Source organism: Cajanus cajan, chromosome 1, assembly GCF_000230855.2.
Source record: "Cajanus cajan strain Asha chromosome 1, NIPB_CcT2T_4, whole genome shotgun sequence".
NCBI lineage: Eukaryota > Viridiplantae > Streptophyta > Magnoliopsida > Fabales > Fabaceae > Cajanus > Cajanus cajan.
The window spans coordinates 30,155,205-30,227,293 of record NC_138517.1 but is presented as its reverse complement, the minus strand read 5'-3'; the positions used below and the strand labels follow the sequence as shown (position 1 = coordinate 30,227,293).

Here is a 72,089-nt window from a genome sequence, read left to right as displayed (position 1 = left end):
CCAAAACGAATAATATCTTACTAATAAATCATTTTTAACCGATAACATGTTACAAAATAATATCAAAGATAATAAAATTATAATTAAATTAATTAAAGTGACTATTGGACATATAAGTTAATTAACGTGAAATTGTTAAGTTTAAAAATTAATCATGATAAAGTTGGTGAATATTTCGTACAAGTTACATTACTACATAATAAAACAAATACAAGAAATTAAAACCATATTCATTAAAGTGAACATCAAGCACGTGAATCAATTGAAATGAATTTATTTCAACTCAATGATTAGTCATGGTAAAGTTAATAAATACTCTATATTAATAATATAATTAAAAAATTTACTAAAAGATCATCTCCAATAAGAATTTTTAATTGTGTTGTTAAATATAAGAACTATTTCTTGTAAATTTTACCACTAGAAGAATTTGACGTGTCATACATGGTGCAAGAACATTCTTATATAAGAATAATTAAAAATCAATTTTTTATAACTAAAAAAGAAGAAATTGACTCTATTATAAAATCTACATAAAATTAATTAAAAACCTTTTGATTGAGCAAAATATAAAAAGATCACCTATAAAATATTTATTAAAAACTTAAAATGAATTCTACGATTAGAATTGAAGGCATCTTTAATTTAATTAATGGTTTCAAATTCGAGTTCTGACATACAATTTCTTTAAAAATAAAATTTAAATAAAGTCCTTTAAATACGATTGGTATTATTCTCTAATTATAATTTAAGTTTTATTTTAATATTATACAAATACATTTAATACAAATCTTATTAATATACATTTACTTATACTATTAAAATAAAATTTTAATTATGATTAAAGAACAACAATAATCACACATAAGAAATTATATCTATATTTATCCTTTCCTTAAATGTAACTTTTTATACTTTAGCATTATAAAATAATAAAAAATTAATAATATTCTCACTTTTTTTGACATAATATTAATCACTTTCCTAATTTATCTCTTTATAAATTATTCAACTATTACCATTAAAAATAATATATTTATAAGAAAAAATATTTTAATAAAATTATATAACAAATAATACATGTATTTTAATTTGAGTATAAAAACATTACTTGCATTACTTGTACAACATAGGGAGTATCAAATATGAAAATTTTTTGTGACCCATAACAATTTTATTGGACCAAAATAAGACGATTTAAAAAAAATAAAATAAAAAAAGTCGTGGGGAATTTTGGAGATTTTATAAAAAGAAAAAGAAAAAGAAAAAGAATGGGTGTTGAAAAGAAAAGACACACGAGGTATACTCGGAGGGTAGGAGAGAGAAAGCGATATTTAAGTATCTGAATGTAAGAGAAAGAGAAAGAGAAAGAGAAAGAGAAAGAGAAAGAGAGTGTGCAACATCATACCCATAAATATACACATCATTCCAATTTTGAGCTGGAAAGCTTCCCCCTTTCTCCTCTCCTCGCAATCGCAACAAAAATATCAACAACCACCGTCACCGCCACCACCACCACCACCACCGTCACCACCGTCGAACGCAACACGATAACCTAAAACCTTTTATTTTTTTCTCAATTTCCCCGTTTTGCCCTTCGCTTTGTATCGTATTTATTCTCCCTGCCCTTCCTCCATGGCTGCTTCGTTTCTTCTTCTTTTTTCTCTCCTTTGCGTGGTTATGCTTCAATTCGCGTCTGCGTTTTCTTCTTCTTCCTCCTCTTTGTGCCTTCCGGAGCCGCTTTCGTTTCGCTTCAATCTCCAATCGCAGTGCCCAATCTCGATCCCGTCGAATCCGCCTCTTCAGGTACCTCGTTTTGGGTTTTTGTGTTGATTTATGGGTGTTGAGGATGCCTTGTGTTGTTTGTTTGTGAATGGGTTTGTGGTTTGTTGGATTTTGGTTTAAGGTTTGGATGGGTTGATTTTGATTTTTAGCTGAGCCAATGATGTTGTGTCTTGTGATTGTGTTGACGATTTCACGTGGTGGGTGAGGCTTTTGTTGTTGTTTGGATGGTTTGGTGAACCGGGGTTCTGATTTGATTGAATACGAGGAAATGGGGAATCGGATTTCACATCTTTGAATGACAATTAATAGGGTTCTGATTTGATCTTGTCGATTGATGTTTTGTCGTGTGATTCATGGAACCGACCTCACCTGGTGGGATGAGATTTTTGTTGTTGCTGTTGTTTGGATGGTGTGATGAACCGCGGTTCTGATTGAATATGTGGAAATGGGGAATTGGTTTTCGCATCTTGTTATATCGATTTATAGGGACCATAATGATTTTCAAGTTTCTTGATTTTGCAGGCTTGTTGAGATAATTTCTCATAATTTCCTTGTTTTGGTTAATTGTTTTATTTTTTGAACGTTTTATTATTTGCAAGCTATTGTACTTATTGTATTGCCTTGGACTTTGAAGGTTTTTGTTAGGATACAGATAACTATGCTTAATTGCTTGTAAACGATTAAATACTGCACTGTTTGTAGTTTCGTTGGATGGATCCTTTAGCATCAACCCGAGTTCTGCTAATTAAAAGAAAAAAATTTGAGGAATATTTTCTGGGTTTAGGATTGAGGATCTTATTGAAGCTTTCCTTGGAACCTTTTTGGGGTCTTATCCTAATTCCTAAGCATTTAGATAAAGTTTACAATTTGTATTGTTTGTAGCTGACTGAGAAAAACTAGTTGACTTGATTAGTTTTACTGGATGGCATGGTCTCAACCGTATAACAGTAAAATAGGTACATTTGATGTTCTCTATTATCCTCTAGAGAGTGTTCCTCTAATATCCATCAAAATAATTTACTTGTCATTTAATACTTTTGAAAAATAGTAACAATAATTTGATGTCATTTTATACTCTTGAAAAAAAAATCCCATGAAATCTTGTGAATGATTATATTTTCCTCAGGAAAATAGGTATCATTTTGATGATTTTAATTCATTCATACTGTTGCTTTAGTCCCCTTCCCAAATAATGTCACCATTTTAGCTGTCCTTGTCGTTAAACCATTAGTCACATAAAACCATCAACAAAATAAAAATGTTGATTAAAGTCAAAGTCAAACTAACAGATGATGTTGTAAAACTTGTCCTTATTCCACCAAAAAGAATTGACCATCTCTATTAAGTAAGTTATTGCTCAAACACTCATTCGAATAAGTTCTTGAGTTTAATTTTGCATTTGATGAACCTTCTTAGAATTTGGGTTTGGGACCTAACTCAATCTCCTACTAAAACTAATTTGTAAGATGGGGATTGCCTAAACTTTATAAGATTTATTTAAGCCATATCTTTGTTGTCACTGGCTAAACCACCACCCTTGATGTTACAATTAAGGCAACCTTTAAAGAGGTCGCAACTAAGGCGGGCTAGAGGTGGCCACAATTAAGGTGACTTTTCAGAACTCCCCCTCATACCTAAGACTGCTGGCCTAGAGCATTGCAAATGTAGGTGGCAAACAGTGGATCTAGGATAGACTTTGATGCTGTCTTTGAATTTGGGTTTGGGGCTTAACTCAACTCCACAAAATTAGCTTGTAAGGTAAGAATTGCCTGAGCTTTATAGCTTCATTTAAACCATATCTCTAATTGATGTGAGAGTAAACCACAACACCCTTGAGGCTATAATTAAGGTGTCCCCAAAGAGGCAACAACTAAGGCAGTTTAGGAGTGATCACAATAAAGGTGGATATCCAAGGCATCTTTACACGACCCAGTGGTCATGGTTGGAAATATGATGTGTTTTTGACTAAATTAAGACCTACTGCAAAATCTATAATTTTTTTTTTACTTTGTTCATTGCTTAAAGTTAGTCTAGTACCATAAGCTCATTCAAAGCACCAAAAGACCAAAATAAGAATTAAAACACTTAATACTACAATAGATAATAGTATTTGTCCTTATAAGTGGAATTGCTTCAACAAGCCTTAATCACCATGGGCTGTAAATTTCTACTCTTTTTTTCCTTTAAACTAGATTGTAGCTCATTAGTTGGTCATCCTTTTCACTGTGTTTCTTCTAGAATGTGAGGTCCATACTGTATTAAATTGATCATTTCATTAGATGCTTGGATAAGGAGAGAAGTATACAAAAAAGAAATAGGATAGAAAGACGTAAGAGAGAAGAGATAATGAGTAGAAAATAAATAGTTTTAAGATATTTAGATTGAGAGAAGTAGAAGAGAAAGAAAAATTAAGTTTTCTTATGAAGGCATTTTTACCCTTAATATATATAATAGATTTTCTGAAAAATAGATAAAAATAAGGTTAAATTTGTTATTTGAAGTGGCTCTCACATTTTTATCATTAAATTCTCCATTTTCTTCTTACGAAGAAATTTTATTTTGAGGTGAGAATCATCCTTTCTTTTCTTCTCTTCTTCTCTCCAAACAAAATATATAAAACTAGTTTTTGTCATGTACTTCTCTTTTCTTGTAACGACCTATCATGGTTGTCACACTATACAACACAACTAAAACAATTGAAATATATACTAGAATAATATAAAATAAATATATATAATTGATGTCGCTTAGCTAGCAACCATGAACATCTATATAAATACAACACAAGTTGCCAAGCAAGCAACAAAAAAGCATCAACAACTAAATACAAAATATTCTACCACCCAGGGTAGTCTATAAAAAGAAATCAACTCCAGGCACCTCTTGTGGCCTCTATCAACTATCATCCAACTTATCCCTGCCTACTCCCATATATCGTATGATCATCGTAGTCCAAAATATATGGAAACATATAAGGGTAAGTTAAGTAAAATAAACAACTCATATATATATATATGTATATATATATGCAATATGCCAACTTTATAATCATCTTCACATCCCACACAAACAACAAACAACACATATACAACACATAATACCACATTACAACTCATTTCAACACAACACATATCAACACGATATCAAGACATCAACACATATGCGTTGTCACGTATTTCAACTCAGAGATCTCCTACAACACAGGGTGAGCAGTTTAAGTGGCTAGATCCTATTGAGTTGACAACACAACGATCCTTTTGGGCTTACTGGATCAACAAATTGGATATCAATTCACAACACGATAATAATTTATCAGCTTTTTCCAGTTAAACAAGGAAGTATAGTACTATGTCAGGATATAACAACTGGTCTAGACCTACCACAACACACTCAATCCACACAATGAAATGAAAAACTTTCAAAAAAATCTCCTTTAGTCCTAAGTGATTAACACATCTCATCAACATAGCACAACAACATAGTTTCATCAACATTATTTAACAACACATTTTGGCAACACAACACAACTCAATCAACTCACAACTTTCAACTCATAACATCTTTACACAACTTCACAACTCAATTACAACATATGCATCTCACGTCTCACAGCACAATCATCTCAACATGCTTCAACAACACATCAACATTCCACACATGAAATAACATACAACTTATAAAACAACTCCAACAACATACAATACATTCAACACATAATACAACTCAACCAACATGTTTACAACTCATCTATTATGCCAACTTACACACAAACAACATAAATCAACTTAAGCATCCTAAACAACTTTCAACTTAACTAAATCACTTATTGTGAAACGGAAACCTTCACATAAAACAACATATATGAAGTTATACTACTCCTATCATGCTCATCCTCATCTCATATGAAAGACAAGAAGATTTCCTACGACTTTCATGAAGACACCAAGTCCTAATTCCATCATCTATTTTGTTAAAAAATGTAAATACCGCAACAATTAGCCTAAATCCTGACAGCTTGACCTTTGCTCACTGAAAAGATCATAACTGGAGTTCTAGATCTCTTTTTTAGGTGATTCCAATGCCATTGGAAAGTTAACATCCAAGGCTACAACTTTTATGAAGACAACAAAGTCTGATTCAGAAAGCACCAAAGTGCTCAGTGCCTCCCAAAGCACTCAACGTTTTGCCTCCAGGGATCCTCCTAGTCATGCAGCCCCCAAAGGGCTCAGCCCTTTCAAACGCCTCAATCCTTTGGTTCCAGAGATCCCCCTCTGTCACGCGGCCCCCAAAGGGCTCGGCCCTTTAAAACGACTAAACCGTTTGATGATAGAGGGCATCATGTTCTTCACCATTTTGAACCTCCACATCTAAAACTTAGAAAAATTCAACATGCAATAGAAGAAATAACACCCATGCACCAAGAACAACTCAGTTCAAGTCACAAAGACAACATGCAACCATACATTTTACCCAAGATCATCAATTCACCACACATGTAACAAGAACCTCAAAACTCAGTACACACATGCAAGCAACTCCAATCCATCCTCCAAATTTGAAAATTTCAAAAATCTTACTGACTTTAAGTCCTAAATTCGTTCAACACCCAACCAATTTAACAAAACCAAAGTCTCCAACTTCCCTTACCTCGGAAATGAAGAACACCGAGTCCAACTCTATGAGGAAAGAAGAAGAGAAGAAACGGGAATAGAACTTTGACTACGACATCAAAGCTTTCCTTGCACACCAATGGCTCAACAACCTTGAGAATTAACAAGAAAATGAATGAGGTTTGGGAGAAGGAAATGGGGAAAAGAGAGGGAGAAAGCTTGCGGGTCTTACACTTCTCATTTTCTCTTTACTCCACCTCGACTTAAACAAAGGGTTAATGAACTATTACCATTGGTTATGCAACTGAGTGCTATTGTTTTTGGGAAGTTTGTTATAACATATGGATGGGATGCTGATTTGTAATGACCAGTTTGAATATTTTAGTGTTACTTGTAATGATATTCTACTTCTTAGCCCTTCCATTTTTAGGCTGGGCCATATTTGGTTGCAGATTTTAGGGGGTAACATATTTTTGGGGATATTATTTGACATGAGATTCTTTTTAATAATTTCCTCTAAAGTCCTTCTTGGTCTCGCTACCTTTTTTCATAGGGAGCTAAGCAATCTACTCTTCTTACTGGTGCCTCTAAAGGCCTTTTTTGCACATGTCTGGATTGCTTTAACTTTTTTTTTGTTTTTTTGCTATTTTCTCATTGATAGGTGTCACACCAACATTTCCTCGTATACAATCATTTCTTATCTTTTTTGGTGTGAGCACACATCCATCTTATTGTTGTCATTTTTTCTACTATTACTTTTATTCTCTTGTCCTTTTAAAGCACAACATTCACTAGCATAGAATATAGCTGGTTGTAGTTGTATGATAAAACTTCCCCTTTAGTTTGGTAGGTACTTTGTTGTGACAAATGAGCCTAGATCTAGATGCTCTTCTCCATTTTAACCACCTAGCTTGTGTTTTTTGTTAATTTCTCAATCATTTTGTAATATTTATCTTCAAATCATTATCCCCATGTTTGTTTCTTACTAAAATTGTAATGCATATTTATGTTTTGCTCCTACTTAAGTGAAAACCCTTAGATTTTAAAGTTTTTCTCCAAAACTCAAGTTTAGAGTTAACCTCTTCCCTTGATTCCTTAATTAGAACTATATCATTTGCAAAAATATGCATTTAGAGATAACCTTTTGTATGTTCTTGATAAAGCTCATCCAAGACTAGATTAGTGGTCACTCTATCTAAGATCATTCACCATCCCAGGATCAACATCACTTGATTCATCTTTATCTTCTAATATCAAAAGCTCTTGCCCTTCCTCTTGATGTCTATAATGTAGAAGGAAAGAATGAGTCACTTTATTGTGGAAGGGGCAAAGAAGAGTAGAAAGAAGACAAGAGTAGAAAACATGAAAAGGTGACAACGAGCAACCTTGGGTCTGATTGGACTGAAGCAATTGGCCTATTCCCTCTCCTTTTCACTATATTTTTCTCTTGAAAACAACATTTGTAGGGGCTTTAGAACTCAAAACTAGGTCATGCATGACTTGATCTAGCTTGGTACATCAAAAATCACACAATTCATCTCCAACAAGTGATTCCTGCAATTCATGGTGTGATTCAAGCCCCAAGAAGATTCGTTCAACGATTCCGCCAACTGCTTGAATTTTCATATTGTGAATCATATGATACTGATAACAATGTTATGTAGTTTACACAATTTTGAATATATCTATGTTGCCATATGTAGGAACCACAATACTTAACCACCACTCATTTGACATTTTCATAGATTTCAAATTCTCATCCAGTAATTTATTGAGCCAAATGATATCTAGTTCTCCAACTCATTTCCAAAATTCAATAAGAATACCATCGAGGTGAACTTTACCTCGTCATCTTTAATACATCTTCTTTCAAATCTCTTGATTTCCTTTTCCTAATTTTGGCAATCTTGTACTCCATTTTTTGTCTCAAGATCTCAGCAAAACTCCTCATAAGTTTTGGATTGTACCTCAACTTTTCTTATCTCATTTTTAGCCATTTGATACTATTCTCAATTTTCAGTGTTATTGCACCTATGTAAGGTCTTAAAACACTCTTTTGTTTCTTACCTTTACATGCTCATTGGCACTCCACCAGTAAGATTATTTATCTCTTGGTCCAAAACCTTTAGATTCAATTAAGATTACTTTGGCAACATTCCTAATTGTAGACATCTCACCCCAAATAAGGTTAACACTATCTGGTGATTCCCGATCAACTACTTGTAATATTTTTTCCTTAAAAGTCAAATGTTTGTCACCCTTGTCCTTGAGGTGCCATCACTTGATTCTTAGATTTGTAAACTTGTTGGGGTTTTCTGTTTATGACTCTTAAAACAAAATCCTATATAGTTTAGTAACTAGTAAGACTCTTGGAATCATCTTGCAATCCTTGCAAGCTCTTCTATAAGAGGTCCTTGCTAAAAAGAAATCAATTTGCAACCAATAGGTTTTACTTTTTTAAGTGATTAGATTTTTGTAAGTGGTTAGAAGTGATCCATGTTTAGGGTTTCAACAAGTTTTATGTTGGTTGTCGACGGCATAACACAGCCCTCTTCCTTTAGTCAGGCTTGTGATTGGATATGAGACCATAGGTTGTGTTCCTTTTCCCTAAAATAAAAATAGACAGCTCTGAGTTGTCAAGTGTAAACTGAGATTGCGCTCTGATGCATTAACAGAGACCAAAGGAAGAGTAGAAACAGACACCAACAAGCTGTGGGTGGGTCACTGGGTGACATTGGAGTTTGAAAAAAAAGGTTAACTTTTTATGTGAATGACCAAGGAAGAAGGGTTTCAAACCCTATAATGTTTTCAAACAAAAAACAAATTAGAAAATGGGGGAAATTACAATTTTACCCTGAAAATAACCCTTAAATGGTGCTGTTTCAGGGATAAAATGGGTTTCTGGAGCCCATCATAGCACTGCTATAGTGCCTGAAAAGACGCTTGGGGCAGTGAGACATACTGAGGCTGCTCAATACTTAAATGTTGCTATGGTCAATGGCTGTTGCTACTCCGCTCTAGTGCACTATTTGACTATAATAATTCTATAAGATTTCTTGTTACTCTTTGTTGATGAAAAAAATTGTTTTGGGTAAAGTGATCTCTGCTGCAGTGGTGTTTTTATTGTAGTTGGCTTTGAACAGTAAAATCATTAGGATGATGATAAGGGAGTAAGGGACTATCACATCCTGACAATAAGTAGAAACGCTAATATCTGATTTCCAAAAGCATAAAACCAAGGAATGGGATTGTATAATTCACCACTGTTGCTATTCTATCCTGACAATAAGTAGAAACGCTAATATCTGATTTCCAAAAGCATAAAACCAAGGAATGGGATTGTATAATTCACCACTGTTGCTATTCTTTTCTCTTTTTCTCCCTGCATAGGGTAACTGACCAATCAAAGCTGTTCACCAACCACCCATTGCTCGTGTATATGTACTTGTTAGTTCTTACCATGTTAGGTGTTATTAACTCAGTGTCATCTTTCACTGTTATAGTCAATTTAGCTGTACATGAAGCTTGGGTGGAAGAAGTTAACTTATTAAAGAACTAAATATTAAAAAAGTTAACAGCTAAATTCAAAAAAGAAATTGATCCTAATTCAACATGGTTAAGCCAACAGTGATCAGTAGGCCTTCCATGAATGGAATCTTTGTTTGGACCATATCCTTTTTTAAATTGGGCCACATCTGTTGTGACCAAAATTGTGGCAGGAGATGGCATTGGTTTAAGATCTCATCTCGAGTTTGTAATTACCCATGATTCTTCACTGCAAAATAATTTGGCTGGATATAAAAAGGATTTTATGCTTTATTGAAAATGGTAATAAATTTCCTATTTTAAAATCTGCTGAATTTTAAACTGCTTGCATTTTTATTGAGTTCAAGAAAATAGCCTCTTTATGAACTGAAGTGACCATATTAGGGCTGAGAAGGGGACAGATTGGGTTTGGAACAATGAATGCCTTTGGCTTATTTTGTTAGTAGAAATCAAAGCTGACAAGTGACAATATGAGCAGTTTCTTTTAATTCCATGAGCCATGTTAGGCTTTTCTCACGTTTTTCATAATTTTTTTAAGCCCAATTGCTTCTGACCTGTATGAGTACATGTTTCCCATCATTGTTATATATAGACAAGATGCACTGTGTCCGTCATTATTCTGCTACATAGCTTTAATTATAGATTTGAGTTAATATTTACATAGGTTTTAAGATTTAATAATGTTTTATGGACTTACACCAATTTTCGCATTCTGATGATGTGTATTCAATTTTTCATTTTGATTTGTTTAGGTGGATGGAAAATTTGTAGAAGGAATTCTGTCTGGCAGAAACAAGATAGAGTATATTTCTATACTCTTCTATGCTTCTTGGTGCCCATTTTCTCGCGAAATGCTTCCTCAATTTGAAATTCTCAGTTCCATGTTTCCTCAAGTAGAACATTTTGTTCTTGAGCAATCATCAGCTTTGCCCAGGTTTTGAAGCTATCCCTGCTCCTATTTTTAAGTTTCTGCTGTGATGAAACTATTTTCTTTTGCTGCATATTGTTTGCTGTTTGCCTGGTCTGGGGATGGCATACAATTTGCAGTAGTTAATTTCTAGTCCTGGATCAGCAATATCTAGTTTCCTATGCTAGTGCTACACTTTTTGACATATTCTTTGAACAAATTCTAGATTAATAGATGAAATCCATGTGGAATCCGCTAAATATAGTAGAATCTGCATGGATTTCACCTAATGATAGAGCAATAGAAATTGTGTCGTTAACATTTCTCAATTTCTTGTTAGTTAGGCTAATGGCACAAGTAATAAATATATTATTTCCTACTTGGTATTTTACACACGAATTTAAAGTTCAGCAGAAATTATGGCATATTCAATAGGATACCTTTGTAAATGTATGTTGATGTTCACATTTGTTTGTGTGTGCAGCTTGTTTTCAAAATATGGAATCCATAGCTTGCCTGCAATATTACTAGTAAACCAGACATCAAGGTTGAGATATCATGGTCCAAACAATCTTCTCTCTCTTTCAGAATTTTATGAGAGGAACACAAGTAAGTATATCACATATCTTGATAGGTAATATTCAATATATAGTTAACAGCCATTTTTGACCTTTTAACACCTTACATGAAGTATAAGAAAATTCAACAACTGATAACTTTTATCTACATGGCCTCCATTGACCTCTCTGCTTGTCTCAGGATTTGAAGCAATTAGTGATATTGTTGGTCAACCAAGCAACATAATGAGTGATGAGAATTCAACTACAAACCTGTTTGGTCTGTCTCTGAAAGAAACATGGAGCAGGGAACCCTACTTGTTATTCTCTGTATTGTTTCTCTGCTTGAGGTTACTTCTTTTTGTATTCCCGAAGATCATATCGCGTCTTCGAGCATTCTGGGCTTCCAGCATTCCTCATCTGAACATACAAATATTTGGTGAGACGAGCCAAGTGATGGGACGTGTGCTTCAGGTGATCGATGTCAGAAGGGTTTGGACTAAGCTAAGACTCTGCAAGACGAGGTATTTTCATGAAAGGGCAAGGAGTGCCGGCGTTTGGGCTTCATCTCTGGCTTCAGTTTCTTTGGGTGAGTCATCATCAGCTAGGTCATCAGCCCAAGGTTTGAACTAACAACCTTATTTTGAGGGTAGTTAAGAGTTTACTTCATCAGATAATATTATATCCTCAGGCTTGCAAGCAGTGAAGCTTGGCAGCACATAGTCTTCTTCTCTCTTGCTAATTTTGTTGTTAGTCAGTCCTAATAGCCAAATGTTAAATTATGTTTTAATCTGGGTTTTGGGAGGAAGCGAACAGGCTTGTAAATTTGAGAAGTGTTTCCTTTCGTGTAAATTAGTTGTTTCTGAATGAAATCATACACACGTTACTGTGATGTGATATTAGATCCTTCTCAACTACCCCTCCCCAACACCCCAATTAGCTCCACTAAAAGCAATTTGAAGCACAATCAACTTCATTATTTTCATTCTGGAAGAAAGAAAAAAATTGATTCAGATATTATCTATTATCTATTTGTCTACTAATGTTATGACTGACTGACAGTGACTAGGTAGGAAAAAAGATCCATCCTATCCTATGTTTCATAGTAACACATGCTTTAATATTTTCTTTTTAACACGATCGAAATCTAGTGGAAATGATAAAATTTTGTGGATTCCACTTGTTTAACGAGCTTTACTTACAATGCTGAAATGTTTAATTAATTTGAACTAATAGTAAATAGTGTTCTAGAAAAATCTGTTTAGTGTGTTGGTAGCACTTCTCTTTTTTGTATGCTGCTAGGCACTTGTTGCTGTTGGGATAAAATGGACATTTCCCAAAATAAAATAAAATAAATATAATAATTTTTTTATCAACTAAAATCCTATTCTAAATCTGGACCAGTCATTTCTTTTTATAAATGTATCTTTTAGTTTAAAATAATTGGTTCATGGTGAACCACATTTTCAAAGATGGAAATTGCCATACTGCTGTCCTTGTGCTTCCAAAACAGGGTTGCGTTTGTTTTGGGATGCAACTAAAGCAACATTCGACAATTACTTTTGGTTGTGTTTAAGCGTGCAGCTCTTTTCCTATAGAAACAGTTTCGTTGCAATGTTTTAATTCCAGGTTTTGGCTGAATTGCAAGAGTTATGCAACATTTTTCATTCAAGTAAATACGCTAAATTAGTCCCAGGAATTTTGGGTAGCAGTTAATTTAGTTTAAAAAAAGTATATAATGTCATTTTGGTCTATGATAATTAAATATAAATCACCAGTCCTTATTGTTGTAATTTTTAGGACTAAAATAATCGTTGTTTAGTAACCTTCGTAACTAACTAAAATAATTGTCGTTTGATGATTTAACACAAGATTAAAATGATAAATTTGATATAGGTGGCTGGTTACCTCATTGCTTTTGCATTTTTAGGCTAGAAGAACACTACAAAAACGTTGCACAAGTACGATATGCTTTTAATAAACAAAAGAAATTTGCTTTAAATGTTGAAAAACAGGTGAACTGAATTGAATTGTGTATGAACTGAATTGGAAAGAAAGTTGATCCGAATAAAACTTAATAACAATTGGGGTGAGTATTTTTGGAACACCCTTTGCTTCGGCCACGAAAAAATTCTTTAAAACATCATTTTTTTTCTCAAGTATTGTATTTATCACCGGTCTCTCAGGCCTCGCAATGGGTGTGTGTAAGAGTTTAGAGTTTAGGGTTTAGGGTATGAATATAAGATGGGTATGTATGGGTGTGTTTATGATTTCAGGTTTGCAAGTTTCGCAGATTTAAGTTGTGAATCTATCTGCGAATCTCGCATGTTGATCTATTTACTATTAAAAAATTATTTTTTCTAACTTTCTATGATGACTTCTAAAATAAAGAAAAATGCATTCATATTTTTTTTGAGATTTAAATGACACATATTTTTTTCTTCTAATATTTTAAAAATTATTTATCTCTTTTAAAATAAGATTATTAGTCAAAGTGAAATAAAGAAAAGAAAATACAAGTCAATTTATATTATGTTAATTACATACAATGCTCTGTTCTTCTTTATGAAATTTTTTTGGGCTTCAATTTTAAAAATAATAGCTTCTTAGTTTTTTTTTTAATTATTTCTTGAAATTGGTATATTTTTTAAGTTATAATACGTATGATATTTAATATATAATTTGAAATTTAAATTAAATAATAGATTAAGTCTCATTCAATTGTTGACACATGTATTAATAATTTAATTTCTTTTAATATGCATAAATGATGTTATCTTATATAAGGAGTTATATATGTAACTTAGATAAAATAAGTGAGGTTACTATTCATTTAAAAACTAGAGAAAATGTGTGTGTCATTTAAAAAGATTCTAGAGGTGGTCAATACAATTTTCTCTTTAAAATATGAGTGACTTTAGTATTATATTAGTAAATAAGTGTAAATAATAAGTAATGAATTTAATATATTTTTAGTTTAAAATTATTGTACTCTTTCTATCTTAATATGTTTTTAGATTAAATATGTAAGTTTGATATGTTAATACTTTAATGTTTTAATTTAGAAGTATAAACCCTTATATGTTAAGATTGTTATAATTTATTTTGATTTTATAATGTTTGAGTTTAATTTTCATGTAATATTTTTTAATGTATTGTTCCCTCACATTTTCTTAACATAAAAGGAGAAGGAGTTTTTTTTTTTTTTTTTTTTTTTTTTTTTTTTTTTTTTTACATATATTAAGAGAAATGGAGGAGTGTTCAAACGACACTGATGTAACTTTTACTAAATATTGCACCGCTCAATAACTCTATATTAAATGTGAATTTTGTAAATCTAACTGTTAGATTGAAAGTTTTTTACTCTTAGATCATATATACAAAATTTTATATTAATCCAAGATGACTTGATACTTTATTCTTATAAAAAAAATTGACGTAATATATACATTTCAAAATATAATAAAGTATAAACACTTTGATTACCTTTAACTTATTCAATTTTAACAAAATTTGATATAAATAAAGTGATATGAAATTATAATCTAATGGTTAGCTATACAAAATTCACATTTAATATAAAGTTATTGAGCAGTGTAATACTTAGTGAAATTATACTAATGCCGTTTGAACCCTCTTCTTAAGAAATATTTAATTTATATAAATTAAATTAAATTAAAATATTAATATTTATTTTTACAATTTATTAAATTATAAGCATGTGAACCTAGGTTCAATGTTCATTATAGTTATCTTTGTAATCTTTTCTATTTTTATCAAAAACAAAAAATACTATCTACTACTCCCTCCATTTTTTTTATAGTCATTTAAGATTTTTGCACGAGATTTAAAGAAATGATTGATATTTTAGTTTTCAAAAATATTTATTCATGTTATACCCATTATTTTTATTTTTATTTTTTTGCATTTAAGTCTTGAGACTGTTGATTTATGTACACTTATTGTTGTTATGTGCTTTTTGAGAAGTCTATGAATTAATGTATTGATTATTAATATACATATGTGAACTGTAACCTACTCCATTTAATCACACCTTTAAGTAAATTGTGTTTTTTGAGTATCCTAATTCCTGAATGAATACTGTAGAAATAAAAAAAATTCATAAATAAATAATATTGTTGAAATTATGTTACTCTCATAAATGCAACATTAACTTCACATAGGTGGTTAGAGAAAAAATAAGTAGTGCATTAAAAATAAATAGACACATTGTTCAGTAAACATGCATTAATTATCAAGAGTAAAAATGAAAAAAATTTTAATAAGTCACTAATTTTGAAAAATTGACAAAGAAAAAAAAATATTGCCAAAATAACTATAAAAAAAATGAAGGGAGTATAATTATTAATATTTTTTCTTCTTTAAATGTATGAAAATATTATCAAACACATTTCCCACGTTTATAATTACGCTTCCGACGTGTCCTTTGATGGGATGATATTTCTTTATAATGCAAATGTCACTGATCGTCAGTATATTTAAAATCAAAATAGTTGTTTTATATCAGAATATTTTTTTTTAAATGTTTTCAATAAAAGTTTTTTTTTAGTTTTTCTTCATTTTTAAAATACTTTTTTTACAAAAAGAACTAACAGTTAATTTCTTTATTATAATATAAATTATTTATCATAGATTTAAAATATAATTTACACATTTAAAATTTTATTATAAAATTTAATTATTATTTATATATTTAAAATTATTTTCATTATAAATTTTAGTTATATAAAATAAATATTTATTATGTGCATTACTTTAAAATAGTAGTTACTAATATTCCTCTACAAGTACTTTATAAAAATTAGTTATCAATTTTTTTTCTTATTTATATATAAGGATATATTTAAAAGAAAAATGCATAATTACACCTTGAAAATCTAAAAAAGTCTATAGTTGTGAAAAAAATATATTAAAACAACTAAAATTTAAAAATAGAGAAACTACTGCATATTAAAACTTATTATTATTTAAAAAAATTAGATTAAGACACCGTACAACTTTATATAAAAGCAGAATTAATTATCGATCTCTTTAAGAACCAATTCAATGACAAATTAAATTTTAAAAAACAAATTTAATAACAAAATATTTTGAAAATTAATAGAGATAAAATAATCTTGAAAAAAAAAATTTAGAATAGCAAATTTAAGGATTTTCAGTTCCTTGTGGCATTTAGAGAGTCCAAATATGTGACAAATAATTTATTTATTTATTTTTAGAATAATCACTAATATCATAACTTCGTAACTCACTTAGTGTTAACGATAAAATTCCTCTAATAAATATCTATTAACTTAAGTTTAACTAATAAAATTCTATATCAAATTAAACACTATTAAATTTTAACAAATTATTTATTAAATAATTTGGGCATATAATTGACTCTTTGTGTGATGAGTATATATAATCTATCTATCATCATTATGAAATAACAAAACTCAATTGATTTCAAAGGGTAACTTGCAAGAAGAACACATGTAATACTCATACGTCACTCAACACACTCAAGTCAATGTTAATTTTGACTAACAACAAAAGCCAAAAACATTTAAGTTGCAAATTTTGAAAGGTGTCATGCTATCAGGTTTTTTACGTGTTTCACTGAGCATCACCAATCACCTATATCAATTTTGCAGGTTTTTTTTTTTTTTTTTTTTTTTTTTTTTTTTTTTTAACTTTATTAGATAATTTTTTATAAATGTTTCTTTGAAAATAATTAGAAAGAAAAAAAATACTTTCTGCATAAATTAAAATTAATTTATACATATGTTAAAAATAGTTCAGAAAATTAATTTATACATTAATTAATTTTAATTTTAATTTTTAGAGATGTTTATTATTTTTAAAATCTTTTTTTTCTTTCTTAATTGTAGATAACTTTATCTAACAAGTCTAATAACACTGCAATTTAATGTGGTTGATAGGTGATGATACTCATTCTGCCACGTACAATACCAGTTAACATAAGAATTCTGAGACAATGAACATAAAAATTTATAAACTTTTTTTGGGAGAGGTGAATTTCTTAAGTAGATTTTTGTACTTTGAAAAATTAGACTTTAATTCTTGACCCAAGAATACATCTTGGAAAAAAAATAAATAAATAAAAGAAGACAAGTTTAACTTGCACTGTTGTCCTATCTTCAAATGCTGAAAATTTTATTTCTTGTTTAGTTTTCCTTTAGTTAAGGAATTTTTTCATGAGTTATTAGTAGTCTAATGGTAATAGCAAAACAAATAACAAAATTCTCAATGGTTACATTTTAAACTTAAAATATTGTAATCCCAAGCGTGTGGTTCAGCGGTAGGGGTTGATCCACGCTTAAGCAAGGTCAGGAGTTTGAATCCTGCCTTGTGTATGCAGCCGCGTTAAATCTTGGGTGCCTCCAACGTAGCGAGAAGATTAGTCACTGCTGTCGGCGGTGGATATTCCAGGGACGAACAAAAAAAAAAAAACTTAAAATATTGTATTTTAATTTTTTCTTCACCTAGGACAATCTAAGTGGCATCATAAATTGTTTAATTTTAACCACTATATCTTATATAAGATACAATTCTTAACGTAAAATAAAATTGTTTCTTTACAAGATTAATTACAAATAAAATAATATAAAAAAATGTGAGTGCCTCAAAAGTTACTTAAAATTTTATTATTGAAATAAAATTGTAGTGAGATGCTCGAATGTGACATATTAACAAAATGAAATGAGATACACTTTTAACAAACACTCATTATGGATGGTTTAAGAAGATAAATGAAAGACCAATAATTGATTGGGTGATGTTTGCATTCCTTGCTTTATTTTTTGGATGTTGAAAATAGGATTGAATCATTTTAAAATAAATAAAAATAATTAAAATGAAAACTAAAAAAGTTTCATTTTTTTAATTATAGTTTAGTTTTGCTTTATTCATATTATTAAAGTTAACCCAAATTTGTTGAACTGAACACATATTTCATATGCTTGATTATAGAACTGTTAAATATATTTTTAATCATTTAATTGGGTGGTAAACTTATTTTTGATTTTTTAAACTTGAAATTAATTTTATTAGTCTTTATAATTTTAAAATAAAAAATTTATTTTAATCCCTCTACTCAAGCTTTATTAATGAATATATAAAATATTGTAGTAAAAAATTCACCTATTAATATTTTTATTAGTTAAAATACCATATTAATATGAATTATGTTATATAATTATCTCAATCTGCGTATTTAATTATCAAAATTATAATAATAACAACAAAATTTAAATTTAAAATTTTTGCATACTATTTTAATCTTACCATTTAATAGCCTCCAACAATTCATTCCACAGTTAGATTTTCTTATATATCTATTTTTCGCTAAACATCTATTCGTAATTGCTTATTCAATCTAATTTATCTCTGCTCTTTCCTCTTTTCTTAAGTTTCTGTATTTTATTTTTTATTAAGTGCTTTGTAGTTTTGAATTTCTTTTCAATCTTTGCAATTTACGTTGAATTTAAGTTCTTTTCTTTCATATAAAATAATTTCCCAAAATTAATTTCATTATTTACATTTGTCATCCTAATTAATTGACTTTTCGATAACTCACTGGTTTTGGAATTTATATCATTGGCAATTCTTTTCGATTGCCTCTATTAATATGATCAAATCAGATTGGCAGTTCAATTTATATTAAGATTAAATCAAATAAAGTATTTATTTGTAACTATTTATGTTCATAATCAAAAAGTCATTTAATAGTTAAATTCAACTACTCAATAACCAAGTTAAATTTAATTATTTGTTCTTATTTGCAAATCAAAATTTTAATGGAAATAAATAATTGAGATTTTAACTAGTAGGAAAACCATTGCCTTATAGTAGTTATACTCGACTAAAAAATATTACTTCTTATATATATAGTTTAGACAAAAAAAACTAATTGAAAATTAAACATGAGTAACTAAAACTTAATGTATAAATTTTTATTCTAAGACTCCAAGAGCATGTATAGGAAAACTTATAATTCCAAATTTCAACTGTTAATTTATTTTAGAAAAATATTATTTGTAAAATAAGGTGTATGTTTGAAATAACCACTTAAACTTACGAATATTTTTTTCAAATAAACTAATTTTGTAATGACCCGCCATGACCGTCACACTATGGAATAATACAACACACTACTGAAATATATATTAAAATAGTATAATAAGAATATAAGCACATCTACATCTCATGAATATGTACAACTATGTTGGTTATCCAACAACTATATACAAATATATATATATATATATATATATATATATATATATATATATATATATATATAAGTATTTACCAACAACCGGTAGTCTACAAAATAAAATCCAATTTCAAGCACCTCCTGTGGCCTCTAACAACTATCTCTTAGCTTATTCCTGCCCTACTCCCATACATCGTATGATCATCGCAGTCCAAACCACATGAAAACATGCAAGGGTAAGCTAGAGAAAATAAACAACTCATAATAATAGTCACCATATTCAACACAACAACAAGCAACACATGTATTACATACCTCTCAACAACACATATTTAAAAGCAACTTACAACACTGGTAATCTAACAATGCTATCATCATTATCATACTTGTTCAACATACAACGCACAACACATATATAGGAAAACAACTTACAACACTAGTAGCTTAACATCACTATCATCATCAAATAGTTCAACATATAACACATGCAACTTAGCATCATTGTCATCATTTTCATTAACTTGTTCAACATACAATACATAATACTAAAGCAACATATGAATATAAAAGCAACCTAAAACACAATGTCACTACCAACAATAACAACTTATTCATCATGCAACACACAACACATAGACAACATCAACACATATGCGTTGTCACACATTTTAACTCGAAGATCTCCTACAACACAGGATGAACAGTTTAAGTGGCTAGACCCTATCGAACTGATAACACAGAACCTTTTTGGGCTTGCTAGGTAAACAACAAATTTGGATAAAAATCCACAACGCGATAATAGTTTCTCAGACTTTTCCACTTAAACAATGAAGTATAATACTATGTCAGGATAGGACAGCTGAATTTAGGCTTACCATGGAATTAGCTAGCTTAACTAAGCCACTTATGTGATTAGCCTACTAACTATCCTCCAAATACTACAACCCTCCGATACTCAGTTAGTAACTAAGTTCCCGACTTCGTACTTTACTTGAATTGGCCGCTTCTAATCGGTATAGCTCGACCTGACCCCTATACCGTGGTCGCCTCATACACGTGTGCCTCGACCTTGCCCACACACGGGACCAACTAAGTCCTAGAGGAGAACAACACATCATCTCCACTCCAAGAGACAACTTCTCAAGGAGGGTTTTTAACAAATTGGGCTCTCAGAGCACCATAACTATCTCAATCCGCACAATGGGATGAGCAACTTCGAAAACATCTCCCCTAGTCTTAGTGATCAACAACTTATCATCATAGCACAAAAACACAGTTATCATCTCATCAGCTTGACTATCAACTCATTTCAACTTTAAAGAACACAGTTATCATCTCATTAGCTCAACTCTCAACTCATTTCAACTTCAAACAACACATTCAACTCAATAGCTCAATAGCTTAACTCACAATTTACAACTCAACCATCACAAAGTAATATCTTTTCAACACATAGTACAACATGCAACTCTCATCTAACAACTTAGCAACATAGTCTACTAATAACTTTTTGTATCATCTCAACACATCTACACACTTCACAAAATTATCATCATGCACTTCACAACTCTCAACTAGATCATCTCATCATATTTCACAACATATAAATAGTTATCACCCAACTTGTAAACAACTTCATAACTCAGCTACAACATGCAACTCACATCTCACTTACTAAGTATCATGCAACTCACATCTCACTTACTAAGTATCCTCATCATGCTACACAACATCATCTTTCAACGCAAAACACATCAACCCATGTTATGTAATCATCTCTAACCATTTACAACATTCACAACACATAATAGAACTCATACATCTCGGTTACATCCCATCTTCATCACAAAAGCATCACCGACAACATCATTATTCAATATTTTATCATTCTATATCAACACACAAAATTTTCATCACATAAAAAAACTCATACTACATGTTTACAACTCATCTATCATGCCAACTTACACAAACAAATAACATAAATCAACCCAAGCATTCAAAATAACTTTCAACTTAACCAAATCACTTATTGTGAAATGCCAACCTTCACATAAAATAGAATATATGAAGTTATATTACTCCTATCATGCTCATTCTTATCTCATATGAAAGATAGGAAGATTTCCTACAACTCTCATGAAGACATAAAGTCTTAATTCCATCATATACCTTGTTAAAAATTATAAAAACTGTAACAGCTATAACCAATGCTGACAACTTGATATCTGTTCACTAAAACAGCCATATATGGAGTTCTAGACCTCCTTTTTGGGTTATTAGAGTGCCATTAGAAAGATAACATCCAAGGCTACAACTTTTATGCAGACCTTAAGACCAAATTAGGTCATATACCCTCACCGATGCAGCGCTCAAATCAGCATTTTAGCGCTAGATTTCTACCAGCTCAGTTTTCTTTCCACGGTCATGGCTGTGAACCATGGCCATGGCTGTAGGTTTCTGCCACCACATTTTTCTCCACGGCCATGGCTGTGAGTCTCAGAATTTTCTAAAATTCCATGGATTTCACCTTCGATCCTCTCCTTCTCTTCACCAATCTTCCCCCTAATCATAATCTACACCTATGATTACTACTACACTCGTTCAAGCAACCTAGAAACCACAAAAATTTTGACATGCATGCTTCAAACTTCATGGTCACCCATTTTTACCCAGCTCATTCAAGAATACCACAGTCCCAACAATATACAATCCACCAAACTCAACTACTCAGCCCCCAAATCACCCCCTAGATGATGATCCAACTACATGCAACCCAAAATGTACAACAATTTCGAGTTCTAGCTTCCCTTACCTCGAAATGGAGTGAACGATGAACTCCGAGCTACTCCGAGGTTGAAGAAGAAGAAGAAGAAGAAGAAATGAAGATGCTTCGGGAGGAAGACTCCAACAACCTTTGATGGAAAACTTGTTGAGAATCCGGATTGATGTGAATCCTCTTCAAGTTCCTCCCTAGATCTTAGGCTCCTTGATTCTTCCTAAGCTTTGATAAGGTCTCCAATGGAGGAGGAGACCTTAGAACCACCACGGTTTGGTGGAGAACTCTCCCAAGAGGCGCCACTCCTTGATGAAGAGATAAGCCTCTTCAATTCTCACCACACTCTTCTAGTGAAGGGATAAGAGAATTGGATGAATATCAAAGAGGTTTAGGGACTTTTAGAAGAGAGAAATCTGAACAATTATTCAGAAAATAATTCTCAATATCTCCAAAAGTGTTTTACAATGAAGGAAAAACGAAAATATAGGAGTAGGAAGCTTGGAGAGCAAGCTAGCCTTAACCATGGTTCACTAGGAACCATGGTAAGGTGTAGCTAACCATCCATGGTCTAGAGGCTTGGAGAGCAAGCTACTCACTTAGCTTGCTTGGTAAGCAAGCTAAGGAGAAGCTCGTGCTTCAAGCTTCTAAGCTTGAGTGTGAACAAGCAATGTGAACACAAATCAAGGTGGGCGGCTCATGGACTTTATTTTACTCCAACCGGTTTTGAAAAAATGTTGATTTGGTTTAGTTAGGTTCATCTAATGTGAATGAAACCTAACTAAATCAAATCTATGAAAAATTAGGATTAAAATGAGTCTAATATGTAAAATTTTGCCTAGGCCCATCTCTAGGTCCAATTGCTAGTAACACTCTCTAGCTTGCTAGTTACACTCTCTAGCTTGCTAATGCCACTCCCAATCCTACTACTAGAAAACTAATAAAAGAGTGTATTTCTAGATTAGGTTAAATGGAGTCAAAGTGTCCAAGTAACCTACCCTAGAAACAATATACAATAGCTAATAAAAGGAAACAAAGGGCCTCACAAATACAAAGGCAAAAATACACCTATACAAGTATCTACTATATACAAGGTACAAGAAATCAAATTATACAATGTATGTACAATAGAGACTATGAGACTAAAATGAAGAATCCTACTCAATACTCATATTGAGCATAGGTCTAAGAAGCACCTCCTCTCTAGAAGCCTCCTCTAGCCTCCTAACCATGGACCTAGTTAAAGGCCCAATGGTCTTCAAGTGTGAGCCTCCTTGGATCAACCTTCACCCTTCTTGGTCTTACCTCTTCCAAAAGGATCCTTGGAAATTAGATTTTCATCATACCTTCCCCCTTCGAAAGGATTTGTCCTCAAATCCCGTGGTCCTTCCACAAGGATAGCATCACCTACAAAAATAAGAAACAAAGTTTTAGTAATGATATATGCATATAATACATGTGGTAAGTGCACCCTATGAGGAATCCCTTCTACAGTCCTAACAAGGGTTCTTAGACTAGGAAGGATGGGTTCTCTAAGTATAAGAATAGGATCCTCACTATAGTGTACTCTAAGTGTAAAACTAAATCCTATAACTGTTAAAGTACTAAAACTATAAGAAACTAATGAAGTACTTCTACATACTAAGGTATCTTGCCTAAAGTACCCTATGTAGTAACCTAGGCTTCTACAAGAAAACAAAGTGAATATAATAAGGAAACTACCTAGACAACCCTTGATCATATTATATGTTAGATACATCATGGAAGAGGGTGTAAAGAGTTTAGAAAAGTCATAGAATCTAATTTGGTCTTGAAGGGAAGTAGTAAAATTAAGTTCAAAGAAGTTTGAACTTCCCTTAAGATCAAAAATAGAAAATAAGACACCATAAGATGTATCTAATAAACAATATAAACCAGAGGTTGGGTGCTTTATTAGAATAACTAAAGAAAGAGAAGTCCTAAATAGACAATGGCTGTCTACTTTGGGCACCACCAAAGTAGTAGCATAAAAAGTAGAACTAGGTGAAGTCCACTCCTTCTTCACAAGACTAAGAACTTGAGATCCTTTATTTTCAAAAATGTTTAGGTTGTGGATCTTAAGCTCTAAGGTTGTGGCAGCAGTAGAAAAAGAGCTAAAATCTTTGTGAAGAAGAAAAGTCTTTTTGCAATCATTTTGAATTAAAAAGTGACTTTCCTTTTGCACAAGATTTTTAGAGGAGACACTATCCTCCTTACTCTTTTCCAAGAGTAGTGTCTTTTTAGTATTAAGAAGGTGAAGAGGTTGTTCAACTAGAAGACATTTCTTGATAGAATGTTTTATTAAAAATTGACTTCTAGGAACAACTTTCTTGGAGTAGACACTACCCTCCAACTCTAGAACCTTCTTTTTCTCCTCTTTTCTTTTTTTTGATTTCATAAATACTTGATCCTCCAACACTTGTGAAGGTGAAAGAGGAGTCAAGGTATGTTTCTTGCCTAGGTGAACTAGGCGGATTTTGTTTGTAACACCATCATGAATGGCCTTCCTATCATGTTGCCAAGGCCTTCCAAGTAAAATGTGGCTTGCATCCATTGGAATTATATCACATAAAATTTCATCTTTATATTTTCCAATGGAGAAAGGAACATTTACTTGATCCTTAACTTCTATAGGTTCATCCTTATTAAGCCATTGAAGTTTATAAGATTTAGGATGGGCTATAGTAGTTAGGTTAAGCTTATCAACCAACCTTTGGCTTACAAAGTTATTACAAGATCCACTATCAACAATGAGAGAACAAGTTTTCTTAAAAATTTTGCATCTAGAATGGAAAAGGTTCTCTCTTTGTGATTGGTCTTGATCATTGGGTTGGTTGGTAAGTAACCTTTGAGCAATGAATAGGTCACCTTCACATGGTGCTTCCTCACTAGAACTAAGACTAGCATCTTCTTCACTTGAGGATGATGAAGAAGATGAAGTGCTTTCCTCACTTAGGATCTCATTGCCCCTAATGATCATTGTTTTCTTTGTGGGGCATTGGGAAACTATGTGTCCCCTCCCTAAGCATTTAAAGCACTTAATAGAACTAGTTCTAGTCTCATTGGATGGGTTTTCTTTTTTGTTTTTCTTTTTGTTTTTCTAGTGGTCTATCAAGAGGTTTAGGGACTTTTAAAAGAGAGAAATCTGAACAATTCTTCAGAAAATAATTCTCAATATCTCCAAAAGTGTTCTACAATGAAGGAAAAACAAAAATATAGGAGTAGGAAGCTTGGAGAGCAAGCTAGCCTTAACCATGGTTCACTAAGAATCATGGTAAGGTGTAGCTAACCATCCATGGTCTAGAGGCTTGGAGAGCAAGCTACTCACTTAGCTTGCTTGGTAAGCAAGCTAAGGATAAGCTTGTGCTTCAAGCTTCTAAGCTTGAGTGTGAACAAGCAATGTGAACACAAATCAAGGTGGGCGGCTCATGGACTTTATTTTACTCCAACCGGTTTTGAAAAAATGTTGATTTGGTTTAGTTAGGTTCATCTAATGTGAATGAAACCTAGCTAAATCAAATCTATGAAAAATTAGGAGTAAAATGAGTCTAATATGTAAAATTTTGCCTAGGCCCATCTCTAGGTCCAATTGCTAGTAACACTCTCTAGCTTGCTAGTTACACTCTCTAGCTTGCTAATGCCACTCCCAATCCTACTACTTGAAAACTAAGAAAAGAGTGTATTTCTAGATTAGGTTAAATGGAGTCAAAGTGTCCAAGTAACCTACCCTAGAAACAATATACAATAGCTAATAAAAGGAAATAAAGGGCCTCACAAATAAAAAGGCAAAAATACACCTATACAAGTATCTACTTTATACAAGGTACAAGAAATCAAACTATACAATGTATGTACAATAGAGACTATGAGACTAAAATGAGGAATCATACTCAATACTCATATTGAGCATAGGTCTAAGAAGCACCTCCTCTCTAGAAACCTCCTCTAGCCTCCTAACCATGGACCTAGTTAAAGGCCCAATGGTCTTCAAGTGTGAGCCTCCTTGGATCAACCTTCACCCTTCTTGGTCTTACCTCTTCCAAAGGGATCCTTGGGGATTAGATTTCCATCAACCTTGTTACTTTCCTTTCTTCTCACCAGCTCAAGCTTTTAGATCAACCACTAACACCATGGCTCAGCCAATAAAGGAATGAGAAAGAAAAGAAAAATTGAGAAAGGGAGGAAAGGGTTACAGGTCTCACAAATTTTATGAAGCTAGCTAAAAGTCTAAGATTTATGATCATTTCTCTACAGTTTTTTTTTTTATTTTAAGCTAATTTACTACATAGGTTTTTGTTTTTTTTGCCCAAAAGAAATTAAATATCTCAAAATTATTTTTATTAAATTTATAAAAACAAAAAATTGTTTTAACTAATATTTTAATTTGTGCAAATGCAGATGTTAAATGTTTATTACATGTAAATAAAATTTACAATATATATATATATATAAATATTATATTTGAATATATAAATTATATTTAAAATTTATATAAATAGATATCTTTAAACATATGAATATGATAAATAATTTATATTATAATATAAAATTTATTTTATTTATTTATAATTTATCTTAAAATATTAAAATTTAATTAATAAATATTATAATAAATTAAAATTAAAATAGATAAAAAAATTAAAAAAAAATAAATTTCTTTTATTAAATAAAAACTCTTAAAAATATTCTCACATTAAATAAAAATTTGTATTTAATATATTTATTTGATTATAACAATACTTATTATTCATCTAATCAATTAGAGAAATAATATAAGTTTCATCAGCCTTCCAAACATATAAGTCAAAGTGGATTTCGTTTATAAATCACCAAACCTATTATTTAAGATCAATCAAAACAATAGAATAGACAGCGAGAGTTCAAGTTAGAAGTACATTCAAACACATCGTAAAAATCGTCAAAAATAATTTTCATGTGAACATGTCATGATGTTAATTCAAAATATTATATAATTCAATAAATATTTTGGTTAATAAAAAATTTGACAATATCATTTATGAAATGAAAGATATTTCATGAAGGGAAAGATATAGAGCAATTATAAATGAATTTATTATTATTATTGTATGTCTCATTAATTTAACTTTTATATATCTCTCTCATATTCTTTACTTACATGTGAAAATATGCTTCATCTAATATTGATAAGAGTTGTCTAATACTTATCCATAAAATTAAATGACAAGTAGTAGAAATAATTTTTTTTATATTAAAGATTAGATAATCATAAACAAAAAGTTTTATTACAAATTATAATAATTTAATGTTACATGTTCTAGCAGAACCTTTTTTTTTTTTTTTTTTAACTTTCATTCTAAACTATTGACTTTAAGATAATTAATAAAATGTATTTAATTCTTATAAACGGAGGAAGCACGCAGCTATAATAAAACAACCGATTGGTATACTACCATTTATGTACCCATTGGATTTCGAATATAAGTAAAAAAATAAATAAAATTTCATGTTTATTAGTTTCAAATACAAATAAATTTTTATTAATTCTACTCTATTTAATCTTATCATTTTTAAATTAATGTTTATTTTGATATTGAACTCTATAAAATAAATTATTTTGAAATAAAATTAAATTATATAACTAACTTTCTTAATAGTGAACATTTTTTCTTTTCTGGTTATACTCATTAGTCAGAACCGGGAAAAAGTATCTTAAGAGTGGTTCCTCTTCCTCGTAAATGAAAAAAGTGAGAAAAATTCCATAAAGATAGAAACTTATAGACAATTATGCACTGTAGAGTATAGAAGACTCACTCTACCTTCCATCTTTTACTTTCTTTATTATGTCTTTATCAACAAGCAACTCACAATCACTCTATCGATCAGATCAAAAGCAACAAAAGAAATTTTTATATATATATTTTTTTCACATAATAACCAGATCATAATAAATAAGAATAAAAAGGTAGAACCCTTATTTACTTGGTCATTACTTCCCTGGTTTTTAGCACAAAATCAAAAGAAGAGCTTTATCCAAAGTAACCGTCATGCAATTATTTAGGCATATAATAGAGTTTTCTTTGTTACATAAGCATATAGTAGAATTTAATAATCCAATAGTAAATTGAAAAGAAATATCCAGGAATCCTATCTCAGAGGCAATTCTCCTTGGTGGGGCCACATGGACCATGCTCAAATTTGTCATCATCAACAAAGATAAACACTCAAACCATGTCAAATTTGTTCTTCCAATCCCCAATGAAATTCCCCAAAGCCACCTTCTTTTGATTCAATAAATCAACACCCATCTTTCAAAGTTCCAACTTCTAATAAAAATTCCTCTCCACTGTCACCACACTAATCAGAGTTCCAATCTTGGTTCTTGTGATCACTCACCAATCACCACCCTAATGGATATTGATGAGTGGGAGTTTCTCTCTGATGATGGGTACCTTGATTTCAATGAGGAGGGTGTGGGGAAGCAAAGTCCCCTAGGAAAGGGGAAATTGGACTCAAAGGGTGTGTTTGACATGGAGTACTTTGGCTCATCACCTCCACCAAGGGTGAGAAATCAACTTGTCCCTTTGCCAATTCAATTGGAGCCAAGAATTGGCAAAACCCCAGAAGATGTTTTGGTGAAAGACATGATGATGATCAAGGATATTCCTATTGTTGCCCCATCAGAGAAAACCAAGGAATTTGAGGCAGTGGAAGCTGATAGAGTAAAAGTTTTCTTCAAGATCAAGGAGAGTGAGTTTGTGGACATGAAAATGGATTCCCCCAAGTCAATTAGTAGGGGAATATTGCCTCCAATGGATGCTGGTGGCTTGAAATTTGAGGACAAAGGTGAGGCCATAGAGATCATCACCTCTCCCAGAAGGAAAGTTATTGAGAAGGATTTGATGTGTGACAAAGAAGAGGAATCCACTTGGGAGGAAGAGAACAATAGTGGTTTCAACATATGGAAGTGGAGTTTGACAGGTGTTGGTGCTATTTGCTCTTTTGGTGTTGCTGCTGCTACTATTTGTGTTCTTTTCTTTGGAAGCCAGCAAAGGAACAAACTAAAGCAGGATCAGAAGATTAGGTTCCAGATCTATACCGATGACAAGGTCAGTTAATCTCACCTAATCTCTCAGTTCTATTATTGGGTTTGTTGCCTATAAAACTCTGAAAATAATAAAATTTTATGAATGATTTAGCATAGGGTTGTCTTATTTGTTTAAGAAATGTTATAGAAATAGTAAGTTTTAAATTTCTGTCACAATTTGATCATGATCCAGTGGGAAATTGTGGATAAATGAGTCTGATGCAGTCACAATTGTAGTTGAATTATGGTTATAACCCAAAAAAATTGTAAATAAATGTGTTTGATACCGCCATAATTGTAATCATATTGAGGTGACAAAGATTTCAAAAACCTTGATGTTGTAGTCACATGCTAATTAGTGAAATCTTGGAGAATGAAAAGTCTGTTTATTTTGTGTTGTGGCTAAGGGTGGAATGCTGAGAAGTTCACTTGATTTGGTCCAATTTTTTTTTTTTTTAATGTGTTGTTGTTAGATGTTGAACTAGTTCTTGATTGTGATTTCAGAGGATTAAGCAAGTGGTGCAGCATGCGACCAAATTAAATGATGCAATTTCTGCAGCAAGAGGTGTTCCTATGAGCAGAGCTCACATAACCGTTGGTGGTTACTATGATGGTCTTTGAAGCATTGATTAGGTGCATTTGTCAAACAATTGAAGTCTAGAATGGATCAACTGCAGTGCCATGAGATCTATTAATCTGGCCATATCCTATATTGATGTGAATAACATGATGTCAGATGTTTCCTTATTGCAGATGTTTGTTCTGTATATTTTCTGTAGTCTAGTAAATTAAGTCACAGATTAGCGGCACTTTTATTGTTATTATTATTATTATTATTATTTGATATTTGATTATTAATACTTTGGAATTTATGTATGAAGATGTTAGCTTTGGATTTAGGTAATTGCGGTCTTTAAATTTGAAAAGGTAGATGATTCACCAAATACAAATATAGTCCAAGGAATAATAAGATTGAATGTGTCATCTGACAACAATTACTGAAAGAATTTTAAGGATTCAAAGCGTGTAACTTTGAACTATTGAAGTACATGTCCCTATGAAGAATCACTACCCTTTTTGACAGATTTGATTATTCCTTGCATGACAGTCGGTGGATTTCAACATTGTTATTTTTGGTCGCAAAAAGTTAATCTTGTGGTAGTATTGTGACTGTTTCGAGTTTGAAAAGTTTTTGTACACAGTAAAAATCCAACATAGAATTATCTATAAAATAGATTGTCTTTAGAGAAGATAAAGTATCAAACTATTATGTTAACAAATTGAATTAAACAGTTATAGATATAGAATTTTTTTTCTAAATAATATGAAGTCACTGTCTAAGAAAGAAAGTCAGTCAAACTGAGATCATGTCTAAAATTATCTAGGTCTTAAATTAGGCTCATGGGTATTTTTTAAAAAAATAAAAGGTATCTCTTTTTAGAAATTAAGGAACTAATCTTTAAAGTACTAAATTTTATTTAAGGAATTAACATCATTTAATAAAGGTTAACTCTTCATTATATATTTAAGAAACAAAATTATTTATTAACCATATCATATTTTGTGGGTAAATAGACTCGTGTATGAGATTGAATCCGATAGAATGTATAGATTTTTATTTCAATCTTTTAAGCTTATAAGTTGTAAAATTATTTAATAAAATTTATATTTAAATAATTATAACATTTTAATATATAAAATAATTAATGTGTTTGATATTTTTTAGTATTGTTGGTAGGAAATTAATATTAATGGTAATCTTGATATCGAGTTTGATTTCAATGGGTTAAAATAAGTGCTATAGATGTAATGACTAAAGTTGTGGGTATTTCTAAGACTAATCAAAGGTGAGTCATAGGTCTTCTTGCTTTAGTCACAATGTGTCTGCATCTTTTCCAAATGAAAACAATAGATAGCCAAGTTTTATTCAAAGAACAGCATCATATGGTCTTCCTCTAGATTTGTGCCTTTCTTGGGATGGTATCACAAACTATTGAAAATTCAAAGAGTGTACTTATTCTGAATTTTTTACGTAAATAATATTTTTTTAAATTTTTTTATCAAAATAATACCTGTACAACTTTATTTACACAACTAGAACCGTTTACTGTTCACACTCAGAATTCGGTTCCCCGGGAACCGAATTCTGAGCTTCAAAATTTTTTTTTCCCTTTTTTTGTGCTCAGAATTCGGTTCTCGGGGAACCGAATTCTGAGTTGTTTTTAATTTTTTTTTTTGCTTTTTCTGCTAGTTTGCGCAAGTCTGGGAAGCAGAACGGCCCGTTCCGGAAGCAGAACGGCCCGTTCTGCTTAAACACAGAGTGTTTTTTTTTAAAATTGGAACGGCCCGTTCTAATGTTAAAAAAAACACTCCATGTGTTTAAGCAGAACGGGCCGTTCTGCTTCCAGAACGGCCCGTTCCACTTCCCACACTCGCGGAAAATCAGCCATAAACAAAAAAAAAAAAAAAAAAAATAACTCAGAATTCGGTTCCCCGGGAACCGAATTCTGAGCACAAAAAAAAGAAAAATTTTTTTTGAAGCTTAGAATTCAGTTCTCGGGGAACCGAATTGTGAGTGTGAACAGTAAATGGTTCTAGTTGTGTAAATAAAGTTGCACAGGTGTTATTTTAGTAAATTTTTTTTAAAAAAATATTATTTACGTTAAAAATTCTACTTATTCTAGCCCAATGTTTATGACCACAAGAGCCCAAATTATTGATTGGGTTTGATTAGGATAAATTTGGATATTACCAATTCTTCATAATTAAATGCATTAACAAGCTTGTTATTGTTAATATTGTAGAATAATTAAGGATTTTATTTAAGCCATTAATGTTTATAAATTAGGTCATTTATATGAAATTTTAAGTTCTAATCTTTGTTCCCCCATTGTAGTTGTACTAAGGACTTTTTTCCTTCAACATTTGTTAGAAAAGAATTTTCCATTCAGTAAGTACCATATTATTCACAATTTATATAACTTCAACATGATCTACGGGTGAGCATTGGTTCGGTTTTATAACCTGAGAAACTAAATTAATTTCTTTTTTTTATTATTATTCTTGAGAGCTGTTATTCTGCTTGCTTAATGAATAATTTATATATTTGTAACATTTTTTTTTATCACAAATTAATGCATTTTTAATGACAAGTATATGTACTTTTTTTTTATATATATATTTTATGAAAAAGTTTTTCATAAAAAACTTATGTATGTCCCTAACTCTGTATCTGAACTAAATCAATAATCTAAGAACCAAGCCAAGTCAATCAATTTTGATTGCATATTGGATTTTTTTTTCAGTAAAACAACCAATAATGTAAGCAACCAAACCAATCTTCTTATGTTATTGATTTTTCTAATGACAAGTATATGTATTTTCCTATATTTTATGAAATAAGATTTTCATTAAAAATAATTATTATGCCCTAACCCAATAACTTGAACTAAGTCAATAATAATCTAACAAATAAAACCAGATCAATCTAGTTTGATTGATTAGGATTCTATTTTTCACTGAATCAAGCAATTGTATCCGTTCTCATCCTTTTTTTTTTTTTTTTTTTTTTCATTCGATGCCACAATAAAGAGAGAGAGAATGTATTTCTAGTAACTCTCCTCACTTAAACCAAGGTTTATGAGTAATTAATTATTCGTTAAAATATTTCTCTCTTCACTTAAAATATATTTTTATTCTTATAGTTTCACTTATTTTACCTTTTAATTTTTATAATTTAAAATAAATATTTTTAATTTTTATATTTATCTTTTTTAATTCTTATAATTTTAATTTTTTTAATCCGTATACTTGTATTTTTTGTTATATTTTTTGTTTATGTAGATAATTTATTTATAATATTATTTCTTTTGTATAGATGTGACAAAGGTATTCAATTTTGTATTTTTTATATTGAATTTATTTTGCTAAATTTATTCTCTTGGTGCCTTTTTTTTATGCTCATCTTTGATGTCTATTCTTGAAACACGTTTTTTTTTCACTTTCACAAAATTGAAGATCCCTGCCACGTCAAAAAAAATAAAGAGATGATGTTTAGAAAAAAATAATGACAGTAACTAATTTTTTTTTTTAAAAGAAAAGTTAAGTATATGAACAAAAAAATGTATATCTTAAATTCTAAGGACTCAAAAGGATTAATAAAGATAAATATAGAATTAACAAAACGTTGTGTCTATATAGGGACTAAATTAAGTGAAACTATTAAAAAGGTAATTTGACCTTAATTATTTTAGTTTTTAACACTCTTAAGTTAGACATGTATTTGATTAATGATCCTTTCAACCTTAGGACATTTGGTACATGAAAATTTTTTACTTGTTGAGAATGATATCGTTAGTTTTCCACATTTAGTTTGTCATTTAAAAAAATAATATTTTAAGAAATATTATTGTTCAAAAATGGTTTTTGCATGTTTCATACAAAATTATTCTCATGAAAAGGTAATATTAATTTTTTTGATAAAAAAAATAGTTTTAAGATTATAAAAATATAATGTTACCTTTAATTTTTTATTTAATGTAGTAAAAATCTTTGATTCTTATGTAACAATTATAAACATTCCCAAAAACATTGATAACAATCAAACATGTTTTCATAATTCCTAGAAATCATGATTCCAATATTTATGATTTCCACGAATCATGATTTCAGGCATAAAAATTTGGTATGTACCAAACGTTTCCCTAGTGTGACCTATTATTTCCTTTTAATTAGTATAAAAAGAATACTTCTTGTCTTTGTTTATATTTTATTTTAAAATAAAAATAAAATAAAAGATACTATATCACAATAGATGTGACAAAACAATTAACAAAATTGAAATTTAACTAAATTATGGTTAGTATATGAATCTAATTTGAACTTAATTATATAAGGAGAAATATATACATAAAAGTGAATACGAAAGACAAAAATATATCTACATAAAAGTGAATAAGAAAAATAGTTACCAAAGTGATATTACTTTTATTAATAATATAGATTATAATATTAATGAATTTGACTAACTAATTAGCCAAATTTTTCATGAAATTGTTCTATTAGACATAGGAATTAGGTAGGATCGTAAGTGCATTTATAGGGTACTTGAATGTTGGATTGATCTTTATTAGTTTCATCTAGTGAAGGCATGGGTTAGCCGTTACTCTCAAGTAGTTGCTTCTTCATTCTGCTTACGTCTCTAACGAAAAAGAGAAACCCACATAAATCTAAGAAACAATGTGACAAGAACAAGAATTCCCCACTCACGTGAAGAAGATATTAATTTGCGATATGCATGAAGTCACAAACTGAGAAAAGGAAAGTTTGAAAATGCAAACAAAGTGAGATTAATTGAGACATGACCCACTTGGGACAATGACTCTCCCTAGTTGCCTTTGTGGACGAACAACAATGTTACACGCTGTTCATTGCTTCCTTGTCGACCATAGTGACGTGGCCTGCTGAATTTTCGTTTCAAACAAAGAGGTGTGTGTTGGGTTTGATCGTGATCGACCCTTTCGGAACTATCTACTCAGTACTCTCTATTTGGAATTGGAAACAAGGATTCCAATAATTTCAGATTCATGACTTGGGATCAACAGAAAGTTGACATGGGATGAGATACCAAGGAATCTTCCTTATACAATGTTTTCATACATAAGATAACAATCGAGTTCCATGTTAAGAAATTTGGAACAACTTATGTATAATAAATATAAAAAAATGAATAATATCAACCAAAATGGATGTTGACATTAATATTTCTTTAAAGATAAAAAAAAAAAGAAAATTTGTTTTAGAGAATATTGTAAGTTAGTGATGGGACAAAAAAAAACAGATTTTATAAAGTTGTGATTCGAAATTGAAAAATCAAAATTAAAACTAAAAGTAGAATGAAGCCAATAATTTGAAATTAAACTAGCAACCCAACTCAAGCCAAATACTTGTTAAGTTTTCATGGATAGTTTCTATCAATTGTTAGCACTAGCATATGATCATACATATACGAAATATAATAAGAATTAATCATTCGCTAGTGTAAAGTATTTTACACTGGTAACCAATTATATCTTTTAAATTATTTTATTTTATTTTTATTTCATTAAATAAGCAAATGACATGACACTATTAAAAGATATGATTGGTTGTCAATGTAAAAAAACTTTACACTGATAATGTATAAGTGATTAACTCATATAAATGCAATAGTAGAAGTTGAACAGTATATTTCCTTGTAAGCTGATTTTGTTTTGGCAACATCTTATGTAATTTCTTGAAATTTCACATAATAATATCCTGATTTTTGAAAGAAAAAAAAATATGTTTAATTTATCATATATTAACTTAAGTAAATTAAAAATTAATTTGGACTTTTAAACAATAATGTGATTTTATAATTAGTTAATTAAAATAATGTGGGTTAAGTGATTATTACTCAAGTGACCGATATAGGCTAGTAGTTAAAAATCTAAGAGAGTCAGAAATGCTAGAGACATTGAGAACTTGTGAATTATATAGAAGTTTTATGGAAACTTATTCCCTATTTATATAAGGGTCTTCCTAACAAGTTCTCTTAAGATACTGGTTAAAGAATTAACAAGTCAAAAATTTGCATTTAAAATTATAATAAAGTTATATAGGTAAATAAGTAAATACATATAGATTTTGTTTTTAAATAAGAATTTTGACAATAAATAATAGATATCCTTCTATGTATATGCAATAAATTATGGGTATTAAATTCCAGACACTTAGGTGTAAAAAAAAATAAATCAGACACTTGACAAATATACTAATATTACAAATGTTCAACGAAAATGAGACACGAAATTAAAATGTTTTACATAATAAACCAGCTTAACCCAATTATTCTGGATTTAAATTTCCGGTTGTTATTTAGTAACAAAAATGATTATGCTAAAGAGAGAAAAATATTATTAAATATAATTAATGGATCTTACAACTATTCACGGTGGATCTATATTATATTATATTATATTATATTATATATATATATATATATATATATATATATATATATATTCAATTTGGCTCCTAATCATGAAATAACAATACATGTATATTACGCATTTATTAAATAAAATAAAAAAAATTAGTTTGATCATATGAAAAATAGAGTATTCAGAGTCTTGTGACCTAGTCTGATTCTAGCAAATTCAAGGTCGATCCTAATACTTTGTGGGCTCAGAATGATATAATAGATAAAGATCTCTTACACAATTTTGAAAATTAAATATGTATTTTATAAAAAATTAAACATGTAATTTCAATAAAAATAATATTACCTTTATTCTTATTTATAAGATTTAATTTGGAATTGTAACGTGGTAAGTTATTTCAAAAAGTCCAATATGGTTGATTTAGTAACCCAGAATGAGTCGTTCTCAAACTGGAACGGGCCGTTCTGGATGGAGAAAAGGACCGTTCTAGAGGGAGAACGGGCCGTTCCAAACCCCAAAATAGGCCGTTTCAGAGGGAGTATGGGCCGTTCTGTATGGAGAACGGGCCGTTCTGGATGAGTCCCAAAACAGGCCGTTCTGATTTCAGAACGGGCTGTTCTGTATGTGATTTTTGTACGTGATGCGAGGGTGCAGAACGGGACGTTCCGGATTTAGAACAGGCCGTTTTGGCCACTCCGGAACTTCTATAAATAGGGGTTTGTGGTTGAGGAGAAAATGAGGTTTTTAGAGAGAAGTTTTAGAGAGAAGGACTTTGTGAGCTTTGTAGGTTATTGAAGCTGCAGCAGAAGAGTGAATATCGTTTGAAGAAAAGGGAAGAGTTAGGCTGCGGCAAAAAGAAAATAAAGATATGCCGAAAATGAGAGATGTATTGATTTCTTTCAATCGTACATATATAGCCAATAAAAATAACTGACCACTAACAGTAAATTTTCTAATGAGGCCACGACTGAATAAACTTAAAAGAAAGAAACTGAAACTGAAAATTAGGAAACTAACTTTGACTTATTCAAAACACAAATAAATGGATAATTAAAACGTGGCAGCAGTCCTAAACACAACAACTAACATACTCCTCCTTGCTTTAGAGACTGCAAACACCAAGTTTCATTCTTAGGATCTCGAACTTGCTTGCTGGCAGGGATTTAGTAAAGATATCAACAATTTGCTCTTCTGTTCTGCAATAGACAAGAGTTACAACACCATCCCTTTGCACCTCTCTCAAGAAAAACAACTTGATGTTGAAATGTTTAGTTTTTCCATGGAATACCGGATTGTGAGAAATAGCAATTGCAGCTTGATTATCAACAAAGATCTTAGTGTCTTCCTTCTGCTCAAGATTAAGATCACTCAATATCTTCCTCAACCATAAAGCTTGGTTGACAGCAGTAGTTGCAGCAATAAACTCTGCTTCAGTAGTAGATTGAGCTACTGTTTCTTGTTTCTTTGAGCTCCATGAAAAAACTCCAGATCCAAGACTAAAGCAATATCCTGAGGTGCTTTTCATGTCATCAATGCACCCTGCCCAGTCACTGTCAGAGAAGCCCAACAACTTGAAATCCTTGCTTTTCTTGAACTTGATGCCAAAACTGGTTGTGCCTTTGATGTACCTAATCACTCTTCTAGCAGCCTTCAAGTGTGTTTCACTTGCACAGTGCATGAATCGAGATAAAATATTTACAGCAATCAAGATGTCAGGTCTTGTTGTCGTAAGATACATCAAGCACCCAATCAAACTTCTGAAGTATATCTCATCTACTTTTTCAGTTCCATCTTCCTTGCTAAACTTTTCCTTTATATTCATAGGAGTGCTCATTGACTTGCAATCTTCCATATGAAACTTCTTTAGAATCTGCTTAGCATACTTTCTTTGGTAAACAAAGACTTCATTTTGACTTTGCTTGATCTCCATTCCAAGAAAGTAAGTCACAATCCAAGATCAGTCATCTCAAAAACTTTCATCATTTCCATCTTAAATTCATCAATTAAGGCTGCATTATTTCCAGTCACTAAAAGATCATCAACATATAATGAAATGATAACAATGTTGAACTCACAGTGTTTGATGTAAAGAGTAGTGGACTCAGATAAGCTTTTTACAAAGCCTATACTTAACAGATGATTGTCAATTCTACTGTACCAAGCTCTTGGAGCTTGCTTCAATCCATAGAGTGCCTTTTTTAGAAGATAGACCTTGCCTTCTTCTCCGTTTTTCTCAAATCCTTCGGGTTGCTCAACATAAATTTCTTCCTGCAAGAATCCATTCAAAAATGTTGATTTGACATCCAACTGGTACACTTTCCAGCCCATTTGTGCTGCAACGGCAAGTAGCAACCTGATGGTATCGAGCCTGACAACCGGTGCGAATGTGTCTGAATAATCCACTCCATAAATTTGAGAATAGCCTTTAACCACAAGCCTCGCCTTGTGCTTATTGACCGAGCCATCTGCATTTAACTTGGTTCGAAACACCCATTTGACCCCAATGACTTTTCTGTCTTGAGGTTTGTCTACAAGTTGCCATGTATTTTTTTTTCCGATCATGTAAAGCTCCTCCTCCATTGCAACCATCCAGTTTTGATCATGCGTTGCTTCTTCAAAACTTGCAGGTTCACAGAGTGCAATGTTACAAGACTGATAAACATCAGAAAGCAGTCTAGTACCTCTAATTGGAATGTCATCCACCATCTCATTTTGCCAATCTTCATTTCTTTGTTCTTCAACATTTGTGATAGGAAAATTTGATTGATTTGAGGATTGATTTCTCTGCTCCCAGTTCCATTCTTCATTTTCCACAAAGTGCACGTCTCTACTTATGACAATACTTCCTGTTTGTGGCTGAAAGACTTTGTAAGCCTTGGATACTGTGCTATAGCTTATAAAGATTCCTTGTACTGCCTTCTTGTCTAGTTTATCACGCTTAACCTGAGGAACATAGGTGAAGCACAAACAACCAAATACTTAAAAAATTTAGAGACGGCTTATATCCATACCATGCTTTAAATGGTGTCAAATTCTTCACTGCCTTTGAAGGAAGTCTATTCTGAAGAAAAACTGCAGTATTTGCCGCCTCGGCCCAAAATTGCTTAGGCAAATTTTTCTCGTGTAGCATGCATCTTGCCATTTCCAGAACGTATCTGTTTCTTCTCTCACTAACTCCATTTTGTTGTGGAGTGTAGGGAGCAGTAAATTGGCGTTCTATGCCAGCTTCCTCACAAAACGAATTAAATTCTCCCGAGGTGTACTCTTTTCCATTATCTGACCGTAGAACTTGAATGGTGCAGCCACTTTGTTTTTCCACCATTTTCTTGAACTTCCAAAACACTCCAGCCACTTCTGACTTGAATTTTAAGAAAAAGATCTAGCAAAATCTTGTAAAATCATCAATGAAGACAATATAGTAAAGACTACCTTTGAAAGACGGTGTCCGTTGTGGTCCACATAAATCAGTGTGAATCAATTGAAGCTTCCGTGTTGCTCTCCAGGTTGTTTCTGGAAAAGGTTTCCTGTGTTGCTTTCCAAATTGACATGCTTGGCAATGAGGAAGATGATCTTCTAAATCAGGTAGACCCTTCACTAATTGTTCTGTTTGAAGCAGTAACATTCCTTGATGATGATAGTGACTGAGCCTCTTGTGCCATATCTCCGTGACATTTTCCTTAATAGGAAAAGCAGCCTGTTGTTCCTCCAATGGATTCAATGTAAAGCTCTTTCCTTTCATCTTGACCTTGAATATTTCTTGACCAGATGCATCTTTTATCAAACAGAATTTGTCTTCAAAATATACTTTGTAGCCCTTCTCCATCAATTGACCAACACTCAACAGATTTTGATCAATTTCTGGAACATAAAGAACATCATAGATAAGCTTTGTACCGAGACAACTTTCAATTGCAATCGTGCCTTTTCCTTTGACTGCTATGTGTTGACCATTTCCGATTCTAACTTTTGAAGTCTCTGTGCCTTTTAATTCCTTGAACAGCTCCTTGTCATGTGTCATGTGGTTAGTGCAACCACTGTCAATTAGCCAACTTTCACTTGAATCACTACTTGAGAAGCAAGTAGCAACAAAGAGTTGATCCTCCTCCTCCTGATCAGCAGCCTTAGCTTCTTCCTTTTGCTGCTGATCTTTGCTCTTGCATATGATTGCTTCATGTCCCATTTGATTGCACTTGTTGCATTTAGCATCAGGTCTTTGCCAGCATCTGAATGGAGCGTGACCCATTTTGCCACAATGCTGACAAGGTGGGTAACTTTTCTTTCCACCTTTTCCTTTATCCTAATTATTTGTATTGCTCTGACTGCTGGCTGGATAATTCTTCTTGTAGTTTTTGGCTTGTTGGCTTTTGACTAGAAGAGCACCTTCAACAACATGATCTTGCCTCATGAGTCTTCGTTGCTCCTGGGCTTGTAGTGCGTGTATGATTTCTGCCAAAGTGATCTTGGACAGATCCTTTGTATTCTCCAATGTGGTTATTGATGCTTCATATCTCTCGGGCACTGTAACCAAAAAATTTTCAACTATTCTGGAGTCAGAAAATTTAGTGCCAAGCAATCTAACCTTGTTAGCAATGCTTAGTAGTCTATCTGAGTAACCTTTAATCGTCTCAGACTCTTGCATTTTTTGCAGCTCGAATTCCCGCATCAAATTCAGAACTTGCATGCCTCGAATCCGCTCATCCCCCGCATACTCTTCCTTCAAGTAGTCCCAGATTAACTTTGGCATCTTATGAGTCATGATCCTAGTGAATATGGTTTGAGAAACACCAGCAAATAGGCATGACTTTGCCTTTGCCTTCTTGGTTTTTTTCTCTTTGTGGTTCTTTATTTGAGCCATGGTAGGGTTTTCAGGCAGCGAAAGTATTTCGTAATCCTCTGCCACGGCTTCCCACAAATCCAAAGCTTCCAGGTAAGTCTCCATTTTGACAGCCCAGAGATCGTAGTTTTCTCCATCAAAGACTGGAGGTGCAACTTGTGAGAAATTTGATTCAACATCCATCTTCACATGTCCGTAAGAATAGGGCTCACGATACCAATTGTAGGTTATTGAAGCTGCAGCAGAAGAGTGAATATCGTTTGAAGAAAAGGGAAGAGTTAGGCTGCGGCAAAAAGAAAATAAAGATATGCCGAAAATGAGAGATGTATTGATTTCTTTCAATCGTACATATATTAGCCAATAAAAATAACTGACCACTAACAGTAAATTTTCTAATGAGGCCACGACTGAATAAACTTAAAAGAAAGAAACTGAAACTGAAAATTAGGAAACTAACTTTGACTTATTCAAAACACAAATAAATGGATAATTAAAACGTGGCAGCAGTCCTAAACACAACAACTAACAAGCTCCTTTCTCTCCCGAATTTCTCTGTATAATTCCTTTTCTCTTCTAGATCACTAATGTCTTCTGTCTTTTCTTGAAATTCAGATTAGGAAGCTTACTTTGGGAGGATTGAAGTTCCGGGTTGAGCTTCGGAAGGGAATTCTATTTCTTCTTAGTTATTGGCTATTTTGAGCCAATCTTCAGGTGAGGGAAGCTAGAATATTTGTTTTTTAGGTTGCATGTGAGTTTAGAAACTCAATTGATGAATGAATGTTGAGAATCCATAGATGGATTGAAGAAAATCTCATTTTTTTGGGGTTTTGAGAAAATGAAGGATTTTGATGATTTTGATGCATAGCTTGGATGCATGTGAAATTTAAGTTTATTTTGAGTTGTATGGAGCCTATGCATTGTGTTTTGTGTTTGCATGTGGTTGGATGTGTTGATTTGGATGAGAGTTTTGAAACTCTCTGACTGGGATTAGGCCAAGCGCAGGTTGAGTGCGCCAGGCGTGGAAGAGCTTAGAGCTCTTGGGTTGGTGTTAGGCCAGGCGCGAGCTGACTACGCTGTGCATGATTATATTTATAAATAATTGATTTAAATTGATGCTTATGCATGTTTAAAGTCGAAGTTTTAGATTATGTATGTATGATATATGATGTATGGTGAGGTATGATTCATATGTATGCTTTGTGATGATACGTATGAATGGTTGAATATGATATGACATGTGTATATGTTCATATGGGTATGTTTATTGATCATAATGGTGGTAGACCATGTATGATGTATGATGCATTATTGCATGTGATGTCTTATGACATGTGTATGATTGTTGATCATGATGGTGGGCATACCATGTATGATGTATGATGCATGATTGCATGTGATGCCTTATGGCATGAGTCTAGCCTAGGACTTGAGGAGAGGAAAAATATTTTCGAACTGGAAGAGCTCACATAGAGTCTCTTGAGAGTGGTGCTTGGATAGGCCACTGATATATGAGAGTGGTGCTCAAGAAGGCCACTGGATTTGGGAGAGTGGTGCTCAGATAGGCCATTGGGTTGGGTGAGTGTCCTCTAAGTCCTTAACTAGTGTTGGAGCAGGGTATGAGGTCGAGGGTTATTCCCTTAACCAAGTACTCGGAAAGGTTGCGTGGATCCTTGCGGATAGTCGGTGGGCGAACTCCACAATTGACTTGGTTATGCATGCCAAGGTCGTGGTAAGCCCGTACCCAGTTGTGCTATACTTGACGGTGGATCTGGACTTCCAATTGTGTAAGTGACATCATCCAAGTAAACCCGAGTGAGGATTATATCCTGTTTAGCTGTGACCGAGCGGGCGCATTGGGCGTGAAAACGGTTGGGGTGGTTTCGGTAGGATGGGATGTCACTTATACAACTCTATTGTTATGGAGATCTCCTAGGTGTATGCCTGACGACGCATTAGATGATTGATATGCATTGATATCTGTCATGAGATGCATTTATTACATGATTATTAATATGATGAAGTGTGGTGTTTGACTTCATGATTGGTGGATTGTACTTAATGCATGAGTAGTATTAGATAGAGTGTATGGTGTGACTCTATGTATATGATTGATAGTTGGATGATTGTGTAGTATAGATTATTGTTCTATACTTGTATGATTGATTTTTGAACTCTAGCTTACCCTTTTGTTTCCATGTGGATGGACTGCGATGATCATATCTTGTATGGGAGCAGGTCAGGACTAGCTTGGAGTTGAGGTGACCGCTGCGAGACGGGGAGTTTAATCCTCGTGTTAGAGTTACCATTTTGGGTAACAGTTTTGGTATGTGCTTGACCGACACTAGGATCATATTATTTTTGGGATAACTATACATATATGGTGTTTTATTTTAAGAAACTTAGTTATTTTTTTATATATACTTGTATGTATGAGTTATCCAGCTTAATATTTCTCGTAGTTCACTAGTAGTAGTGCGATTCCACTAAGTGTAGAGACCATGACTGGTCGTTACAGGAATAATTATTTATCTCTTTATATAAATTTACATTATCTCATATATTAATTATTTTTATACTAAAATATTTTTAATTAAGACTTATTCTTTTAATTTGATAAAATTTATCAATAATAAAATTTTTAAAGAGAAATATCAAGTAAGAGAGAAATAATATAGAACATTTAATAGTATGAAATTCTTGTTCAGACGCTTCAATGAAGCTCTAGTTGCTTGAAACAACTCTCCTATTAGAGCAATCTTATGTGACAATGAAAGTTGTTAAATATTTTTTTAAAAGTTCCTTCATCAAGTAATTGTTTGTTAGTATTAAAAATATATATTTTTTAATCCCAATCTGTACCAACACATTTACAAAAGAAAGTGTGAAAATTTTTTTGAAGTTCCTTAGAATTTGTTCTATAGGAGCAAAATTGAGTATGAGTTGCTTAATAATGACATAAAATAATAGGGATCACCAATTACACCTATAGATGTACTAAGCAACTCTCACCTAGGTTGCTCCCATTAGAGATGTTCTATTGGTTCGGAGATATAAGAGTAGTAATTAGAAAAGAAAAATATTATAAAAATAGTTTTAGAAAAAAAATAAGATAAATTTATTGTCAATTAAATTAACTACTTTTCTTAAACTTCATAAATTAGGTATTTGGGTCTTATATAACGGAAGTAGTATATTTTTGTACACAAGACAAGATTTTAACAAATCTTTAAAAATATGTATTATTTTTTTAAAAAAAAATTCTTATGTTATCTTTTATCATCAATAAAATACATTATCTAATATTTTTGCGTTGGATATCAGTTAAAGAATAAATCACACAATTTAACATAAGAGTCTCTTATAATTTGGTATGGAAAAAAATGTAATATTTTTTATTTTTTATTTTTTATGTTTTGTGTCCTTTCATATAGAAAAAAAATGTATTTGTTATGAAAAAATTAGAAAATGATAAAAGTTTCTTTAATGTTTTAGAAAAAGTAAATGTTTAATCTATTAAAAAATTAGAATTTATGGTTACTTAATTAAAAATTGAACAAGATAAAAAAAAACTAAAAAGAGAAATACCAGTAATATACACTCTAACACAATTTCTTATATACGAAATTTATTTGAAAAACACAAAATTTGACAAATCTTATATCATATTTAATAATTTTCGTATATTTTATAGTTATTTATAAATTATAATCAATAAGATTAAGTATATTTAAAAAAAAATGTGTTAAAGAATGCATTACTAGCACTCCTCAACTAAAAAACTAACATTAAAAAGATAATTTTTTTATTTGAATAATTAGAACTGCATTTTTATTTTTGGACCCATGCCAATGATAGGTGCAGGACACTTGTCCCTTTTTCAAACCTTCAGACCCTCAGCGAACCTCAGAAAAATAAAATGTAAAACAAACTATTTTTGTTTCCAAAAAAATGAAAAACAAATCATTTGAGTTGGTTCTGTAATCAACACTTTTTTTTTTATATGGTCACTAAAATCAGGTCGTAGCTCCCTCTTCTAAATCCAAATTGCAAGGTTCATAAATGAACCCAGTTTATATGGCAGAGTTGGGCCAAACCATAAGGCCCAATAGAACACCTTCAAAGAAATGTTATGCCTTATCCATAACTTTTCTCGTTGATATAATTTCTTAAAGGCAGATGATAAACACACCTCCACTCTCCTATAAACATACCCTTTTGTTTTTTTAAAAATAATATATAAAATATTTAAATTACTTTTTAAAAAAAAATGAAATTCCTAAATTTACACCTCCCTTCCCCGCACCAGAACGGCACCAGAATGGCACCAGAACGGGCTGTTCTGCAAGAAGAACGGCCCGTTCTGATTGCAGAATGCCCCATTCTTCTTGCAGAACTGCCCGTTCTGCAAGCAGTACAGGCCGTTCTGCTTGCAGTGCGGGCCGTACTGAAAGCAGTACAGGCCGTTCTGCTTGCAGAATGAGCCGTTCTAGGACCGTTCTGTTGCAGTACAGGCCATCGCGTCACTTTTAAAATGGCTACCTTATGACTGATTTTAAAATTCCAATTTTAAAAGTCATTTTACTAGTGTGTCTTTCCATAGAACAAGTAAGAATCTTTCTCTTACAAGACCACCTGCTGACATTGCGCACCCCTCTTCTTTCTCTTTTTGACACTCCTCTTCTTCTTCTTTTTTCCCGCACCTCGCACGCCCATCTTCTTTCTCTTTCTGGCAATCCTCTTCTTCTTCTTCTTACTGTTACGGAACGTTCTTTCCGGAATTATATAAAAATGTTCCGGAAAATACTTTTCATAATATTAAATTCTTATTCCGGAAAGTATTTTCCGGAAATGTTTTGTTACATAATTCCGGAAAGTACTTTCCATAATATTAAAGTTACTATTACGGAAAGTTCATTCCGGAATTATATGAACAATAATTTTACTATTCCGGAAAGTACTTTTCGGAATGCTAATGACTGTAAAAGAACCTTTCTTATGCTGGTTATGGTGGGACTAGTCCTTTTTTTCTATTCAGAATGACTGTAAAAGTATATTGCTTAATGACATTGAGCGGAAAGAAGCTTTGGGAAGAAGAGGAGTGTGGAGTGTGGAGTATGGGGTGCGGGGAAGGGAGGTGTAAATTTAGGAATTTCATCTTTTTTTTAAAAGGGTAATTTAGACATTATATATTTTTTTTAAAAAAAGGGGTGTGTTTATACGAGAGTGGAGGTGTGTTTATCATCTGTCTTTCTTAAATTAATAAATAAATACACAAATCAATATTTCAAAACATATGATTATGATTTTTTTATTAATAAGAAATATTACAAACCATGATCAAAATTGAACTAAATCCTCGCACATTTATTTAAAGTTACTCATTTATTATAAAAATAATACTTAGGTATAATACTTTTAAGTGTAGTTGGTATTGTTAGGTACAATTTTTTAAGTGTAGTTGGTATTTTTCTCTAATCATAGTTGAAGTTTTGTCTCATATGCACAAATGTATATTAATAATTGACTAAAAACCTATTTTGGTTCCTTAAAATAATTGTTTGTTTCAATTTAGTCACACTTTTATTTTTGGTCTCAATTTGGTCCCTAATAAATTAATTGGTTGTAAAGTCGGACTTCCATCCAAATTATTTAAACGAAGTTAACTGTTGGCCACGTGGATGCCACGTAGATGCATAGGTGGATGCTAAATTTCTTGAAAACACCTGGAACCAGAACGGGCCGTTCTGAAACCAGAACGGCTCGTTTCTGGGTGCACTCTTGGTATGTTAATTTTGTATCTGAAACAAGCTGTTCCAGATACAAAATTAACACACCACCAATAAAGCAGAACAGTCCGTTCTGATTTCAGAACGGGCCGTTCTAGATTCAGAATGACCCGTTCCAGCACGCCAAGTTAAGTGGAGACAATAGAATATTCTATATTAATTTTATTAAAAAATATAATAATTTTGAAAAATAATTTTTTATGGTAAAAATTTTAAAATTACTTATTTTTATAAAATACAATTTTCTTATAAATAGAGTGATAACTTTTCCTTTTTCTCTTTCTGTCGGAAGAAATATTTAAGTGTCACTTTATAATTTTTTGCAACTTATTTAAAATTAGAGAAATAAAATGATAAAAATTAATAGGATAAACATAATAAAATTATTAATTTATTTTCTTTTAGTGTCCTCTAAATTTTTACACTCATTTAAAACAAAAATATTTTATATGTTAATTTGAATTAATTTAACGAAGTATCATATGATTTTAATTTTTTAAAAAATTTTATAAATTTGATCTATACATGAAAAGCTTTTAATTTAACAATTAAATTTTTAAAAATTTGATATAGAATATTAATTATTAAATAAAATAAATCTATCAAGACTTACTTTTGAAGTAAGTAAATTTTTTCTTCATTAAAAATAAAGATAATTTTACCACAAAATAAAAAACAATTAAATAATAAAATAAAATGTAAAAAAATATTAATGTACTTATTATATTAGATATAACAACATAATTAAAATATAATTAATAATATATATTTTATAAAATTATTAATATTTTATATATAAAAAAGAAAGAATGAAAAAAAATTTAGTGGGGGCAAGTACCCCCACTATGATTAACTTAGATCTGTCCCTGCATGTGATTGTGTGATGAAATATTAGTTCTATGTATCCTCTTCCTTTACTTCAAGTTCTACCTCTTTAAGAACATGTTATTGTTGTTGGGGTACATCGTTAATGGCTTCAAGAAAAAATATCATATCATTTCATCCTTTACCGTATAGAGTCAATTTGGTAGTAAGTGGTTCACTCCAGTTTGACTAACAATGAAATAAAATCTGCTACCATTGTCTATAGTGATACACTAATTGTCCTTAACGATACACTGTATAACCCAACTGTTTAGCAATTGATGTTATCAATTTTCATTGACAGTTTGTGTTTAGCAGTCTAAAACCAGAACGTTCCAGGTGCAAAATTAACACACTAAGAATACATCCAGAACGGGCCGTTCTGGTTTTAGGTATTTTCAAAAAATTTGGTATCCACATAACATCTACCTATACATCTACGTAACATTCACGTGACCAACAATTAACTCTATTTAAATAATTTGAACGAAAATCCAAGATTGCAATCAATTACTTTATAACCTTAATAATTTGTTCATATTATAAATTTTAATGATTACTCTTTTTTTTTTACATGACAAATGTTAATAATTAGTGAGTTGAGATAGCTTAAAAGATTTAAATGACAAATGATTACTTTTGAATAAATTTTAAAGAGTTTTTTTTAATTAATTGATGTAAACTTTTCTAACATAGAGCATGTATTTATTTATATTAAGTTTAGTTTGGTCATCTCAAGGATTTGATAGGTTTAACTTCCTAATCCATGTTACCTATAATAAGTGCAAATCCCTTACACCAGATGTGACTATGAGAATTCTTAACAAGGAGGTAAATCTACATCCTTTCCATTATTAACTAGAGAAAACTTATTCTCACTTTTCAGCTGTTTTTATAAGAAAAAAAATTGTGAAAAAATGTTGTTTGGGAAACAATATATTCTATCAAATAATACATTTCATCATCCCCCAATAACTATTGAGTTTAACATTTCATCTTATAGCACCTATAAATAGTGCAATCCATTAAACTAGATTTGGAAAAAAGAAAAAAAAAAGCCCATAGAACCTATAATGTGCAACTCAAGGAGTAAAAAACGAATCAAATCAAATCAAATAAATAAAATAAAACCCTTCTAATTGTTGCCTAGAAAACTCCAATCTTTTTTTTGTTGGGCCTAAAATATGACCACAGCTTATGGGCCACGGCCCAAATCTAATTGGGTATCAAGTTTCTGCAAAATACAAAAAATTCTCACCAAACCAATCAAGTGAAAACCATTTTTTTTTCTCTAAAAAAAATTAGGTTAAGAATGAAAAGAGTGTCCAAATCTAGATGAGAAAAGAACAAGAAAACAAGAAATTGTTCCTCTCCTTCAAAGATTCAGCGGGTTGGTTAAACCCTATTGCTCTCAGCCTCAAAACGAACCGAAAGATTCAACGTTTTAAAATTCTTTCAGCTTTCTGGTGGAGGCTTTCAGTAAAAAATCAAAATAAATAACAATTCAAATTAAAGTAATTTCCGAAATGAACTACAAAACATAAGAAACTACGAAAAATAAAAAATAAAAAAGAAATGTGAATATCCGAACATATCTAGGTAAGGAACAGGAGAAGAAGCGCTCCGCACCCTCAAACAAGTTCGGATGTTTAAGATTCAATGTGCGCCTTTGTCTGATCCAAACGGCAGCGTTTGATGGACCGATTGGTTATTCTGAAGGCAAATAAAAAAAAATAAAAGAAAAAAGAAAAAAGAAAAAAGAAAAAAGAAATAGGAATGTGAAAGGGTGCTTGAGGGACAAGTGAGAGGAGAAGACAAAAGTCCCTTCAAAAGGCCTTTCTCTGAATGGAAGCAAAAGTGAATTTGGTTCCGATTGATTTGCGCCTCCTAACTAAGCCGCTTATGGAACGGGATTCCCATAGGGCTACTCAAAGAGGCGTTATTTCATTTCATTTCGCTGTTTCTTTGTGTGACTGACTCAAGCGAGAAGCGCAACGCCATTTATAATGGAAACGTCCAATGAGGTATGCTTTATACTGTTTCGGATTTAGGGTTTCTTCACTCTTCACACTCAACGCTTTATCCTCCTCCTTTTCCTTCTTCTTATTTCTCTCTTTTTTTTTTTTATTTAATTATTTTTTAGCTTCGAAAATTAAAAAATATTAAATCAGTTAATAGGATATAAATACATTCTTAAATTCAGTTATTTACTCTTATTTTAGTTTCTAATATATATTAATATTAAACTCTTCGATAATTTTATATTAAATGTGAATTTTGTAAATCTAACCATTATATTGAAATTTTATATCATTTTATATGTTTATATCAAATTTTATTAAAATTGAATAACAACTTGAAAGTAATCAAAATATTCATATTTTAGTATATTTTGAAATATATATTATGTCAATTTTATTTTATAAGAATGAAGTATCAAATCATCTTGGATCAATATAAAATTTTGTATATATAATCTAAGAGTAAAAAATTTTCAATTTAACAATTAACTTTACAAATTTAATCAATATAATACTTAGTAAAAGTTATACCAGTATAATTATAAGTTTGTACTTTCATAATGTCTTTTATATTTTCTTAGTTTCAGGACATTGCATCTTTCAAATTTAAGTATCACTTTGAATGTTTACATTTTTTTCTCCTCCATTTTTAATGAATTTTATTTTATATTTTTATAAGTAAAAATGATCTATTTTAATCTTTATATATATATATATATTATAAACATACACTTTATCTTTTAATTTCCTTAAAAATAGACAACAAAGATAAAAGGAAAAAATAACATATACAAAAGTTAAATAAAAATATTTATAACTATAAAACTTAAATTAAACTTTATTTATGAGTATGTTCTCTTATTTATATTAAAATTTTGTATATATAATCTAAGAGGGGTGGCATTTAGCAATGCTTGAGAGTGTGACTAGTAATTGGGCCAGAATTGGGTCTAGGTAAAATTTTACATATTGGACTCATTTTGCTCCTAATTTTTCATAGATTTGATTTAGCTAGGTTTCATCATCATTGGATGAACCTAACTAAACCACATCAAACATTTTTGAAATTAATTCAAGGAGCCAAAAGAGACCAAATCCACCCACCTTGCCTAGTCTCCTTTCTTTGACCGAATTGCTTCTCTAACCTTCAAGGAGATGAGAAGCTTGTGCTACAAGCTTCTCCTTAGCTTGCTTGGGAAGCAAGCTAAGTGAGAAGCTTGCTACACAAGTTTCTAAACTCACCTAGAAGGTCAACTAACCTTACCATGGTTCCTAGTGAACCATGGTTAAGGTTAGCTTGCTCCTTAAGCTACCTACCTCTATATATTTGTAATTTTTACTCTTGTAATCACTTTTGACATATTTTGAGAAATAGAATTCAGAGTTCTCTCTCATTTTCAAGAGTCTAATTTCGTGGAGAATCTCCTTCTCATAGAATCTCCTTCTCCTAGAAGCTTCTCAAAGAAACTTCTCATTTGTGCTTGGTTCCTCAAGTTTCTCTCCTTCTAGAGAAACTGAACCACCATTGTTGCTTCTTCAAGCTTTATGAAGCTTGAAACTCCTTCATTCTTACCTTGCCATGAAGAACGTCTAGAGAAGAAGGGATTTATTTGGTTCAACTTGAAGAAACATCAACCATCTCCAAGTAGTTTCATCAGTTTTGGTATCTAGAACCTTGGTGCTTTTGAGGTTATGTGTTCTTAAACTTTTGTGTGAATCTGTGTTGTCTCTTCCATCTTTTACATGTCTTCTTGTGTTTGCTGTATGGATCTAGGTTTAATACATATTTTGATGGATCCTATATGTCATATGAGAATTGATTGATTCACATTTTTCTTGTTCCATTAATCTTGAATCAATCCGGTTTTGGTGCTTTAGGTTTCTATGAACTTGTGCATTTTTTATTTTGTTGAGTCTTCTCTTATTCCTTATAACCTGAATCTATGATTGGATTATGATAATGAATAGCATGTGTTTTTGATTTATAATCTTGTGTTTTGTCTAGAGTCATGTGTAGTCCTTTACATGTCATTAATTCCTAGACTAGCTTGTTTAACCTTTGTTTTTGTGTTGTTTTTGGTCAATTCGTTTTTGTGCAATTTATATACTCTTTGTACCTGACTTATATGTGCTTTTGTTTTACATATTTGAATTCCTAATTTGCTATTAATTCTAGCAAATTTCTTAGATTTAGGTTTCTATTATGTTTCCTTAAAAAGTTTGTCAAGAAAATTTCAAAAACACTTTCCTAGTAAGTTTTCCTTGAATCTCTTGTGTGGCTGAAACTTGTGCTTATTTTTGAAGCTTTAAAAACAGAGAAAACAGAGGTTTTAAGTGTTCTAAAAGTGTGAGAAAAATTAAGGAAAAGTGGGCCTAAAATATTACTCAAAAATTGTGCAAAAGTGTGAGCACTTCTAACACACACATACTTGAATACCTCTTGTTGATTGTTGAAATGTTTGGCAACAATTTTCTTTATTAAATTCGAGTCTCTTGCAATGTTTAAAAGGCATTAACTCCTGGTTGTGTGAAAGAAAAAGAAAAGGAAAATTATAGAGAAGAAAATTGCAAAAGAAAGAACCAAAGAAAAAAAAAAGCCAAAAGGAGTGAAAATTTTGTGTTGTTTTGCTCTCGGTTTTTGCTTATTGTTGCATGTTTCTAAAACTGTCCAGCCCTATACACTTGAGATTAGTGTCTTGTTTTCATTTCTTAATCTTAGATTTTAATTTTGTAATCCATTCTAGAGCCATTGTTAGGTTTTCCTTTGTGTGCTAGCCTTTTATTTGTACCTTAATTTTTGCTTGTCAATTTTTGGAACTCTTTCTAGTCTTGTCTCTTTAATTCTACCATTTGGTGTAGCCTTTCTAAATTGTGCTTTTTCAGTTTTTCCTATATAAATTCAGCAACTTAAGGTGTGTTGAGTGCCTCTTTGAAGGTGTGGAAAGCCAAGTACAAGGGTAGCATCTTGAAGTGTTTGTGGACGCCTAGGAGATTGCTATTCTCTTTGGTGGAAAACTCTTGGTGGGAATCAAACACTTAAGAATAACCAACATCAAGGTTATTCCTAAGAGAGAAGAGATACACTTGGAGAGGTTGCTGCAATAAGGAGAAGCTTGGAAAAACACAATAAAATTTTTTGTGAAAATTTAGTAACCAATTTAGTGATAGAAATTTCATTTCAAAAAAATTTTCAAAACCAAATCCGTCTCTAAATTTGTCACTAATTTAGTAGCTAAATTTTGTTTTCTAAAATTTGGTGCAGCCACTACTTTTCATTTAGTGTGAATTTACATTTCATTTGAGTGTGAATTTACATTTCATTTGGTGTAAATTTATATTTCATTTCTTGTAAATTTTTTCCAATTCTTTCATTTTTTGTACAAGGCCTTTTTAGGAGTGTTTTGGAATGCCTTTGGTTCATTTCCATCTCTCCTTAGTATTTTCAAACTAGGGTAATACGTTTAGTACTAGTGAGAGTGGTCCTTGGTACTTTCCAAGCTCTCACATAGGTTTACTTGCTTAAAACGCCTAGTTTATGTTTTCTTGTCTTTATGTTTTCATGTCATTTATGTTTTAAGTTATGTTTTCATGCAATTTATGTTTTCAAGCAATTTATGTTTTCAAGTCTTTAAGTTTTGATTGCATTGCTTAATTGTACACATTAGGCACTTTCTTGTTATTTTTCTTTTTGAAAAAAAAATTTGTAAAAACATTTTGGTGCAAGGCAAAGTATAAGGGGGTTTAGAGATTTTTACTTGAAGAGGCTTGGTTATTAAGTGGCTCTTTAGTAGCTCACCTCCCTCCATAGTTCAATTTGTACTCTTAGACCTCTAAGTGCCAAGTCTAAGCACTTCAAAAATATTATTTTTTTAAAATCTATTTTTGTGTGAAGAAAAAACTCTTGTTGTTTAAAATGTCTCAACAATCCAACTATAGTGGAAGTGATAGCTCTCCATAAAGATCTTAACTCTTGCCCTCATTCTGTCACTAGTCTTGAGGAGGAGATTCATAAATCCATTATTTTTAAAGAAAAAGAGTCTCAACTTCAAGATTTGGTGAAGGAGAAGTGGACTTCACTTAGTTCCACTTCTCATGCTACTTCCTTGGTGGTGCCCAAGGTAGATAGCCTTCCTTTGTGTAGGACTTTTCCTACCTTAGTTGTTTCAATAATGCACCCAATTTATGGAATATATTATTTGTTGGATATAATATATGAACCTTCAAGGTTCCTTGTGACAAATTCTTTTCATAACTATCTAACAAATAATATAATCCAAAATTGTTTAGGAAATTTCTTAGTAGTATTTTCCTTATTTTCTAGGAAATTCCTAGGTTACCACATAAGGTACTTTAGGCAAAATGTTCTAGGTTTTAGGATTGAGTCTTTAGTGTGCTATAGTTTTAGTTTTAGCACATTTTTAGGATTTAGTAATATATCTAGTCTATGTTTAGGAGAGGATCCTATTCATTATATTAGAAGGTCTAGTATCATTGATTTCTTTAGGTTCCATGAAAGGATGCCTTCTAGGATATATCTTTCACATTTATTTGTTAATAGTATCACCTCTAATGAATTGTATTATATATTTGTAGGTGTGGACAATAATCATGAAGACCCTCGAGATTTGAGGTCAAATCCTTTTCAAGAAGGAGGGGATGATAGACTATGGCCAAGGCCAAGGAATCCAAGAGGCGATACATTGAAGGAACTAAGAGGAATGGGATGATGGACCATGGGCCAAGGGCCTAATCTCTAGAACTATGGCCACCTTGAAGACCAGTGGACACCTTGAAGACCATTGGGCTTTCCAAGCCCAAGGTTCTCTTCAATTTGGACCACTTTATCATGAAGAGAAGGCATAGTTCTAGTTGTAAATATCTTGTACATAGTTCTCTTGTATAGGCTTATTTTTGCCTTTGTATTTGTGAGGCACTTTAGTTTCTTTTATTAGTCATTGTATATTGATTCTAGGGTGGGTTACTTGGAGAGTTTAACTCCATTTAACCTCCTTTGTTGATACACTCATTTTCTATTTTTTCAGTAGGAAAAGAGGGGTGGCATTTAGCAATGCTTGAGGGTGTGACTAGTAATTAGGCTAGAATTGGGCCTAGGCAAAATTTTACATATTGGACTCATTTTGCTCCTAATTTTTCATAGATTTGATTTATCTAGGTTTCATCATCATTGGATGAACCTAACTAAACCATATCAAACATTTTTGAAATTAATTCAAGGAGCCAAAAGAGACCAAATCTGCCTACCTTGCCTAGTCTCCTTTCTTTGATCGAATTGCTTCTCTAACCTTCAAGGAGATGAGAAGCTTGTGCTACAAGCTTCTCCTTAGCTTGCTTCCCAAGCAAGCTAAGTGAGAAGCTTGCTCCACAAGTTTCTAAACTCACCTAGAAGGTCAACTAACCTTACCATGATTCCTAGTGAACCATGGTTAAGGTTAGCTTGCTTCTTAAGCTACCTACCTCTATATATTTGTAATTTCAACTCTTGTAATCACTTTTGACATATTTTGATAAATAGAATTTAGAATTCTCTCTCATTTTCAAGTATCTAATTTCGTGGAGAATCTCCTTCTCCTAGAAGCTTCACAAAGGAACTTCTCCTTTGTGCTTGGTTCCTCAAGTTTCTCTCCTTCTAGAGAAATCGAACCACCATTGTTGCTTTTTTAAGCTTTTATGAAGCTTGAAACTCCTTCATTCTTACCTTGCCGTGAAGAAGGGATTTATTTGGTTCAACTTGAAGAAACATCAACCATCTCCAAGTAGTTCCATCAGGTTCACTTCCACACCAAAGATCCCTCCAAAATAAAGTGTCACTTCCATCTCCCACTTCTCTAACACATGTGTTTGACAACTAACCTAACTTAATGGAATCACAATTTTCAAGTGACCATAAATCCTTCCACCAACAAGACCCTTTGATCCCCCCACCATTTAAGGTATCACCATAGATGGAAACTAATATTTTATTCCATAATCTATCCTTTTCAACTAAAAGACATCACCTCTACTTTTCTATTAAGGCTCAATTAAAAGCTCTTAAATCCCCAATGCTTAACCCACCATGCTTTTTCCCTACATACATCCTCCCAAGCTACCTAATGAATTTTTTTATGCTCACAGTCCCTCCCCCCCAAATTTTTTTAAAGAGAGATTCAAGTAAATAAAGAGTACCTTTTGGTGCCTTGAAAAAGTAAAGATAATAGATCGAAATGGAATGCAAAACAGATTTGAGGAGGATATTTCAACCACCAAAAGAAAAAGATTTACTCTTCCACTTGGACAATGACTTTTTAACTTTTAGAACAATTGGTTCCCAAGTCTGCTTACATCTTGGATTTCCACCAATCGGCAACCCCAAATAACAAAAGGGAATCGAACCCACTTTATAATTAAAAAACTGTGACATCAATAATAGCTAGCCTTCATCAATGTTGACCCCAAACAACTTTCTTTTATGGAAATTTACTTTGAGATCAGCCACCAATTCAAATAACTATAAGATTGCCTTTATAACCCAGAAATTTTCTATAGTAGCATCTCCTAGAATGATGGTATCATCAGTATATTGTAAATGAGAAAGAGGTACTTGGTCATGCCCAACCTTATATGCTAAATTTTTTTTAGAATCAATAATTTTGCTCATCATAGAATTCAATCCTTCAGCAATAAGAAGAAACAAAAAGGAAGCAAGGGAATCTCCCTATCGCAAACCACGTCCGACCCCAAATTCAGCAGTTGGACTACCGTTTAAGTGAACTGAGATTTTGGTTGTGGTAAAACACTAAGATATCCAGTTAATCCATTTGAGAGGAAATCCCATTCTGCCCATGACATACCTTAGAAATTCCCAATTAACCAAGTCATAGGCCTTTTCAAAATAAACTTTAAACATTACACAACTTCTTTTTTCCTTCTTAGCCTCCTCAAGAACATCATTTACAATCACAACACTGTCAAAAATGTACCTTCCCTTCACAAATGTGGTTTGAGAATAAAAAATTAGACATCCAATCACTTTACACAATCTATTTGTTAATATTTTTGAGACAACTTTATACATGCAACCTATTAGAGAGATAGATCTATATTCATCTACCCTCTAAGGATTTTCAACCTTTGGCACTAAAACAATAAAGGAATTGTTAGAGCCTTTAACAAGTTTTCCATTAATATAAGAATCATTCATGAATACCAAAAAAATCCAATTTCAACATGTCTCAAAAGTCCTTAACAAACTTAAACTTGAACCAATCAAGGCCTGAGCTTTTGGTACCTCCACAATTCCACACGACAACCATCACCTCTTCCTCAGAAAAAGGTAACATTAAAGTATCAGCCTTTGATTGGGATAAAGACTTAAAATCTGCACCATCAAGACAAGGTCTTTGCCAAGAATGTTCTTTAAAATGTGATTCAAAGAACCCTTTCACCGCTTCCTTAATAGAGGATGACTCAAGATAGGTTTCATTACAAACCTTCAAGCATCTGATTACATTCCTCGCCTGTTTCTTATTAACACAAGCATGAAAGTAACTGGTATTAACATCCCCGTCTTTCAACCATTGAAGTTGTGACTTTTGAAAGAGAAAACTATCTTTCAAAGACAGGTAATGTGCAACCTTTGATTTCCATTCTTTCCTTTCAAGAACCTCCTCCTCCGATAGGATAGTTTCCTCACTTTTAACATCTAAAGTGTGCAAACACTCTTTTGCCTCATTTATTTTTCCATCCAGCTCCCCGAATGACTCTCTATTCCAAACTCGGAGCTTATTGTTTTAATTCCTTGAGTTTCTCTTTTAATACAAAAGCTACCCCCCCCTTCTACATTTAGACTTTCCCATTGTTCACGAGCAAATGTAGCATAACCTGTATGAGATCTCCAATAATCTAGAACCTTGAAAGGTTTTGGACCACAATTTATCACCTCCTGCTTTAGCAATATAAGACAATGGTCAGAAGTACCTTTTTTCAATCCCCTTTGTGAGATAGAACTTCACTGAGATAACCATGCATCTGAAATAAGAAACCTGTCCAACCTACTCATGCAACTCCTATCCACCTTATACCAAGTGTATTTTAGGCCTATTAAAGGAAGATCAAACAATTTAACTTCTTCAATAAAACTAGCAAAGTAAGTATTCTCATCCTTCCTCCAAAAACTAGAAACGCCTTTTTTTCTTTCAGAATCATTTTTGACTGAATTGAAGTCCCCATAGAAACACCACATATCACCCCCTTTTTCTTTTAACATCCAACAACTGCTACCACAACTCCTTCTTTCCAAGTAGATCACAAGGAGAGTATACATTAACTATGCAACATTAAATCTTTTCTGAACCCCCACCACCTACATACACCTAAAAAATTAGGATGAGAAAAAATTTCATGCACTGAGAAAATTATTTTTCTCCACATAGATAGTAACCCCCTTGACATTCCCTGTGAAGGTGTAAAAGCCTAATCAAACTCATCACTACCATAGAGACATACACATCATATTATCAACATATTCCCTTTTGGTCTCTTGAATACACATAAACTCCATCCTTTCAGACATAATCAAAATTTCACCTCCAATTTTTTCACCCTACCCCCAATACCCTTTACATTTAAAGAACCAATTATAATGACAACATAAAGGCACTTGTTTACCGAAACACAAGTTAATATCACTCCCTTGCCATTACCCCTCTACCATTGGCCGCCCTATCCCTATTTTCCATTTCCACCAATTTATCAATCATAATCTGAGCATTACCATCAATAGATACTCCCAATTGCACTCCCATTTCCCAGACATGTTCAATAATTTTTAAAGGATCCTGATCTAACATATCATAAACTAGATCAAAAACACTTACTTGATTAGGGATATCTATTACTTTTTTTGGTCTTCCCCTTCTCCTTTTGACTTTGTTAACCATTCCTATTTACTTATTGCCAACACCCTAGGAAGCCAAATCCTTCACATTGTCAATCTCCGCAACAGGAACATCACACTGGTTGCAATCTAACAACTGAAACATATTACCTTGAACATCAAGCACCACCTTCTCGTCGGTAGTGGCAAATAGAGATTTTGTAATAGCAAGTTACTTTCATGGTTTGCATTACACATATCCCTCCTTTGCATTATTGGTGGTGAGAAGCTTTACGATACCATGTTTTGGGAACCTCCCGTCTCATTATTTTTTTCTAGCCCAATATTTCCACCCATATTTTCATCTACTTCCAAAGTACCGAACCCATCACAACCCAAATTACATAAAAAATTTTGATCCTATGTTGTTTGGGCTTGGGAATTGATATCATGGGTTGCAGGAGCACAAGGCTATTAAGATTGACACATGCCACTTATTAACACATCATGGTCAACATATGCTTGAGTTATGGACTGGTCTTGGAAAGAACTCCTAGCGGTTGAGTTAAGGGTTGCAGCAACGTCATGCCTAACTTTCTCTATGTGCATTATGCTTGAAGTTTGGGTTGCGTCAATGCGAGGCCCAGTAGAAACAGAGTCTCCTTCATTGTGTATAGAGAAAGTTAGGCATTAAGTTTGGGTTGCCTCTCTATGTGCATTATGTTTTTAATCCAATGTATTATGTTAAATCTTTTTTTTTCCTTCTATCTTTATCCATATCTCGTGTGTATAGAGTTTGAATCAATAGAGAACCCTTTCTTATGTATCTATATGAATCAATATATTACATTACAATTTCATCCCAATACCTCCTAAAGAAAATATCGAAATGGATCTCAAATTGAAGAGTAAGTGTAACCTTATCCATGCAGTTATACACCCTTCAAATTCCATCTCCTAAGCATCTTTTGATCATACTTTTTGTCATCTCATTTGTTTTATACCATGTAAACCTCTTCCTCACCACTAGTAGGTCTTCCAATTCCATATTTGTCAAGAAGTCCCGCACATCACTCTATATATGGTCAAATCTTTCTTCTCTTGTCTTTCGTTGTTAAAATCACCTAGAACATACTGTATTCTTGTGTTGCTTCTTTGTTTCCTTCCTTTTAAATACTCCCAAAATGCTTATTTTTTGTTTTTTACTTAATTCACTTAGACAATAAATGTTGACCAACACTATAGGATTTTCATCTTTTTTTCATATTCCCTCCAAGCCAGTATATCCCATTCCCATAAAGGAGTATGTTAGTTTAAAACTTTTTTTACACTAAAGACAAAGTAACCTATATGTTGAGGAAGATACCCACTCTACATTATTGTCACCCCATAATGCATAACATGTCATATTAACCATTACTTCTCTTAGTTTCATGTGTACAATATATTTGAGCATTTTCTTTCATAAATATCTCTTTAATAATTTTCCATTTAAGCCTTCCTTTGTCCTCTTATGTAATAAGCTAAGATTCTCATTTATAAACATCCTTGTCACCCTTCATCGACCTTTTTTTAACACCCTAATTTTGTTGTTTGTCCCTTTCTCCATTTCTACCATTTTATTTGTAATGATTTCATCTTCCTCCTCAAAAGACATACCCATCTTTTTCCTATTTCCAATAGTTGTTTTGCTTATAGCAAATCATTCCTTAGATAGAAAAGATTATTACACCTTCTAATGTTACTATCAAAGAGTGAGTTGCTGAAAAAGCACTAGGTTTGTCTTTATTTTTTCTTAATGTTGTCTTAGAGTACACTTCAAAGTCTCCCTTTGGAGCTTTGTTTATGATACATTAACCTCTAGCAAATATCTTTCTAATTACTCCCATTGTTTCTTCCCCCAGTTGTGTTTTTGTATTAATACCTTCCTACGTTTCTTCAACAATGTCCCTGCTTTAGGTTTGCATTGCCTCCCATGTATGCTTAGTTGGGTCACTTGGGATGTCATTTGGTAAGACTATTTGATGCTTGTATCCCTTGTGTATATATTTTTTCCACTTAACTTGCCCAAATTCCTTTTACATCTCAATTCCTTTTCTTTTGGTGAGTCTTATGTTTTATTGTTTCATCTCAATGTTTTATTGTTTCAAGCCCATTTCTTTTTTGTTTTCTTTTATCTTTGGCACCTCCTGACTCTCTAGCCTTGACATTTTGGCATAATTTACTATCTTCAAGCACAAAGCAGGTCAATGACAACAATAAGCCCCCTCCTCAATGATACTTGTGTTTCCCGCATCTAGCCTTTCTTTCACTTGAGCATACCTATTTTTTTTGCCCATTATGCAACATAATTATATTTGTTTGAATCATCGACTTTTCTTATTGATTCATCGACTTTTGCAGAATATGTCTCTAATGTATCTATGCCACCCATCCTGCACAGCCCAATTGTTGTGTTAATTTATTTTTGATCAACTCCTTGTACCTCCTCGTCATGACCTTTTTTGTCCCTTTTTATGCCCTTGTTTAATTTTTATTGGTTTGAATATTGACTACTTTACACTCTTTGACCCTTGTCTACCTCCATTTCCAATCTCATCCTCCATAGGCCCATCTTGTATATCACTTTCATTTAATAGTGAATCACCAAGTCATTCCAAGATTGAAGATCTTAGTTCCACGCCAATATCCCTCATTATTGATTCTCCATATGATAAATGTGATTTCTAGCATCTACATGTGCAGTTGAGCACCATTGGGTTGTTTTATTCCACTAGGCTTACATTGACCTTCCTCTTATTGATCTTTATCCACTTATTTTGCATAATCAATTGCATTGTAGATGTCTTAACTAGGATACATGCATAGTTGACTTTACTAAAATCCTTAGTGCATTTTTCCATTGTTATGAACGATCTTATATCTTCAACCACTTGGGAAAAAATTGCTCGCCCCCACATTTTTTGTGTGATGCAATGCATTTCAATCAAGCTAGCCTATTACCAGTTGATATCCCATGTTTCCACTTCTATATCGATTCAAATATTGACAAAAAGTCCTCTTTCTCCTAATTCGTACATTAGTTAACTCTATTCTCATATTATCTAGTGATTAGAACCGTGTTGTCCCCAAGGTATTTCATGCTTACTCCCCCTTCTTCATGTAGAACACAAACTTCATTAAAGTTTTTGAACATGCCCTCTAAGCTTTACTATAACCATACAATATTTTTTTTCTTGAACTTTTATAATTGACCCACCTAATCTGCCTCTCGTTTGTTGTTGAGTTCTCCACATTTGGCCTAGCATTTAATATTATTTCTTTCTCATTATTTTACCATATTTGCAAATGATTGTTATTTAGCCTTTGTACCTCTTGGCTCATGATTTATGCATCTCTTTATGCCCTTATCACTTTGTCCTTTATATTGCATTGTTGTGATGTTTTCTCCATACCACCCACCACCGTTCCCTTTGGATCTTTCACTATTTCTCTTTATACCTCACATTCTTTCTAAAGTTTCATCTTTGGTGTGGGACTTTGTAAGTAGATGCAAGATCATGAAGTATAGGGTAAATATACATAGGTTTATATGAGAAAAAAATACAAGTATTATGTAGAGAAAAGAAAGACACTAAAAAGGGGCTTGAATAGTGTTAATATAAAAAATTCAACACTTTTTTGAAACAGTAAAGTAGTATCAAAAACCTTAAAAAAGTGTAGATAAGGAGTCAAAAGCAAAGATACAATTATTCTTTCACAAGCCACTTTTGGCTCAATCTAAGTATTCTTTGACTTGTCTCTTCAAGTAACTACCCAAGTATTCTTTGAAGAATGAAGTCTATCCAAACTTCAACAACCAAGTATTCTTTACAACAAAAGCTCTCTAGGTTTTAAGGAATACCACAAAGTTAAAGATGAGAAATCACTTGTTATTTTGTCTTATTATCAAGACGTATACAACTAATTTAACACAAACCTTTTTCACATAGAGAGTGAATATGTTTTTACAATTGGTCTCCTTTTCTTTCTCAGTCTTAAAGATTTTTTGTATAAGTACTTCATGAAGATAATTGTTACAAAACCTTGAACATCTCTGACATGGTTGCTTCATCTATCTTCGTCTTCCTTCCTTATGGAGAAAAGTGTTCATTGATGCATTAAATACGTTTCACTAATTTTTTACTCTTATATGATCAAGGAGGCTACTTATCACTTTTAAGGTACCAAACGGAAAGAAATATTGTGTGTCAGTCAGAAATGATTTTGTTTGAGACTTTGCATGTTTCAATGGATTTTCTTATCCTTTTTCAAACAAAAAAACATGTCATTGTTCCTTTTTAAAGTGCAAGTACAAAAGAATATTTTTATTACTTTAGATATGTTAAGAAATAAGAAAGAAAAATATGATTTGATTAGCAGACATCATACATGATATTTAATAAATTCATTCATTTTTTTAGAGGAAGTGATTTGTCTAAAAAGTTACATGTCATCATAAGCAATCGTCTTATTATAATTTATTTTATAGTATTATTTGAAAACTTTTTCTTTGAAAAATGTCTAAATTTGTTAACATTAAAAAATTGATATCCTAAGGGATTCAAGATCACCTTCTGATCTAATATATTATGATGGAGACTATGAACTATCTAAAACACTATGATTTTAAATAATGATTGCTCAAAATATTATTATTATATTTGAATTGATGTTTAACTCAGTTTTATAGTAGTTTAAATGATACATGAAATGATATATATGGAATATTTGAGAAATCTTATGCCTCTATATACAATAATACATTTGCAATATTTGTAAAAGATCACTACAAAAAAAAATAACCTATGCCTACAAGCACTTTTACCTATAGACCTGAATTAATGTAGGTAAAACTAATAAAAAAAAATTACCTACAAATGTTTAATGTAGGTATAACTTAAAAATCTATACCTACTTTTGTTTGGTGTAGGCAAAACCCAATACAACTCAAAGTTCTTCTACCAGCAAATTGTCAATGTAGGTAAAAGCCTTCGAAGACTTATGTCTACTACTACTTCAGGTAGGTAAAAAGTTTACAAGATTTATACCTACATTTTGTTTAATATAGATAAAAATCCATGTAAAACAAATGAATAATTATATATAAGACTAATTAATTTCATAGAAAATCAATATCAATACAAAATATATAATTAAAAATGAGAATTAAATAAAAAATCTTTAAAAATTAATTAATTAATAAATTAAATAAAAATGTATCAATTAACAAATCAATAATTAAAACATTGAAAAGTTTATATATACTTTTTGTTTCCATATTGCAGTGTGTGAGCCCGACATTGTTGTGACTATGCCTACAAGATTATATATACAAGTGGAAAGCATTCTATGTGCTTTATATTTTAAAATAAAATTAATCGAGAAAGATTTTATTTGACCGCAAAGTTTATGGTAAAAATGTATTAAAAAAAAGAAAATAATGATAGAGTAGAAGTGTGGTTTAAAAATAATTATAAATATAAAATGACTTTAGAAAAAATTATGTATAAAAAATAGTTATATCACAGAATCTATTACACCATTCTTTCTCTTATGCTGCACTCATTCCTCGCTCAATGTCTCCGTTCTGAGTCTCAAAGTTTGACGCACAACCTTCAAATGCTTCTTCAATATTGTTTATTCACAAGTTTATCTTGATATTAAGCTCTTTTTCATCATGAAAATTTGCAGATCTCGTACACCTTATTTGTTTCTTCTAATCTAGGTTTTTGGTTCATATAATCCTAAGTCCTCTACTTCATTGCGCTTTACTTTCGGGTTTTATCTCGTACTCTTTTTATTCTTGAGTCTAATGTAGGATTTGTTTATTGGTATTGAGTTTGCTCACAGATGTCGAAGATGCACTCACAGATCTCATATTCGAACGTTCATCCGTTTGTCAATAGGTATTTTACATCTTCTTACTCTTGGATTTTTCCTCTGTAGATTACATTTTAAGGATCATATTTATACTCTTAGATTCTTCTTTTATAGATTTTCAATTTCAAAATAGGTTTAATGCTTCTTATACATTTGATTAAGTGTTCATATTTCACCAAAATGAGAATTAGAGTAGAGTATAGGTCTAAGAAGGGAAAAACAGAGAAAATTTTGTATTTATATTATAGAGGTTACTTGACACACTTTTATCAGTTGTAGGAGAGATATGTTTTTGTGAATATCATCTATAAACAGTATATATTTTATAATTTTCTCCTATTGTATATCTGTTCTAATAAATTGCATGCATAGTCTGCATCTATTTTGAACTTTATTATTACTCTATTGTGAAAATTATTTTTCTAGGCAGGATGTAGTTTTTTTTATTATACTGTCTTGTAAGAGTTGCATCTATACTGTTATGTACATGGATAAAATGGTTAATAGAGTAGACTAGTTTTAAAGTAGTTGTGCATGTATTATTGAAGTGCAATTGACTTGAGGGCTTGTTTTCTGTAGATGACTAATCCAAGTTTAAAGCTTGAGTTTGTTTGGCATGATTATACTTTTCTAATGTTATTCTTAAATGAACAAATCTTCAAGTAAAAAGTCTTGTTATATGTGTCATCTTCGTTGGTTAGAGCCTAATCATAAATGGAGATATAATAAAAGAGATTTTGATGGAATCCAAGAATTTAGAGCTCCACCTGATCTACCTAATGGAACTTTTGTTCTAAGACAAATGGAAGATCATGAAACTTTTGTCCACATTGCCTTATTAGCAACATAATATTTTACGTCATAATCTTGATGTGATGCACATTGAAAAAAATGTTTGTAATAATATTATTGGAACGTTGTTGCATTTAGGAAGAAAATCAAAGGATAATGATAATGCACATTATGATCTTGTTGACATGAATATAAGAAGTCAACTACATCCAAAGGTACATCCAAGTAATGGTAAGAAATATTTTCCTAGAGCTTGTTACTAGATGAATTCAAAGGAGAAAGAAGAATTTTTGGAAGTGCTTAAAGCAATAAAAGCTCATGATGAATATTTGTCTAACATTTCAAGATGTGTGCAAGTGAAGCAACACAAAATATTTGCTCTCAAAAGTTATGATTGTCATCTTTTAATGCAAGTGTTTCTTCCTATAGCTATGAAAGGTTGTTTGCCTGACAAAGGGAGTTTAGCTATATGTGATCGTTGTCATTTTTTCAAAGAGTTGTGTGGCAAGGTGCTCAATGAGCATAATTTAGAGAACTTGGAGCATTAAATGGCTCAAACATTATGTCAATTAGAAATGACTTTTCCACCATCTTTTTTCACTATCATGGTACATTTGACAATCCATTTGGCATATGAGGCAAGAGTTGCAGGTCCTGTACATTATCGTTGGATGTATCCTATTGAAAGGTATTATTATTTTTTAATTAGTTAATAACATGCTAGAGTTATAAAGAAAAATAAAATTATCTTATTTTGTATCTTTTTTAGGTTCCTTTTCACTTTAAAGTCATTTGTTCGTAATCGGGCACATCCAGAAGGATCTATTGCAGAGGGATATTTAGCTCATGAATGCTTGATATTTTGTTCAAGATATTTATCCAAAGTGGAAACTCATTTTAATCGATCTATTCGAAATGATGATTCTTATTTTGTGGGAAATACAAGTGTTTTAAATCCTAGAGGTAGACCATTGGGAAGAAAAAGACAAGTTGGGTTCAACATGAAGAAAGAAAAAAGGCTTCTAGAATTTCTCTTGATAAAAAAACATTGCTACAAGCACATAGATATCTTCTTATTAATAGCAATAATATTGACCTTTTTCAGAGGTAATACAATTTCTTTCATGTTTATATTTAGTTATTGAATGTTGATATAATACCTTTCTACTAATTATGATGCATTCTCTTTCTAATTCTTTTTACATAGAGAACACACTAGTCTTATCAAGAGACAAAATCGTCGACTATCTCCATATGAATTTGACAAAATTCATAGTCAAACATTTCCTGATTGGTTCCGTGAACGAGTAAGTGTAATAGGTTACGTATTTGGAAATAGAGTTAAATTTTTCATTAGTTTTAAATTTGTGACCATTTGAAACAAAGTTGTGGTAGGTTGCACGATTGGAAGAGCAAGGTAGCACTCTAGTGATAGATGATATCAAGTGGTTAGCACGTGGCCCACTAGAAATAGTGAGAAGATATAGTGGGTATATTGTTAATGGAGTTAGATTTCATACAAAGAAGCGCGAAAGATGCTTAAAGACTCAAAATAGTGGCATTGTTGTTACTGTTAAGACAAAAAAGTTATGTTATTTCAAGAGATAAACACCCTATAGAAGGGGAAATTAACTATTATGGTGTGCTAACCGATACAATTCAATTGGATTATTCAGGAAGATATAAGGCTGTACTTTTCAAGTATGATTGGGTTGATATAAATAGGTGCTGCAAAATTGATAACATGACATTAGTAAATTTCAATTATTTGCAACATATAGGGAATGATGTTTGTGATGATCCATTTGTTTTTTGATCTCAAGTTAAGAAAGTATTCTGTGTGGAGAAAAAAAGACAAGATGGTTGGCTTGTTGTTGTGCATGCTAAAATCAGAGATGTATACGATTTGGGTGGTGAAGAGTTCAATGTAACAGATTAAGGGAATGAACAAGTCATACAAGAGATAAATGATAATGATTTCATTAGACCAGAAGCTAATGATGATGATGATGATATCATTGAATTTACAAGAGCCATGGAGAATGTTTTCCAAAATATAGAGGATGACAATAATGTAGAAGATGAAAGTGAAGAAAACTCCTTTTAAATTTTTTTACACTTCTATTTGAACATTTGGTTATATTTTTAGTATACTTGTATTGAACATCTGATTACATTTTTAGCACTTTTTCCTAAAGTTTTCTATTCTTTTAGTTGTTTTAAATTCCAAACTTACTTGTATTGAACAGTTTATAGAGTATATTTACTTTTATTTTAACTAATTAACAGTGTTGTCATCTCTCACTTTCTAGTCATAAGCATTTTGATTTGTAACAAGTACTATGGGGAAGCGTAGAAAGTTGAATACTACTCAAAATAATCACCCTATTGTTGAAGAAAATACACAATTTGGAGGTATAAAAATTTTATCAACTTAAATTATTTTATTTTATATGAATTGTTTATAATAGAGTCTAACAGTGTTAAGTTTTAATCATTGATTGTATTTAGAACAACAAATACAAGAAGAAAATGACATTGAGACTCATACATCTTTTGATAGTGCAAGTGAAAGTTCAAGTAAAGGTAAGTATATACATTTTTCTTTTTAACAATGCAAGTATATACATTTTTCTTGACATATATTGGTTAATATGCCATATATTTGTGCTGATTTAGGTGAAAAGAAGACTAGAGATTATACACATATGTTAGATGTGTGGGACATGCTAGATGGAGAATTCATACTTGTTGAAGTAGATTCTTTGGGTAATCCCATGGGTTGGGAAGGGAAAACTTTATTAAATGCAATAGGGAGCTTGGTAAGGAGACATCAATGTGCTCTTATCAATTATCTTAGCTGGGAGGACATGCCTGAGGACTATATTGTTAATATGCTTTAACTGATTCAGGTCTAGTATAAAATTTATAACTTCCATTTCCTTTTATTTTTTGTAAAAGTTATGTATGTAATAAGTATTACATTGTTTTTTGTTAATGATACGTAGAGTAAATTTCAATTTGTTCTTGAATTGACTGAACAAGCAAAGGAAGTACTAAAGGATAACATGAGTATGAAGTGGAGGCAATTTAATTAAGTATGATTTGAAATCAAAATGATATGATGAGAGTCAAACTAAGGAGGACAGCTATATCTTATTAAGTTATAGTTAATATAATACTTATATGTCATATGCTGATTTTTATTATTGACCTTTTATATTTACTGGTTATAGAAAATAAGTGACATCAACAAAAAGAGTCGCTCAAAGTATGAAGACTTACACCGCATGGGAACTAAGAATCTTTCGAGACTAGTTCATGAGATGGTTTGTCTCTTTTGATAATATTTCTTTTCATCTTTTAAAAATTAGAAGCTAGAAATATAATGGTTGATATTTTTGTGACTAATGTTAGAGAATAAAGGCTAAAGGAGAGCAACCTTCTCGAGCACAAATTTTATATAAACACTCGAACCCGACAAAATAGAAGCATTGTTACAGAAAAAGCTGCTACTATAATTGTAAGAATTTTATTTGGTATAAAGCTTTTGTGTTTACTATTGAGACTATTCAGTTTTTAGTTCAGTGACATGTTTATTTGACCACCATTTTTATGAAAATTTATTATAGTTGATCACTAGCTTTGTTTAAAAGTCTCGTACTTGAATTATATAAATTTTGGCAGGTACTATAAAATATGAAATTTGGTTGTATCAAATTTTAAAGATTGGATTTTAAAAAATCAACTTCTAAGGAGATTATAGATGTAACCACATCAGGTATTTATTTATACTGAGATCAACATATCTTGACCACATCACAAACAACACTTGCACAAGATAGTTATATCATATTAACAACACTACCCATATTCCCAAATCAATAGCCAAAATCTGTGGAAGACTTGTAAATATACTTGTTTTGTTTGACATTATAGTTATAAATCATTTCAACCAAATTTAAATCTCACATTTGAAATAGAAATATGATATGGTTAGAAACTAAGAACACAAATAAATAATAATAGACTATATTTTCAATCCACCCTTTTTAATTTTACTCATTGCTTGTACATCCATATCAAATACACCATAACAATCACAAGAGATATACAAGGAGAAACCTCCTTTGAGAACAACACAGTCAAACTGATGAATTTCCCAAAATTGTTCCCATTTACTTCCGAAGTCTTATTTATAGGTTTGTCTTTAAATGCCTAAAACTACTTTTAAACTGACTTCTAACCACCACTTAGTTACAATGATTGTTCTATTTTGATTTGTTTGAAATCTTAAGTAAACACATAAGGATTTTTTAATTCTCTACTGGCTGCTCACTTGATATCCTAACAGATAGTCAAATTAGCATTTCAGCAAGAAACAACAAAAACCTACAAGTTAACTGGTTTGAAGTTGTCCTAAAATTCAAGACTAATATTTTTTGGGGGTAAAAAGATTATGTAGGAAATCAAAGAAGCATGAAATAAAGAAAACAGTGTTTCAAAATATTTATTGTCATATAAAATTCCTTCCAGAATTTAGTTCAATGACTTCAATCCAGAAAATCATTCTAACATTTATTGTCATATAAAATTCCTTCCAGAATTTAGTTCAATGACTTCAGTCTAGAAAATCATTCTATTAAAAGAGAGTGGAAGACAAGATCCATAATATGTTTGTCTTTTGAAAACACCCTGTTCTTACCTGAGATAGGTTAAAGGGACGATCTACTGGGCAATATTGGTGAACCTCCTTTGCTTGGTACGTCGGCTGCTCCGAGATGGGGTGGGTACCTGCAAAAGAGACTCCGATGCTAAAGTTAGTCCTTGTGGATGCGTAAGTCTCGTGTATATAGTGCATGTACCTTGATGTTGATTAAGGTTTCTCTCTATTTTGGCGAGAGTAGGTTTGAAGTCGGCCCAACATTGGCCATAGGCTTTGTCGGTTATGGGCCTGTGTGCGTGGAGTAATTAAGGTCGACGTGGAACTTCGTATTAGTATACGGGCAGTACATTAGCCCCCCAAGTTCATAGCTCTTTGGGCGATGAGTTCATGCCGAGTTGGATACGGCTAGTCGAGTGGTCATGACCTTTCATTTCTGCATTTCGGGTTTGAACGCCACGTGTTATCAAAGAGTCGCCTCATTTTGCAAAAACATTGGCAGCTACAGTAAAGAGTGACGACTCATAATGATGGGACATACCCTGCCATTATGAGCCCCATTAAATGTGCTCTTGTTTCCCTCTTCACTTTTAGCTTTTTTCCTTTTCTGTCTTCATCCCTTTCCTTATTTTTTCCCCCGCTCTGATTGCATTTCTGGTGATACCTCTGTCGCTCCTCTCCTTTATTTTTCGGGTTTTCAAGGGTGGTTCCAGGTACTTCTTCTTTGTACACGCTTTTGTTCTTCTTCTTTTCTCTTTTAATGTCGTGAGTATGTCGATGACGGGGCGCAAGGTTTCATTCCCATTCAGGCTACCCTAACGAAGGGCAAGGTTAAAGCTCAGGTTCAGGGTAAAGGTGCGGTAGCTACCGGTGGGGTAGTCATTGATGAGGGTAACCAGAAGAAAAAAAGGGGTAACATTCGGAAGGATGCGCATCCCCTATCTCGGTGTTTGGTTACGAGTGGGTTAGGGGTGATGTTGGGGAGTTTGAGAGTAAGTTTAGGACCTTTCTAGAAGTGAATGCTTTGTGGAAATTGTTGACGATATGTACATAAGCCATTTCCAAGCTTATCCGGGTTGAGCCTTGCCAACCTGGTGAGTGTGTGTATATGTCAGGTACAATGAATACCCCTTTCTTCTACATGTACCGATGTCTTTTTAGGGATCTCGATGTTTATCTTCCTTTCACGTCGTTTGAGTGTTCTTTTCTGAGGCACGTCAACGTCGCCCCTAGCAAGCTTCACCCCAACAGTTGGGGTTTTTTTCGGGCTTTCCAATTTTTGTGCTCGGCACTGGGGATGAGCGCATCGCTCCCCATTTTTCTTCCTTTTTATTAGATGAAATTGGGCGAGCCTCCCATAGGTTGGTTTTCCCTTAGTGGAAGCCAAGTCGGGGGGTTGTTTCAGCTGTACTCCCAATCTTACAAGAATTTCAAGAAGGAATTCTTTCAAGTTCGCCCAATAAGTACCGACCCTGATTTCGAGGAAGTCTTCCATATGGAGGGAAAGCCGAGGTTTCCCTTCTTTTGAGAGCAAAATACGGTTAAGTTTAATGGGACAAGTTGTGTTCGCTTGTCGGCTTTGAAACAGGCCGACATCGACAATCTCAAGGAGCTTCCACATCCGCTGGATAGCAAACTCTTCCTTGCCCCTGAGAACTTGACAAATAAAGAGACGGGTTTAGAGAGTGAGTACCTTTGAGATTGTAATTGGTGAATTCACTCAGTGTTTACTATTGCTTTAATGGAGTTTGTGTTTGTGTTTTCAGATCTAATGAGGAAAAGAAAATGGCGCGAGTTGAAAGGGAAGTTCAATGTTGCCGAGCTCGAGGTCGATGTTAATGTCGAGGATGGAACCTCGAATCT

At 31.9% G+C, this 72,089-nt stretch overlaps 4 protein-coding genes and 2 non-coding genes across 6 annotated transcripts; 3 read left to right on the top strand and 3 right to left on the bottom strand.

Annotated features, from left to right (window-relative positions):
* Positions 1–1,312: 1,312 nt before the first annotated feature.
* LOC109803284 (5'-adenylylsulfate reductase-like 5) lies at positions 1,313–12,297 on the top strand. Its single transcript, XM_020364794.3, has 4 exons — positions 1,313–1,806; positions 10,694–10,875; positions 11,333–11,457; positions 11,608–12,297. The coding sequence occupies exons 1-4, from the start codon at positions 1,636–1,638 to the stop codon at positions 12,036–12,038; spliced, it is 909 nt and encodes a 302-aa protein (XP_020220383.1). The 5' UTR covers positions 1,313–1,635; the 3' UTR covers positions 12,039–12,297.
* A 16,342-nt stretch (positions 12,298–28,639) lies between these two features.
* LOC109803591 (uncharacterized) lies at positions 28,640–30,365 on the top strand. The gene is made up of 2 exons (XM_020365229.3): positions 28,640–29,529; positions 30,012–30,365. Exons 1-2 carry the CDS (start codon positions 28,831–28,833, stop codon positions 30,126–30,128), a joined length of 816 nt encoding a protein of 271 aa, XP_020220818.1. The 5' UTR covers positions 28,640–28,830; the 3' UTR covers positions 30,129–30,365.
* Positions 30,366–40,766: 10,401 nt separating this feature from the next.
* LOC109803746 (uncharacterized) lies at positions 40,767–41,486 on the bottom strand. The gene has a single exon (XM_020365424.2). It carries the CDS (start codon positions 41,484–41,486, stop codon positions 40,767–40,769), a length of 720 nt encoding a protein of 239 aa, XP_020221013.2.
* Positions 41,487–49,532: 8,046 nt separating this feature from the next.
* Positions 49,533–49,677, bottom strand: LOC114916275 (small nucleolar RNA snoR138). The gene has a single exon (XR_003804665.1). It is a non-coding gene; the product is annotated as a small nucleolar RNA snoR138 (small nucleolar RNA).
* A 50-nt stretch (positions 49,678–49,727) lies between these two features.
* On the bottom strand, positions 49,728–49,855 carry LOC114916271 (small nucleolar RNA U19). The gene has a single exon (XR_003804661.1). It is a non-coding gene; the product is annotated as a small nucleolar RNA U19 (small nucleolar RNA).
* Positions 49,856–66,907: 17,052 nt separating this feature from the next.
* Positions 66,908–68,526, top strand: LOC145953930 (uncharacterized). The gene is made up of 3 exons (XM_083067689.1): positions 66,908–67,978; positions 68,075–68,149; positions 68,243–68,526. Exons 1-3 carry the CDS (start codon positions 67,906–67,908, stop codon positions 68,464–68,466), a joined length of 372 nt encoding a protein of 123 aa, XP_082923815.1. The 5' UTR covers positions 66,908–67,905; the 3' UTR covers positions 68,467–68,526.
* The last annotated feature ends 3,563 nt before the right edge of the window (positions 68,527–72,089 follow it).

What these genes read in the sequence shown, in the direction of transcription:
- LOC145953930 (XM_083067689.1), top strand. Translation starts at nt 67,906, where the DNA reads ATGGGGAAGCGTAGAAAGTTGAATACTACTCAAAATAATCACCCTATT. An exon ending in AGAAAATACACAATTTGGAG is followed by an intron (nt 67,979 to 68,074) that starts GTATAAAAATTT and finishes GATTGTATTTAG; the next exon opens with AACAACAAATACAAGAAGAA. An exon ending in AAGTGAAAGTTCAAGTAAAG is followed by an intron (nt 68,150 to 68,242) that starts GTAAGTATATAC and finishes GTGCTGATTTAG; the next exon opens with GTGAAAAGAAGACTAGAGAT.
- LOC109803591 (XM_020365229.3), top strand. Translation starts at nt 28,831, where the DNA reads ATGGATATTGATGAGTGGGAGTTTCTCTCTGATGATGGGTACCTTGAT. An exon ending in AGATCTATACCGATGACAAG is followed by an intron (nt 29,530 to 30,011) that starts GTCAGTTAATCT and finishes TTGTGATTTCAG; the next exon opens with AGGATTAAGCAAGTGGTGCA.
- LOC109803284 (XM_020364794.3), top strand. Translation starts at nt 1,636, where the DNA reads ATGGCTGCTTCGTTTCTTCTTCTTTTTTCTCTCCTTTGCGTGGTTATG. An exon ending in CGTCGAATCCGCCTCTTCAG is followed by an intron (nt 1,807 to 10,693) that starts GTACCTCGTTTT and finishes TGATTTGTTTAG; the next exon opens with GTGGATGGAAAATTTGTAGA. An exon ending in CAATCATCAGCTTTGCCCAG is followed by an intron (nt 10,876 to 11,332) that starts GTTTTGAAGCTA and finishes TTGTGTGTGCAG; the next exon opens with CTTGTTTTCAAAATATGGAA.
- LOC109803746 (XM_020365424.2), bottom strand. Translation starts at nt 41,486, where the DNA reads ATGGATGTTGAATCAAATTTCTCACAAGTTGCACCTCCAGTCTTTGAT.